The 70,784-nt window shown below is 44.3% G+C and overlaps 2 protein-coding genes and 7 non-coding genes across 11 annotated transcripts; 4 read left to right on the plus strand and 5 right to left on the minus strand.

Annotated features, from left to right (window-relative positions):
- Positions 1-13,958: 13,958 nt before the first annotated feature.
- LOC101179261 (ribonuclease 4) lies at positions 13,959-27,732 on the minus strand. Of its 3 annotated transcripts, none has more exons than XM_012497963.2 (2): positions 27,397-27,732; positions 13,959-15,112 (listed from the first exon to the last, which is right to left on the minus strand). In XM_012497963.2, exon 2 carries the CDS (start codon positions 15,093-15,095, stop codon positions 14,652-14,654), a length of 444 nt encoding a protein of 147 aa, XP_012353417.1. In that variant the 5' UTR covers positions 15,096-15,112; positions 27,397-27,732; the 3' UTR covers positions 13,959-14,651. The 3 variants fall into 3 exon arrangements, with proteins under 3 accessions (XP_012353417.1, XP_030664213.1, XP_030664212.1); XM_030808353.1 differs by lacking the exon at positions 27,397-27,732 and adding an exon at positions 24,124-24,156; XM_030808352.1 differs by lacking the exon at positions 27,397-27,732 and adding an exon at positions 16,527-16,599.
- On the minus strand, positions 27,116-29,433 carry LOC115830448. The gene is made up of 3 exons (XM_030808338.1): positions 29,110-29,433; positions 27,397-28,019; positions 27,116-27,200 (listed from the first exon to the last, which is right to left on the minus strand). Exons 1-3 carry the CDS (start codon positions 29,431-29,433, stop codon positions 27,116-27,118), a joined length of 1,032 nt encoding a protein of 343 aa, XP_030664198.1.
- TRNAP-UGG lies at positions 28,067-28,138 on the minus strand. Its single transcript has one exon. It is a non-coding gene; the product is annotated as a tRNA-Pro (tRNA).
- On the minus strand, positions 28,792-28,880 carry TRNAY-GUA. Its single transcript is given in 2 exon segments — positions 28,792-28,827; positions 28,844-28,880. It is a non-coding gene; the product is annotated as a tRNA-Tyr (tRNA).
- Positions 29,434-30,386: 953 nt separating the features above from the next.
- TRNAT-UGU lies at positions 30,387-30,459 on the minus strand. The gene has a single exon. It is a non-coding gene; the product is annotated as a tRNA-Thr (tRNA).
- A 17,652-nt stretch (positions 30,460-48,111) lies between these two features.
- TRNAY-GUA lies at positions 48,112-48,205 on the plus strand. The gene is made up of 2 exons: positions 48,112-48,148; positions 48,170-48,205. It is a non-coding gene; the product is annotated as a tRNA-Tyr (tRNA).
- Positions 48,206-51,362: 3,157 nt separating this feature from the next.
- TRNAY-GUA lies at positions 51,363-51,456 on the plus strand. The gene is made up of 2 exons: positions 51,363-51,399; positions 51,421-51,456. It is a non-coding gene; the product is annotated as a tRNA-Tyr (tRNA).
- A 2,398-nt stretch (positions 51,457-53,854) lies between these two features.
- Positions 53,855-53,948, plus strand: TRNAY-GUA. Its single transcript has 2 exons — positions 53,855-53,891; positions 53,913-53,948. It is a non-coding gene; the product is annotated as a tRNA-Tyr (tRNA).
- A 3,237-nt stretch (positions 53,949-57,185) lies between these two features.
- On the plus strand, positions 57,186-57,279 carry TRNAY-GUA. Its single transcript has 2 exons — positions 57,186-57,222; positions 57,244-57,279. It is a non-coding gene; the product is annotated as a tRNA-Tyr (tRNA).
- The last annotated feature ends 13,505 nt before the right edge of the window (positions 57,280-70,784 follow it).

Genomic DNA, 70,784 nt, shown 5'->3' on the forward strand with positions numbered 1-70,784 from the left:
ACATTTATAAAACTCTTAGTTGTCATGGCAACAGATAAATTCTGGTATCTGAAATTGTAGAAATCAGAAGTTGAACATTTGTGTGACATTACTTTTCTATGGTTTTTCAAGGGATAAAAGGGAAACTTTTCCAATTAAGTTTTTCCAGGGCCTTCTTGAATTTAACAGATGGCTGTTGCAAAGACATTAATTGAGGCTAATCAGTGGATATCTCCGTTCCCAAAAGAAGTGAGCAGGTCTAAAGGCAGAGACTGATTTCCAGGTTAGGCAGCCTGCAGAGCTAGTGATGATCCGTCCTCCTCTATCATGCCCCCCATGAGAGCCATAAACACATGGATGCTGAAGGCAATGCTGTTTCTTGATTCCTGTTTTCATGCATTGCTCACAAGCTGCAGATGCATGCCATGGGCACTGTTGCCTGCCCTGCCCCTCTCCTTGCTCTCCAGGGCTGTGCCTTTGCTAATGTACCAGCCAGGATGCTTTTTCTTCCTTTCTTCCTGTCTGGGTCTTCGTCAGCATCTTCTGTGTAATGAGGCTGCTGCTGGGCGGCTCCAGACACTCCACTTTGGTTCCATCTGGCTGGGGAGGTCTCACAATCATGGCAGATGGCAAAGAGGAGAAAGTTACATCTTATGTGCATGACAGCAGGCAAAAAGAGCAGGGCTGTCACATTTCAGAGGAGTGTAGAAGATGAGTTACTACTAGGCAGGTGGTTCTTAGGCAGGAAGGCTTTGATTCTCTGAAATCACAGCCCAGGCTACAATTACACTGACTCTGCAAAATGATGCTTCTCCAATATCTTGACTTCCTTATAACACTTCCCCCAAAGCCTAGGTGGAACATATGATTACTACTAACTACCCGTATTCCTTCTCAGGGGCCATTCCCCTAATTATCACTATTACAAATGATCTTCATTTGTCAGAGCTGCTTATTGAGGATGCCATCATAAAAGGACACCTGTTTAGAAATATAGCTGTAATCAATTAGGCAAAAAGACTAAAAGAGTCCCCACCGGAGCTACTGTGGTCACAGCCTAGGATGTATGGTTGTTTGAAAAAGTTACCTCTTTAAACCAGCTCTCTGTCCTCATTTGCCATGAGGAGTGTTCCTGGCCCTACTGAACCTCTAACCTGATTCACAGCTCTGAGCTTCGGTGTCCTCACCGATGTAGGGCCTAATAACAGCTCCCTACAGACCTGCGAGAGTCTAATGAGATGCACATATGTGAAAGCACTTCTAATGATGTCAAATGCCCACATCAGACACAGAACAAAAGGTCGGTACTTCCTATCTGTGGAACCCTGTCCTGGTGATAAAGACCTACACAGGATAGGAGAGTAGGATGCAAGCAGCGTTAATGCATCCTGAATTTTTCTAAGCTAAGAAAAATTTAGCTCTCTTATTACTCCTTCTTCTTTCCTCACTTTATTGCTGACCACCTCATTACTAATGTAACAAAGTCAATTTCACCTCAAACTATTACATTTGATGCTTGCCTTGCTACATCCTGTGGAGAATTTTTAAGTCAAAGACAGCTCTCCACTTCAGAAAAGTACCTCTGTCCTTCCTGGCTCTCCTCAGACTGGACGTTAGTGAATGGGGATCATTTAGTCTGGAAAGATTTCAATGAAGACCCCAGTATCAACTGGGAGTCTTGACCCCCAAGACAGAGCTTTTATGCCGCAGTTGGTCCAACGTTCTGTGGACCACTAAAGAGCAAGGACGGGCTGCCCCAACCATAGTTGTAATTTCCTAAAGCCATACATTCATTTTACTAAAGGAACAGCTTCACCTAGCTGTCAGCTGAACCAGTGCACTCCAATACAGGTTATTACCTCAAACCCTCAAACTCTTCCCCTTCTCTAAGCTGGTTCCCTTCTTTAAGCCGGTTTTATGGTGTGGGGGCTGAGGTTTCAGGAACAGACCCTATCAGATCGTTTGAAATACACTTCTTTGATCCTCCGAAACCTACACCTTCCCTTAAGCCTTCTTCCAAAAGCTCTCATGACAAAACTGTTGTTCCTCCTCCATCTAATGACAAGACCAAGGTAGTTATTACAGAAGTTAAAGACCTAAAACAAACTTTGGCAATTGAGACAGGATATCAAGATGCTAATGCCTGGTTGGAATGGATCAAACATTCCATCCACACTTTAAACAAAAGCAATTGTTATTCTTGTGCGCACTGCAGACCAGAGGCCCAGATTGTCCCCTTTCCACTAGGATAGTCCTTTAGTCTGCTAGGCATGGGCTGTATGGTTGCTCTTTTCCAGGATTACACAGCCTGGGGTAAAAAGTCACGTCAAGCTCTCTCTGCTATATCCTGAAGTTCAACACCCTGCAGGTCAGCCCCCAAGGGCCATCCAGCTTCTGTCTCCTGACACTAAGTTCACTTCGTATCTCTCACTACAGGGAGGAAACTTAGCGTTCCTTGGAGGCCTAAAAGGATGCAGTGAGCTTAAGACTTTCCAAGAGCTTACCAATCAGTCAGCCCTTGTTCATCCCCAAGCATATGTATGGTGGTATTGTGGTGGACCTTTACTGGACTCTCTGCCAGGTAACTGGAGCAGCACTTGTGCTCTAGTTTAATTGGCTATCCCTTTCACCCTGGCATTTCATCAACCAGAGAGAGGAAAAATACAACATCATAAAACAAGGGAAGCTCCTTATGGGTCTTTCAACTCCCACATTTATTTAGATGCAATTGGAGTCCCATGAGGAGTACCAGATAAATTTAAAGATCAAGATTACATAGCTGCAGGATTTGAGTCAAGTTTAAATAGCTGCAGGATTTTGTGGGTGACAATTAATAAAAACATAGATTGGATAAATTACATCTATTATAATTAGCAGTGGTTTATTAATTACAGCAGGGATGCTGTCAAAGGGATAGCAGAACAATTGGGGCCCACTAGCCAGATGGACTGGGAAAACAGAATGGCCCTAGATATGATATTAGCTGAAAAAGGCAGTGTTGGTGTTATGATTAAAACTCAGGGCTGTACCTTTATCCCAAACAATACTGCCCCCACTGGGAGCATAACAACGGTCTTACAAGGACCTACCGCTTTATCCAATGAATTAGCTAAAAATTCTGGAGTCAATAACCCTTTCTCAGGATGGCTAGAAAGGTGGTTCAGTAGATGGAAAAGATCATAGCCTCAATTCTTACTTCTCTTGCAGCCGTAATAGGTGTACTCATTCTTGTTGGGTATTGTGTCATACCATGCATCCGTGGGGTAGTGCAAAGTCTTATAGAAACAGCATCTACTGAAACCTCACTTAACTTTCCTCCACCTTATTCAGAAAACCTTTTTTCTTGTAGAGGATCAAGTCAAGTTAAAAAGGTTTGAAGAGGAAGGCCTATGAAAATTGAAAGGGGGGAGGTTGTAGGATACAGTAAATTCCTCTTCAGAGTTTAGCCTGTTAACTTCCTTTAAAATTCAAGAGGGTGGCTGGGCGTGGTGGCTTATGCCTGTAATCCCAGCACTTTGGAAGGCCAAGGCGGGCGGATCACGAGGTCAGGAGATCGAGACCACCCTGGCTAATACGGTGAAACCCCGTCTCTACTAGAAATACAAAAAAATTAGCAGGGCGTGATGGCGGGCGCCTGTAATCCCAGCTATTCAGGAGGCTGAGGCAGGAGAATGGCGTGAACCCAGGAGGCGGAGCTTGCAGTGAGCCGAGATCGCGCCACTGCACTCCAGCCTGGGTGACAGAGCAAGACTCCGTCTCAAAAAAAAAAAAAAAAAAAAAAATTCAAGAGGGAGAAAAAATCATTAAGTACAATGAGTTCTGAGTTCCTCTTCAAAGAACCAGTATGTCAGTATGTTCGGCTTCCCTGTTCTCTGTTCTCCATTTTGAAGTTTAACTTCCTTGTTCTTTACGCCCCCTTGCCTCTAGTTTCAGTAAACAACCCCCTCCTAGCCTCTATCACCTGTTCTGTCCTTAGGCATCCTTACTCACCTGTTCTATAACTGTCTTTCCTGCTGAAACTACTCACCCCACCACTCCAGCTCATACGCTCGTTCTCTTTAAAATTTCCAACTGGAATTAGCTTATACTGTGTGGTCCAACCCTAGCCAATAGGGGAAAGACACAGCAGTAGGGACTAGCTGCATTAGGAATAAGACGCCGTTCTCCTCCCTTGTCTGGTGTGCTCTCACCATTGCTCCATCTGAGAGATGCACCCTTCTATAGAAGTAAATTGCTTTGCTGAGAAAATTTTTACCTGAGTGCTATTTTCACTCTGCAGCACCAAGCACTTACTTCGAACAGTTTGGTTACATTTTTTACACCCAACGTGGGGCTATATGTCTCTACTGGTCTAGCCTGCCTGGTTTCCAATGGATGGAGCAATTGGCTGTGGCATCATGCCAGGGCTTACCCATTCATGCTACCAGGCAGAGCAACAACTGCTCATGAGTGTCAGCTGCTTGTGGCTACCTGACCCCCCAGTTGGGATTCTAGGGATGTCCCACCAGCTGCCAAGAATATCTTTTCCCTCCTTCTCCCCTCTGTGGCATCAGCTGCCTGCAATGCTTTATTAGTGTAAGGAAAATGATAGTTGAGGAAGTTGACAGGATTCAAGACTGGGTAAGTCACACCAGTTTGCATATTACAAATCCTCTTCATACTACAAATCCTCTGTCTCTGCCATTTGAACCTGACATAGGTCTTTTGCAGTATCAGTTAGTCTAAGATTTATTAACTTCCCAGTCTCCTTCTACAGGAATTGGTTCAGGAGTACTCTGTTTTGATCTGGGTGTTTGTGTTCTTTTGATCTCTCCCCTGAGAATAGGCAACTTGACTTCCATTCCGTCTAAGTGGTCATTGGGCTGTATGTTGGCTTATTGGAAAGCTTATAGCCATGAACTCATGACAAAAGAGATAATGATTTTTTTTCATTGTAACACTGTTTGGCCTATGTATGTGTTGGAATCTGAAAAATGGTGGCTACTGAACAGTGATTTACACTAGTACACCTTATTACAGTTGGAGTTATTTTGCCTGAGATCTGGGAAATGAAATGAGATACCATGTGTTTAAGCATTTATTACATAACAAAGACTCAGTACATGAAGGGTCTATGTGAATGATGTGGAGAAAAGGGAAAAAGAGATTTCTCTTTCCAGATAGTAAGACCCAAAAGGAAGAGGATATTGATGATATGGGCCTCATAAATATCTTAAATTTCCCCTCCCATGTGGTACTGGGGGCACCAGCCCTCCCAGGATCACCAGATGTAGTCTAGGACCCAGAGGAGCCAAGGTGTTAGCACCTCTCCCCAGGATGGGGAAGGAATAGAAATGGCTGTTCCACTTGCAGGTTTTACTTGGGACCCCAACAATGGAGGAATGGCTCCGTTGAGTCATTATAAAAAGTATGTGTCGGCAGGGTTAAAGAGAAGAATGCAAAAGAGCTTAAATAAAGCCAGGGCAGTTCTCCCAAAGGCAGATGAGAACCCCTGTGAATTTCTGGAGTGCATTTACCAGGCTTACCACAAGTACATGGACTATGATCCAGAAGCTCCTGAGAATATGAGAATGGTAAATGTGACTTTCATCCAATATTAAATGAAAACTGCAGAAACTGGAGGGGGTATTTGGAATAAACCTTTCCCAACTGGCGGACATTGCCTTCAGAGTATATAATGCCAGGAAGGCCAAAAAGCTAAAGCAAGCCATAATATACTTGGAATCAGTGGAAAGAATGTACATTCGAAAAGGAAAAACCAGGCACAGGGAGGTGGCCAGAACAAAACTCTAGATAATGATCAGTCTGCCCCCTGCAAGGAGGAAGGTCATTGGAAATCTGAGTACCCCAAATTAAAGAAAAGACAGGGAAACCAGAAGAAGGAAGACACAGTGACAGAGAAAAAACATACCGGCTGATGGTAAAGCAGGACAGTAGCTCAGATAGTGAAGGAGGCCCAGGGGTTCCCCTAAATCTTTTGGAGCAGGTTGTAATTTCCCCACAGGAACCTCAGGTACGATTGACAATGGGGAGCAAATTGATTGACTTTTTAATCAGTACCGGTGTGACTTATTCAGTCAGAAACACTAAAGAAACTGAAAGTACTAGGAAAACAGTGGTTGTGATGGTTGTCACTGGCAAGATGCAGCAAAAAGCCTTTCTCCAGACTCTGGAGAGTCAGGAGACTGCCAGACACAGAGATCTGGAGCTGAGACACAGTTTCCTCTATATGCTGGAATACCCAATTCCTTTGCTGGAGTGAGATTTGCTTTGTAAACTAAATTGCCATGTGATTTTTCTCCAGAAAAACAACAACTTCATCTGTAGGTCCTGCCAGAGCAAGCTTTGCAGCTGCAGATGCTGCTCACACACCCTGAGGAAGAAAAAGAATGCCTCCTGCCAGCAATCTGTGAGCAAGTAAGTAGTCATGAGGGCAGATGGGACCACAGGCAGAGCTAAAAATACACAGCCTGTGCGCACAGAAATAAATGAAGGGGCTAAGGTATTCCCCAAACACAGTGCCCTCTAAAAACAGAGGCTTTAGAGAGGAAACAACCTATATTACAGAAGTTTCTAAAAAATGGACAAATAGGTCCTTACAGATCTCCATACAATGCCCCTATCCTGCCTGTTAAAAACCCACACTTAAATGAGTATTGATTTGTACAAGATTTGGGAACCATTAATGACATTGTCCAAGACATTCACCTAACTATGCCCAACCTTTACACCTTACTAACTGATATACCAGGACACTATGGGTGGTTTTCGGTATTAGACTTAAAGGATATCTTTTTTTTTTAATTTTGCCTCCTGATTGAAGAGAGGGACCAGATGCTGTTCACCTTTGAGTGGCAAGAGCTGGAAACAAAAAAACACCTGCCAATATTGTTAGGCTGTATTATCTTAAGGTTTTAGAAACTCACCCACCATCTTTGGCAAAATATTGGCAAAGGGCTTCAGAGATTTTCAACTAGATGATGGGGTTCTGCTAAAATATTTGGAAGACTTGTTAATCACAAGCCAAGACTATGAGAGGTGCCTATCTAACACTATCTTAATCTTAAATTATTTGATATAATACGGACATAACATATCACCTCAGAAAGCTCAGATTTGTAAACAAAAAGTGACCTATCTTGGGTTCTGACTAAAAACAAGGAAAGCAGATCTTGATGTCCGACCAGAAACAGGTGACAGCAGCAATAAAGGCCACTGGGAACGGGAGACACTGTGGGAGGTTTTAGGTGTGGCAGGTTTCTGCTGAATCTGAATCCCTAATTTTGGACGCATAGTCAAACCTCTCTACAAGGCTCTAAAGGGATTAGATTCAGGAGCCCAACAGGCATTTGATACGATCAAAAAAAAAAAAAAAATTAGTGTCAGCTCCAGCATCGGACTGCCCAATTCTTGAAAGCTATTTAGACTCTATATCCATGAAAAACAGGGCACAAAACAGGAAATACTAATTCAACTATGTGAGAATTCCCCACAACCCGTAGCCTACTTTCCCAAATAACCGGAGCAGATTACCAGACGATGGCCACCTTGTCTTCAGGCCGTGGCAGCTACCTGTGATATCCTACAGGAAACAGAAAAATTTACCCCAGGACAGCCCATTACTGCATTTGTGCCTCATCAAGTGTTAACCTTATTGTAGCAAAAGGGAGGTTACTGGATGACAGCGGGGCATATGGGCAAATACCAAGCCAGCCTATTAGATAACCAAAAAGTTTCCTGCAAACTACCACAGTCTTGAATCCTGCCACCTTGCTCCCAGCCACTGAGTCCAACTATGAACTGGAGCATAATTGTTTAGAAATTCTTGATGCAGTCTATTCCAGCAGACCAGATCTGTCAGATCATCTGATGGCCACTCCAGACTGGGAGCTATACACTGACTGAAGCAGTTTCGCAGAAGGAGGACAACGCCAGGCCAGGTGTGCTCCAGTGACCCTAGACAAGGTAGTAGAAGCCTATGTCCCCGCTGCTGGTACTTCAGCACAAAAAGCTGAATGGATTGCTCTCATCAGGGCCTTAAATCAGTCTCAAGAGAAGTGGGTAAACATTTACACCTGCTCCAAATATGCCTTCTTGGTAGTGTATGCCTGTGGGGTCATTCAGAAAGAAAGGGGATTCTTAACCTCAAGAAATAAAGACATTAAACACCTGCTGGTGTTTTAGCTTTGTTAGAAGCAGTTGTTCTGCCAACTCAAGTTGCTATTATGCACTGCCAAGGCCACCAAAAGGATGACTCCCCAATAACCAAAGGGAATCAAGGGGCTGATAAAGCTGCAAAGCAGGCCACTCAAGAAACATATTTACTTGGGACCTTAATACTCCGTTTAGACTTGTCAGAATTTAAACTCCACTACACTCAATGAAATGAAGAATGCACACATGAGTGGACATTGACCAACACAGACCCTCGTTCCTCATGGAAAGCTAACACTCATGGGATATTTCTCCCTGAGACCCTGGTATACCCAGTCCTAAAACTCCTGCATGAGGGAGCACACTATGGAAGAGATGCACTGGCTCACCTGGTGTAGCCATATCTCAAAGGGCCACACCTTCAAAGGACCATTCAAAAGATTATATAAGCATGTTATCTCTATGCCTCAAATGATCCAAGAGCTGCATGCAACTCTTCCCAGAGGAGGGTACAATACAAAGGAATATGACCATTCGAGGACTGGCAGGTTGATTTCACCCAGGTGCACAGAACATTGGGAATTATAAATGCCTACTAGCGTTTGAAGACACATTTTCTGGAAAGGTTGAAGCTTACCCAAGCAAGAGATTGAAGCCTATCCGAACAAGTCTGAGAAAGCTGCAGAAGTAGCTAAGGCTCTGCTAAAAGAAATCATTCCTGGATTTGGACTTCCTTACTCCATACCAAGCAACAATAATCCTTCTTTTATTCCTGAGATCACACAAAGGATAAGCCAAGCATTACAGATCAAATGGAAATGACACTCTTGTTGGAGTCCACAATCAACTGGAAAGACCGAAAAGATGATCCACATGCTAAAAAACAAAACAAAAACAAAACAAAACAACAACAAAAAACAACAAAACAAAAACAAAACAAAACAACAACAACAAAAACAAAAAACAAAAAACAAAACAAACAAACAAAAAAAACCCCTGGCAAAACTCTATCGGGGAACAGATTTAAAATGGTAAAGGGTTTTATCTATTGCCCTGCTATGGATTGGGGTAGCACCCTGAAGTGGGCTTAAATTCAGGCTTTTTGAAATTGTGTGTGGGAGACCCTTCTGAACTTCTTGGCCAGGGACCCCACCCTTGGACTTAATAAATTAATCAAGAATTAAACAGTATGTACAACAACTAAGACGTAAATCACTAACCCTGCACCAATTTGTTCTTTTTGTTCTTTCCAGTTTTATGTGTCTTAGAAACAAGCCCCTTCACCCTTTTCATCCAGGGATAAAGTGCTGCTAAAATCTTGGTAAAAACAAGGACTGGACCAACAATAGCTAGCCAAAAAGTGGACAGGTCATTATGATGTTTTATTAACTACTCATTCATCTGTTAAGCTGGCTGGAGTCAAACCATGCATATATCACATTTGGGTAAAAATCGCCCCTCCCCAACCTGACACAGCAGACAATCAACCTGGTTGGACTTGTGGGCCAACTGGAGAACTGAAGCTATGGCTTAAGAAAAATCTTTTAGTACTATAGGATGAAATTTCTGTTAGTCTTTATCATAATGAGTAAACTTTTTTGACATCTGCTAAAACTAGTGTATTTCTACAGTGGGCACGACATTATGCAGATAGTCTACACTAAGATGCTTGCTGGGTATGTGGATTGCTACCCATCTCTAGCACTTCTGGGCTACTTTAGTGAGTATCACCCCTGCAGGGGACTGATTAGATACATTTACAAACCTATATGAAAAACTGTTCATGGGAAAATCAGGACCTTGGTACCTTAAGGTAATATTTTTAAAAAATGGCCTGGCATTAGTATAACGCTTCAGAACCCAGATCCTGGAAAACCCTTCATTATAACCGGACTATCCAAAGGACCTCTGAGTATGCAATCCCTCTCTTAAAGGAGTTTTCCTAGATGGCCCCCAAGATTTAAGCTACTAATAACCATTACATGGTAGGTGAGTTTTTATCAAATTTGGGACGATTACCTCTGGATGATCTCCACTATTAGTCACTTAACCCAAATTGCCCCTTTATGTTGGCAACAAAGGAATCACTCTTAGAATCATTGGCCGAATGTTACTAAAAATGTGGATAGGATGCCTGTACGTCAATGTGAACATTCTTTAGTGCTATATTAGACAAACTTGTTTACCACTGATTGGACACAGACCCAAAATTTGGTGGCTGGTCCCCAGTAGAACTCAATAGTCATGTGAAACTAATCTTCAGCCATGTCTACCTGATGGATGGATAGGGCAGTGCACGTTAGGACTCCCATAGGTCCAGGGCTGATTAACAAAAACCACCAGGCAGCCTGCACACTTTCCAAATGTGTTACACCAATGGACCAGGCCGGTTTTCCCTTGGTACGACCATCTCCTGTCCCTTGTTTTCCCCCAAGCAGGCTTAGAAAGCATCATCTGGCATATTGAGGCACCTACAAATTATAGCAAGTGCTGAAAGACACATTTAAGGGCATCTCATTAGTAACCTCTGAAATGACTATGATGAGAAAAGTAGTCTTGCAAAACCACATGGCCCTTGATGTACTCACAGCTGCTGGGAGGGACCTTGAGCCATAATTGAAACTAAATGTTTTGTGTATATCCTAGATAATTTGCAAAACATCTCCTTAGCCCTTCAAGACATGCACAGACAAATCATTGCTATGTCTGACCCCACAATGTCCCTAAACCAATGGTTATCTTCATGGTTTGGATCAGGACCTACTTGGTGGAAAAAACTGCTAGTAATTCCAGCTGTGATTATAGGAATAGGTATACTTCTCTGCTATGGGTTATACTCTTGTTGTACCATATGTATGAAATTGTGAGATCGCATTTTCCTTGATTGGAAAGGCTCCTAACTCCCAGGTCAGTGATGCTGTAAATAATCACTTCCATAAGTTGAGGAATGCATGAATACTTCCAACTCCAGGTAAATAAATTCCATTCTCCAGCTCCCTAGTAATGCCCCCTTTCAGCAGGAAGTGGCTAGAAAGAAATTGACACCTGATCTCCCATAGAAATGAAATAGGAATTGGCAGTGGGGAGTTTGTAACTTGTATAATCAGCCTGCTTCAAAAATGAATAGCCTCACCCTTTGCTTTATTCAGTATCTAGCCATATCCTTGCTTAAGAAACCCAGGGGCTAATCTTGAAATAAACCGGGCATGAATTTGAGATTGTGGAATCCTACATTCTCAGAAAAATCACTGAGGGGGGTTAATCCATAAGCTAGTTGCAGTCATGGTGATGCCAGCCAGACCTCCAGGTGATCCGTTGCTGAAGATAGCCATCAGAACAAGACATGCAAACCTGCACCCTGCATCACTCCTGCTCAGTTTCCATGCCTCCTACTTCTTAAAATCCCTTTAGCTAGCCAAAAATTTTGAAATCGTCTTTGAGGCGCTAGTCCACCATCTCCTCAGGTTGCTGGCTCTTGAATAAGCCTGCTTTTGCTTCCACCAACTCTTATCTCGCAAGTCTTGCTTTTGAGCAGTGAGCAGTGATCAGCTGACCCTTAGTTTGGTTACACTATCACTCAGGAAATTCCAAGGGTTTTAGAAGCTCTGTGGCAGGAACCAGGAACTAAGTTCAAATTTATTCTTTATTACACCACAGGTCCCAACTCCCATGACTACCTGGATGGTGACAAGGACAGAATTATCTTCTCATCCTTCTTTCTCACTCTAAATATACACAGACATGCTATTAGGAGGGAAAACTTTCCCTCTACCAACTTTGGTTCAGTGGGTGGGAGCCTGTGAATTAACTATAGATAGGTTAGCAGGGGGAAAGAAAACAAGTTGTACTCATAACTTGTGGAAGCATTCAGATGAAGAGGCTTGATGAAGAGCTAGAGATAAAAGTTTATTTATCAACTCATAGGGGAAAAGAAGGAGGGAGAAATGGCTTCTATAGGAAAACAAATGACTTTTGGGAAAGAGAAATAGAAGCTTTGGATAAAGTTTTACACAATTTTCTTGGAATATCTCCTGTCTGGGTGAAGTCATCCTCACACGGTTAACAAGAATCCTGGACAGAAATATAATTATAAGTGAGTGTTAATCAGGCTACACTTTGACCCACTTCTTTCTAACCAAAAGTCACAAACACTAGATACTGACAATTTGCATTCTCATTGTTCCTGTAGATAAGATCTTTGACATTAGAATCATAAGGCTTTTGTTTAAGAATTGTTTATGCAGATCCTGAATTCCAGCAGAACAGCTGACACCACCAACTGTAAAGATCCCCACAGATGAACTGATACTGTTTCTTCATCTCTCTGTCCCATGAGTTCACTCTGCATTCTTCAACCAATTAGTGATCTCTTACTTCCACCTACTTCAAATCCTTAAAAACTCCAGCCTCAAACTCTTTGAGGAAATGCATTTGAGGTTTCCTTCCATCTTTTGGTTCGGCAGCCCTGCAATTAAACCTTTTTCTCTGCTGCAACCCAGTGTCTTGGCATACTGACATGCTGTGCACATCAGGCAAAAGACCTATTACCATTACATGAGGACTCCTCTGGAGGGAGATAATGGTGGAGGCATTTCTGGGATGCTCTGCTTTAGTCAAGTGAGAGAAGTTCAGGTAAGATTTCTTTCTGTATCTGCTGTAATTCAGATGTTTTCAGTTTTGTCAGTTTTGTCCTTACACATGCACACACACAGTACACACACACACACACTCACACTTCCCTTCTGAAGCAGCTAGCATTTCATGTATCTTTGTTCCTGTCACGTGCGTCCGTGTGAAGAGACCACCAAACAGGCTTTGTGTGAGCAATAAAGCTTTTTAATCACCTGGGTGTAGGCAGACTGAGTCCAAAAAAGGAGGCAGCAAAGGGAGATAGGGGTGGGGCAGTTTTATAGGATTCGGGTTGGTAGTGGAAAATTACAGTCAAAGCTGGTTATTCTCTTGCGGGCAGGGGTGGGGGTCACAAGGTGCTCTGGTGGGGAGCTCCTGAGTCTCATTGTCCAGGAGAAGGAATGTCACAAGGTTAATTGATCAGTTAAGGTGGGGCAGGAACATATCACAATGGTGGAATGTCATCAGTTAAGGCAGGAACTGCCTATTTTCACTTCTTTTGTGGTTCTTCAGTTGCTTCAGGCCATCTGGATGTATATGTGCAGGCTTGGGCTCAGAGGCCTGACAGCTCCCAAATTTGCTTCTAAATATTCTAAGGGAGAAGGAAGAGCTGTGAGAATTGTCTTTGAGAGGAATCATTCTCTCTGGAGTAAATGAGACAAATCTTCTGTGTTGTGGTCATGGATCTGATGGGCATTAGTCTTTGACCAGAGTTTATAAGGTTATTAAGGTGCATGCATGTTTATAAACTAGAGAAGAATTTAAAAATCAGAGAAAAAGAAATAATACCATAGCACAGTCTTCTCAGGTACCTTCGGTTTAAGTCCTTTATTACAAAGAAAACATAAAAAATCTTTCAGTCAGTAAGAGTACATAAGTCTTAATGATCTAGTACATTTTTTAATACTTTGACTTACTAGGGTGATTCAAAGGTTCAGGAAAAAGAAAATTCCCAGTATCATTTTCTTAATCTTATTCTTTTTTTTTTTTTTTGAGATGGAGTCTCGCTCTGTCGCCCAGGCTGGAGTGCAGTGGTGTGATCTTGGCTCACCGCAAGCTCCGCCTCCCAGGTTCACGCCATTCTCCTGCCTCAGCCTCTCCGAGTAGCTGGGACTACAGGCACCCGCCACCACGCCTGGCTAATTTTTTTGTATTTTTAGTAGAGACGGGGTTTCACCGTGGTCTCGATCTCCTGACCTTGTGATCCGCCCGCCTTGGCCTCCCAAAGTGCTGGGATTACAAGTGTGAGCCACCGCGCCCGGCCTCTTAATCTTATTCAACCAAAACATAAGAATGCCAAAAAATACAGAGCTCACATTTTGCTGGCATACATTTCCAAATTTTTAATGCCTCCCCCGACAGGTGAATTTTAAGGATAAAAAAAGCAGACACTTTCAAAACATTCCTTGTGATGAAGTAGAAAAAGCCCTGGATAAGTGGCCAGCTACACTGGATTTTTGTCTCAATTCTTCCATTAACTTTATAGTCTTCAGCAAATCCCTTAACTTTGAGCTTCTATATGTAATGACATCATTATAAGTGCTGTGGTATTAAAATGTGATAAACATAGATGAAAGCATTTTGAAATGTTTGAAATACTACATAAATACACATAATAACTAAATTCCACAGGATAGGATCTGAGAGAGCTAAGCTGACCAGTATTATAAAAGGAAGCTTATTACAGAAAAGCCCAGCCTCATTCATTATAGGTTTATGTCTCCATTTCTCTTTGGTGCAATGTATTTATTAGAATGAGTTATATAGAGAAAAAGAATAAGAAATGAGCTGAGGAGACAGAGCCTGGGACAGCTCAAATGCATTACTCACTGCTATTTAAGGAGTAAATGTAGGATCAACCACTCGTGATAATCCCTACAGGGTGGCATCTAACCGTCAAAGTGCACAGGCACCTGTGGGTTACCCTCACAGGCAATGACAACAGGTCTAATGCTCGCCATGGCCCGATATCTGCAGTTGGGTGCCTTGGAACTTCCTGTGTCCCTGCAGTCTGTGACCTTCACTACACCCTCATGGCAGTTCATCTTGCCATTCTTGCATTGGATATTGGTGGTGCTGCAGATACTACGAATGTTCCAGATATCTTCATGGATGAAGGTGTTGAAGCGCTTGCAGTGATACAAAGTCATCTTCCGTCTTTGCATCATCAAGTTGCAGTAGCGATCATTGCCACCTGTCTCCTCAGGGTGCACATGTTGCCGCAGGAATCGCTGGTACATGCCATCCTGGCCATAGGAGGGCTGGACCAGCCCCAGCCCCAGCAGGGTCAGCAGCAAAAGCAGAAGGAATGAATGGGTCCTCGCCAGAGCCATCAGTACCTTAGAGGTGCCTAGAAAAGAAAGCAAGGGGCAGGAGAAATAAGGTAAGAACTGGGCACTGGAAAAAGGTGTTGAGAATAGCACGCTGGCATCCTGACTCCATAGTCTCCTCTTTCCTCCTTCTTATATGCACCATCTCCCCACTCATCTCTGCTACTTTTCCCACCCTTGCTTCCCCAAGAGTGAGTAGTTTGCAAACATGATCTTTTCTGAAAGCAAGACCTTTCTCATTTACAGAGAGAAGTTGCTGTAGCCAGTACAATGACACAGGGCAGGGACTGACTGCGTGGCTGCCAGGCTTGCGTGGTCAGAGTATAAAAAGAGAGAAAAGGTGAACCTAGATGAAACTGCGGTTGTGTGTCTCTTGGGGGAATTCCGTAGGTGTATGATCTTTGGGGAGTGTTTGGTTACCAGGAGGCTCCAATTCCCAACAGTTTGGATAGACTCAGAATATGTCAAAGAAAGTTTACAAACTACTTTTAATACTTTACATCTGGGAATCTAGGTGGAGGAAGAGGACAGAGGAATATTTAGGCTTTGCCTTTCCTCTCATATGACTATTCTTATTCTTTGTCATTAATTTTATTATTTTTCTTTTCTTTTTTGTCATGTGGCTATTATTCTAATGTGATTTAAAATCTATTCTAATTCTAGAATAATATATGTTATACATTAATCTAAAATGTATTATTCTAATTCTAATGTAAAATCAGGTCCTTTTGGAAATCCTTTTAATTCTATTTTAAAAAAACAAACAACACAAAACCAGAGTACCCAGATACAGCTTTTAGAAGACAGTTGATAATAGCTACTGATTGAATGAACTAATAAGTGAAATGAGTGAGCTAATGAACAAATGCAATTAAATGGATAGAGTAAAGGTGTTTCACAGGCTTATGAAACTGACTAATAAGAAAAGCTAAGAAATGTTTAAAAAATAAATTTAAACAGCACAATATCCTCAAAAGAAAACTTGGATTGTGTCTTCTTCTCCTTGCTGTTTCTATGCATAACCTAAAAAATCTAGGCCATGGAGATACATTGCTTTGTCTTGCATCTATTCTTGATGTTCCTCCTGTCTTGTCATAGTTGTTGGTAGCTCTCTGTCTTCTCTGGTTGCAGCATCATTGTGTTGTCACCTCTTGGCAGTGAAAAATAAGCATCTATTTTATAGCATTAAAAAAAAGCCAGAGCAGCAACAAAAAAAGCATTGCCATGTAGCTTCAGAACATTCATTGCTTTCGTTGACAGATTAAAGAAAGGAATCCAGGCCTATCTTAGTCTACACCCTGTGCTCTTTCCACTATCTTCTACTGCCTCTCTCATCCCACGCCCCAAATATTCAGGATATCAAAGACATTTATGCTCAGAATTGCTACTTCCCAGCAGCAGAGTTTAATCAAGATTGGAGGTGGACTCACTCACCAACTGACTAGCCAGATGCTGCCATCTGGCCGTCACTCCTGGAATTGATGTGAATTGTGAATCGGCTTGACTCTTGCAGTGTAGCAGGGCTGATTCACTACAGCAAAGAAAAATCATCCCTGATTCAATAGGAAGTGAGCAACCCAAATTAGCAAGGGCAATGTTTTGAGAGTCAGGCAGCCCAACTCCATATGTGCAGTCCAAGGACTGACCTCAGTTGAACTCCTAGTTTGATGTATATGGGTACTATTGTCTTTTGATTTCAAATTCTGCTTCATAATGGTGGATCACACTGTGTGAATGACTGAAATGGCTTCCAAATGACCTGTACCTTACTTTGTTCTGCTGAAAGGCTACCTTTTCATTATTGATAATGAAAGCACATCAAACATGGATATTGTTCTTTTAAATGCCACCTCCTATACCCATAGCCACCTTTTGCCTTTGCACATAAAGATATCAAGCTGTATGTCATATTTGTGTGCCTGCAGCTGTAGATGTGAGATACAGTGTTAGGAAGAGAGGGAAGTAAAGAGGTTGTGGGAGGAAGGGCAGATGTTTGATTTCCTTTTTGCCCCAAGAACAAGCATACAACTTCTGAAGGTATACTTAGTACTTGGATTATAGCTTCAGCAGATCAATATACTTTGGTTTGCTTTTCTGGTGGCACCTTGAGTTTCCATGGCTTTATCTACTTTCTCTCATCCTGATTCTTTGTGACCAAAAATATGGTTTAGCAAGATAACTGGCTACAGAGAAAACCTCACCTATGCATGCAAGAGCAGACCCAGGACGTCAGCTTTTCCACACTACTCAAGTAAACAAGACATACAGAAATATTTGAGGACAGCAGGCCAGTGTGGATACCAATGGGTGCATCTCAAAACTGTAGCTACAAGAGAAAATTGAATGATTTCCACATCATCCCAACACACACTTTTGGGTCAGGATTTTCCCCAAACGCTTTCTCCATTGCACTACCCTGACTCAGTAAGAACTTCTTTTGACACTGTGGTCTAAAAGACTGAGGCTGTGACCATGAGAAAATTACCTAATCTCTCTCAGCAGATTTCCTCATAAGCAAAGTGAGCATGTGATACCTACCTCTTAGGGATGTTATGAAAAGAAAATCAGTCTAAGTGCCTATAACAAGGCCTAGCACGTGGTAAATGCTCAGTAAATGTTGGCAATTACTGCATTTTTTTTTTTTTTACCACTTCCATTTTTCTTGGTTTCCTCTGCTTCTGTCAATCTGGATAAAATAACGAATGACTACAGAGTTGCATGTATTATTGACTCCTCTTTATTTCGTAGAGCTAACTGTATTCTCAAGATATTGGAAGTCTGTTTTTAAACTATAAAATATCTCAGCTACTAGATTCCTAGAAAAATTTTTCTTCTCCAAATTGCATAGAATTTTCTTCCTTGCATGTCACTATTCTTCAAAGGACTTAGCATTTTAGAGTGTTCCTTCTTTTTCCTTGCAAAGCCAACAATCACAGCTGACCAGGACTTCAATTCTTCAAATAATTCACTCAGGGTAAAATGACCTGCCTGTGACTTGACATTTTATTTTAAACAGCTTGTGGTTGTGATAGAACAAGAGGCCCAGACCAAAAAGGACTAGGAATGCTTGCTCAGCTGCCAGTACCATCAGCAGGTCAGGAAACACCCCCATCCCACTGCCATGTGATTTCCTATGAAACAGCCATTTCCCTTAACACCAGAGCAAACTATGAGATGATAATGCTCCAAGCAGATGTTTGGAGAAGATGTGAGTTTTCACAGCTTATGATGTGATCAATATAATAATGGTCCATGCCTTTGACTTGCCCTATCAAGGCCTTGAGTGGCAGCAATGATCTTGAGTAACTTTGCCTCACCTCAAGGAAATAGCACTGGTTGGAGAACTTGAGAAAAGGGCCCAAATAGTTTACCAGAAACTGGGACTTTCTCATTTCATGAGAGGTTTTTGAGATTTGGTAATATGGCATATTTTCTAGTAAGAGAGGTTTGGAATACTTTTTCCTATTTTCTTAAGGAATGACAGTGTTTTCAGTTTTGAAATAGACTAACCCAAGGAAGAGAGATTCTTGTGCTAAGCACATACCAGCAACCTACTTCTCAAACCCATTCCTAAATTTGAATACTTTCAGTGAGGCTGGGCTCTCCTAGATGGTACCTGGACAATGTTCTATAACCTAAGTATTGGGGAGCCAGGGCTTTTGGCCCATTTCAGGGCAATACCAGGAGCAGGAGGAGCCACCATAGGGAATACTGAGACCACAATAATTATGTATTCACAAGGCAGTGAAACTGGTGATTTATAACTAATTTATTGGCAACGACTTTCTAAATGAAATATCCAAGTACCTGTTAACAGAAATTAGGTAACAGGAAGCTAACCACTGAGTCTGTAGATTGAACAGTGTATTTTACAAAGAGTGTGTTAACCTAAGTTATGTTCACTTAAAAACAAATCTTGAGAATTGAGGAAGAATAAGGGATAAACTGGGATAAACTGGGAATCTTTCTTTTTTTTCTTTCTTTCTTTTTTTTTTTTTTTGAGATGGAGTCTCGCTCTGTCACCCAGGCTGGAGTGCAGTGGCGTGATCTCGGCTCACTGCAACCTCCGCGTCCCGGGTTCAAGCGATTCTCCTGCCTCAGCCTCCCGAGTAGCTGGGACTATAGGTGTGTGCCACCACGCCCAGCTAATTTTCACATTTTTAGTAGAGACAAGGTTTCACCATGTTGTCCAGGATGGTCTTGATCTCTTGACCTCGTGATCTGCCCGCCTCGGCTTCCCAAAGTGCTGGGATTACAGGCGTGAGCCACAGCGCTTGGCCGGAATCTTTCTATAACTTCCCCCAAAACATCACACTTGCCAGACATTAGTTGATAAAGTAAAAGATTATAGAGGAAATAATGTAATTGGTTTTTGAATTTTATATAAAATAACCATGACAAGAGAATATCCTGGGAGCATGCCATTCAAACATCAAAATTATCTCTCGCTTAAGACAAAAGGTGGCTACCCTGAATGAATTTTGGTATTCATGCTGGATTATATCCACATTATATCTAATATATGTGAATGCCCCTATATTATAACTTTTCACTGTAAAATTTTACCTGATTTTTAGAATTTTGCTTTTTAAATTCTTCGTTTATGAGTAACTCATTGAATTTATGACTGGCTATGATTTCTTGGTAATCATCACACATACTGAGAAATTCTCACAAAGGGAGAAAAATCTGATCTTCAAATTGTATTACATTCTTAAGTGTAATAGAATTCTTATGACCCCAAATGTAAAAATAAATGGTACATTTTCATAGACATTAAATTAATTATTAATTCTTTATTTTGTGCTTCTCTTGTGTGTAAGTCAATGAACATCTTCGTATCAAATAGTTTTGTAGCCCTTGCAGGAAGCACCAATCTTGTACAAGTTGTGGGGATATTGCTGTTCACAGAAGGGAGTCTGAGCTTACAAAAAGGCCATGGGTCCTAGCACTAGGCCTGTGCTGTGGCTAGCCTGTTCTGAGAGCAAGACTGTGGATCTAGAAAGACACAGGACCCCAATGTTCTATGGTTACATGGGAAGACATGTGACTGGGTGAGCAAAGTGGGCTCTCTTTCTAATTTGCATTTGGTGTTGATTCCATTACAAATTATAATCTATGAACTTAATGCAAACATTTCCAGCTGCTATTTACTCCATTATTGTGGAATGAAAAAATTCCTTAGCATATTATTTGGTATTCTTCAGCAGTGCATCAAATTTGTCTGCACCGACATTTGTCTATACTTGAGAGAGTTGCTATCTCTAAAAGTCTGAAATTCCATGCTGAAAGTGTGTTCTTGGGAGTTTATCAAGAAAGAGGTACATGATTGCAGAATGGAGAGCCAGCCCTAAAGGAGTAACAAATACTCACTCATGCAGCTGCTCCAGTATAGCTGTTGGGCTGCCAAGCCACCCACTTGCCACGTTCTTCACATTTACATCATGCTTTTCAGTCTCCTGGGTGTGTTTCCTGTTTCTAGTTTTTTGGAAGATCTTATTAAAGTTTTATTGATTTGTAATCAATTATTAGTCTCTTGCTCTGTAATGAACAAATACTGACTTCTAATGTCAAAGGTCTCCCTCACATAGTCAACATCCATCTGCCTGGTGCCAGAATCCCAGAATTCAAAAATCAGGAAACGGAACCAGAGCTGCTAGTACCTAAAAGAGTCGTTAGGTGGCAGTGGTGGATAGGAATGTTACTAATGTCTTCTCTAGGAAAGACCGTACTTGCAGGAGGTGCCAATGCTGTATAACTTGTGGGAATATTGCTGTTCACAGAAAGGAGTATGAGCTGGTAAGCCTGTTTAGAATCTCTGTCCAAACTCTCTCTGCATTAGATATTAAGACCAAGGACACCTCACTAGATATAAGTGCCGAAGTAAAAGCCACAAAGTTCAGGATCTACCCATAAGGATAGCACAAAATAAAGACCGACCTGTTGTCAGGTTTCACGGATGCCATTTCCAAACATGCCATTACCCACGTGATCCTGGATGAACAATGAACTATTTACTTGTTAGTGTTTCTTACTGGTGTATATTCTACAGAACTCATATTATTCACCTTGAATCAACATGCTTGCCTTATTATAACCCTTAATATTTTTTAAATAATTGACTTCATTTTTCTCTCCAGGCCTAGGTTTGTTCATCAAGAAAATAAGAAAGTTGCTAGCTCTAAAAATCTGAAGTTTCATGGTTCTCATTAAGCGTAATAGAGGCTTTGCTGGTTTCAATAGCAAAGGTCCAGTGACCCTCAGCTACAGAGACAAATTTTGTGTAAGTTTAGTTGGGGGCACAAGGCACCAACTGGAACAAGTAGATGATAGGGTGACCCGTGGCCCAATCTCACTAAGATGCATCACCCCATAAGGCTCAGTGTGTAAGCCAAGCTCACATAACACCTCTAGGTAAAGCACTGGACTACACGGGGGCTTTGCCTCCTAAAAAGCCACTTGTTGTTTTAGTATGAAGGCCCTCACATCCCAGTCGGGAGAGGTAAAACGGTATCTTTGTTTCTGACTTGCAGAGTATGCACATTCATTTTGTAACAAGTCAGCTAAGGTTTGCCCGGGCTTACTGTAATCCTGATTCCCTAAGACATCCAGGAACCAAATCTCAGCAAGCGTACACCAAAACCACCAATATCTAACATCTGCTCCCTCACTCAAAACTTTCTCAATATATTCAACTCTAAATTTCTCAAAAAGCAAGGTAAAATGGAATTGGGAGAAAACCAGTAAGAGACAGATTATTTGTGGTGTAAAAGTGAATCTGCCTAAGCCAAGGGTGCAAAGCCTCACATCTGGTGGCAAAAGTCCTATAGATATATCCTTCTGTACCCAAACACGTAACTGTCTGTCAGCTTTTTGTCAGTGGAATTAGTCCCAGCTGTCCTCTGTTCTTTTTTCTTTTCTTTTTCTTTTCTTTTTTTTTTTTTTTGGACAGAGTCTTGTTCTATCGCCCAGACTAGATCACAGTGGTGCTATCTCGGCTCACTGCAACCTCCACCTCCCAGGTTCAGGCAATTCTCCTGCCTCAGCCTCCCAAGTAGCTGGGATTACAGGCGGCCACCACCACACTTGGCTAATTTTGTATATTTGGTAGAGATGGGGTTTCACCATGTCGGCCAGGCTGGTCTCGAACTCCTGACCTCAGGTGATCCGCCTACCTCGGCTTCCCAAAGTGCGGGGATTACAGGTGTGAGCCACCACACCTGGCCCCAACTGTTCTTTAGAGTAACTTTATCTTCTGTATCAAATGAATCTGTTAGTTTTCACAAGAATTGATATTCTCTCCCTCTCCCCACAGGCAATGTTCAGTATTCAATAGATTCATCAAACTTCACACACCAGGGAGTTAACTTGACAGTTTATGATGAGTAACTATAGTTACCATTTTCATCAATGTGGCTTCACACTTTTATATATCCTAGGGCAAAATCCCCCAAAGTGAGAGCCTAACACCTAAGGCATATTCATCCCTTTATCGCTTTTCCTTCCTTCTTCCCTTCAACCTGCCAGTGAGCCTTCTTTTAATCTTGGGATGTGTTCCACTTTGTTTTCAAAGAGCATCCAAAACTTTTCTAAGAAAAGAAATTAGCAGGGAAGTTTAGAAGGAAACAATGCTAAAAACATACTTTCTGTTTCTTTCCTTGTTAAGCCACATGTAATGCCTGTAACGGGGTGGACGACGGGGGAGGACTCCCAATGCCCTTTGGCAAATGGCTCCCCCAGGCCTTTGGGGATTTTATCCCAATTTAGAAATCCCTCCTAAACTTCCACTTGCTCCCAGTCTCACTAATTTCTCTTTATCCACATATAGGCCATCCCAAAGGAAACCTGTTTTCATTTTAAACTTTAGAATCTGATCCATTTTCTTTTTAATTCATGAGCTTGAGCCTGAAGGCTTTAAAGGGAGGAAAATGGTTTCATTAAAATGGATGGATCGCTAGAAATAATATATAAAACAAATAGAACAATAGATTATCCAGGAGGAAGAATCTTACAAAAATCTGGCAGTTTCCCTTCAACAGGAGATGGGTTCCAGCTGCTTGTTCCTGGAGATGGGTTCAAGTTGTGTGAACCTGGAGGCCTCTCCAGGTTCTGATTATATAGTGTTCCTAATAAGGGGGTGGAGAGAATAGAGCTAAGGACCCCCAATCCTGGCAGGGACATGAAAACCAAGGACACTGCTCTTGAACAAACGAGGAGGGTCATTCACCTTTTCACTGGGCATGATTGGGTTAGATATTAACCCACCTGAATGGATTAGAGATTTGTTCTGGAAGACAAAGTTTGAGAAACATGGCCTTCTGTCCAAAAGTTGCCTTTTTCTGCTGTCTGTGGTGCTTACCCTTGTCCATGGCAGGACTGAGGTTTCACTATTCACACATAATAGTCTGGATCCATAAGGTAACATCTCTGATCTCCCTGGGCCAACTCCAAGAACTGCCTTGGAAGATGTCACAGAGTCAGATATGGTCTTCCAGTAGGATGCTTTTCCACTGTACTATTTATCATTTATCATATCATATTTATCGTATCACATCATTTGGTTTCATGAACGGATGCTAAGCACGTTAGTCCATCAATTTCATACAGCCAGGAAAGCACTTCTAGAGAAGGTCGTGTGACAGCTATTCGTACACTGCCCCTCCCCCTACACTCAACCTCTCAGCTTCTAACCCCCAAAAGTAGGCTTGCCATGTTTCCTGGGTTTCTCCTTCTTCCATCTTTACCTGTCCACAAGAGACTAACCCTGAACATTCAATCTTCTGATCCTTGTAATGTAGTTGCAAAATTGCTTATCTCCATCATCAAAGCAGGGCTGTAGATCCATTGCTTGTGTAAAAACAGTGGGCCAAAGGTCACCAGGATCACTTTATAGACCTCATAGTTTCCAATATCAGACAGCAGCAGGGTACCAACTGTTTCACAGACCCCCAGCGTTTGCCCACAGTGGTGTTGGATTTAGGACAGTGTTATCTTTTTAAAAATCCTCAATCCTCTGTTGTCACCCACGTACCTGCAAGTATTCAGTCTGGCTGCACTTGAGAAGGTGTCAAGAAGACAGGCTGCCTGCTAGTAAAACAAATGCACTTGAAATCACAATAATTATAATATTCAGTGCAATCTTTCAGTTTGTGAAGCTCTCACATACTTGACTACATTCAACCAACACCAGGACTATGTGAGGTAGGCATTATGTAAATATGCTCTGCTCACGAGGAAACTCCAAGAACAAACAGCAGATGAATGGTGGAGTCAGACTTTGAACCCTTCATAAGCAAGGAGAAAACTGACCTGTCTTTCCAGACTTAGCTCAAGCAACACCACCTCTGAGTCCCGAAAAGCAGTACCCTGCCACAACATACAACCCATATGTGCCTGCACACACAGCCCCATGGCCTGAAGCATCAATTCAAGCACCGACTCACACAAACAGCAGCCTCTGATGTTAGAGTTCTGCAGTAGTGCTGGGGTGGGGCAACCAGCAGCCTCTGAATATAGTTAGGTCCCTTCTCTGCCTCTGGGCCTTCACTGGACAACCTTTGGAGGATTCACAATCTGCCCACAATGCAAAAAGACAGTTTTTGTTTTTCTTTTAAACTTCGCACAAGGAAGTTTTGCTGAAATGAAAAGTAGGGTTTGGGAGAAAAATCACTATTTCATTAGAACGCATCTAGGCACTTAGTCATTTGTGTTTAAAATACAACAAGGAATTATATTCTATGATTAAGGAACATCACATCTTTGTCAGTAATTTTAATACAAATGAAGGAACTGCCAATTGCAAAAAACCTCATATATTTTTTAAATGTTCAGACAGCTTTAACTTGAAAGTCATTCCTCTTTCCTGGAGATTTTTTTCTCTCTCTCCCTCAAGCCAATAATGTCCCTGCACACAGACGCGGGATGCACGGGTCCTGTTTCCAAGGACTCTAGGGTTGGAGCACTTTCCTCCTTCATACAGAGTATATATGTTTCATTCTGTCTTAGGACTAATTATAAAATTAGATGATGGGAAAAATGGGCTAAATAATTTCTAAATTTCTTTATTATTCTAACATTTTAGGTCTATAAGCATGAAACTTATTCAATAACGGAAGTAACAGGTAAAGAAGGAAAAGCCCACGTGGCAAGAAGAACCACGTCTCCAGGAAGAGGCAACACTACTGACTGAAGGACAGTGGGGACAAAGTCCTGCTGACATGCCTGTATTTCCAAACAAAGACAAAAACTAAACATTTGCTTTTCAACCAACTCTGGGCTTTGTGCCCACTCACTCTTTGTTCCCATTCCCTCTTTCCCAAGTATTTCATGGCATTCTTCCGGGAATAACTGTTTACAGAGAATTACAGAGAATCTACTTAAACGCAGATTCAGTAAAAACTCCTAAAGAAAGGTTTCGGTGGGGGGAGGGGGGAGGGACAGCATTAGGAGATATACCTAATGTTAAATGACGAGTTAACAGGTGCAGCACATCAACATGGCACATGTATACATATGTAACAAACCTGCACATTGTGCACGTGTACCCTAAAACTTAAAGTATAATAAGAATAAAATAAAATAAAATAGAGCACAAAAAAAGAAATGTTTCACTGGCCTTCATTGGTCCGCTTTTTTATCCATTTACTTTAATTTGAGTCACAGTGACAAATGCTTCCAACAATAACTTGACAAACCTCTTACTCTTGCCTGCTTATAACCGGATTATCTGTTTTCAACAATAGCTAAAGCCATTCCTCTTTTCCTGGCATGATTTTTTCCATCCTCTCTGCCAAACTATAGTTAATCTCCACATGACTAGAGTGCCTTATGTCCTGTTACTAACACCGCACCACTCCATGCAGTCATAGAACAAGAGTGGGAGGGGCCTCTGAGACTCTGTCCACCCCTCATATTAAAGAAGAGGCAACTGAGGAACAGAGAAAGAGACATGTATTGCCCAAGGAACTCATGGCATTCGCGGGACTAGAAGCTTTCCAATGCACCACACAATTTTTTTTTTTTTTTGAGACGGAGTCTTGCTCTGCCACCCAGGCTAGAGTGCAGTGATGCAATCTCTGCTCACTGTAAACTCCGCCTCCCAGATTCAAGCGATTCTCCTGTCTCAGCCTCCCGAGTAGCTGGGATTACAGGCGCTCACCACCGTGCCCGGCTAATTTTTGTATTTTTAGTAAAGACGAGGTTTCGCCATCTTGGCCAGGGTGGTATCGAACTCCTGATCTCGTGATCCACCCACCTCGGCCTCCCAAAGTGCTGGGATTACAGGCGTGAGCCACCGTGCCGGGCCCACACAACTTTTATATTCCATACTAGTACTTTCTAGACAATCAAAGCTAACTTTAAAGGGGCCACTGAAAGTGGCTGTTCGAAGGAAACCTACATTGACTATTACCATAAATTCAAAAATTCTTTTACTTTGCTTGTCATCAGTAAAAGAATTGCTTGAATTGAAGCGTATGTAATAAACCTATCCTCTTGCAGAACTTGTTAGTGGCTCTGTGGTTAAGTAAGTCTTGGATACCTGAGGCTGCTTCTGGGAAGGTGGTCCTGTGCTGCAGATAATTATGTCACTTGGGTTTCTATTGATTACATTATGACTTGATTATAAGATTCTTACTGTCACGAGGGAGGGTCTTGGCTCACTTGAGATTTCCCTAGCCCCCTGAGTGGTGCTGAAATTGTTTTAATAAAGATGTTGCGCTTTACTCACGTGCTGCTATTAGCATTTGACGTGCTGTCTCAGAGCGAGAAAACGGAGGATCCCAACCTTCCAGTAGGAAGGCTTAGAGAAGAGGCTGTTGGCAAGTGTCTCTAAGAATTGCACAACACTGGCTGAGGGTGGGTTCAGGGTGGGGAGGCAGAGGAGACTAAACAGAAAACACCGATCCCCAAGTGTTAGTTACGCTTGCAAACACTAAGGCCTGCTTCAAAAATCTGGTGATTAACCTGAATAACTAGCAAAGCTTTCTTAATTGTGGGCAAGTGCAGGCCTCCTAGGGCTTCCCTTAGGTTCGGCGATTCTGTGATCCCCCTCCAAGCCTGCTAATCAACAGAAGCTGGCATCTCTGCCCAGCTGCGCAAAATGAAAACCTGAGTGGGAATGAAAAGTCGTTAACTCATACAAATACTGGACTTTCACCTCCCTCCCCATTCCTCCCTCTCCAGCCCAGTCCCGCAAACGCCTCCCCAAGGAGTCCCAAGCTGCCTCTGCTAGGAAAGGACTCCCCGGCCTAAACGCCCCTGGTGAAGCTACCAGAGAGGAGGAGGTGCAGGAGTGTGAACCTACCTCGGCCTCAGAACAAGTCGGCAGAAACGGGAAGGACAATGGAAAGAAGTTTTGTTTCTCACCCGCTTCTTCCTCCCTAGTACGACGATGGGGAGCCGGTAGAAAACGCAAAGATGTTCTTTTGAATCCTGCTTTGCATCTAGGTGGGGTTGGCGTGCTTGCGTGAGTGTGTGTACACGGACGGAGATGGGGGCGTAGTGAGGTGTGGAGGGTCGGCGTGCGAGCCTCTGCGTAGTTGGGACCGCGCCCCGCTTCTCCCAGGAGGCCCCTCCCGCCTGGATCCGCCCTTGGAGCTGGCGCCGCAGCAGCCCCCGCCCCAGGGGCCACAGGGGCAGCCCAGGCAAAGAACGAGCCTGGGATCCGCGCTCCTTCCTCAGCTGGAACCCAACCGGCAGCAGCCGCGAGGGCACTGCCTCCACGGAGAGGAGATGGCGGGAAACTGGCTTCTGCTCCCAATTGCCAGGCGGCCCTTCGGAGACTACCCCTGGCTGAGCGTCCAGGAACCCATGAAGCTTGGTCTTGACACTGTTCGACAGCCCCATCTGCCACGTACTTATTCGGTGCAGCTTTCTTCGGCAGGACAGCCCAACGAGAGACAGTTTGTGTTTCATATTTAACGGAAACTTTTTTCAGTAGTTGCCAAAAGAGGGTGGAAAAATGGCAATTATAAGGGCTCGTCCGGGATTTGAACCCGGGACCTCTCGCACCCAAAGCGAGAATCATACCCCTAGACCAACGAGCCACTCTGTCGGAACACTACTTCCTTTCCCTCTGAATTTCTCTTTTCCGCCTGCTGTTCTGAAGATTTTTTTGTTTTGTTTTTTCCTCTGTTCTGACATTTCCCTTTGGCCTTATTTAGTTATTCCTTCCATCTTTACCAAGTTTCAAGTGTGGCTTATTCTCTGGCTTATTCTCCTCGATGCAGACGCAGGATGGGGTGAAGGAAGGCAGCTTTTTAGACTTTGGGTCACATGCTTGTGTCTCACTGAGCCCGGGGAGCGATTTAAGCCCGCTAGGGCCTGGAGGGAACGTGGAGGGGGCTGAAATAGAGATCGAGGGCCAGAGCTGAGCTCGGTTGCAAGGCTGTAGGTTACTGAGCCCCAGGACAGACGCGCGATACGTATATAACTGCCGGCCTTTGGACTTAACGTAGGAGCCAAAATATAACACACTTCGGTAAGACAACAGTGCCTTCCCCCAACGGTTGGACGATTCGGGTCTACTATCTTTCAGAAAGGTAACCAACTTTTCAAGATGTGATTAACGCAGCTCAGCTCCTGGCTAAGCTGTTTCCTTCGTACAAGGGTAAGAGATAGAAACAGATTTCATCGCGTCAAGATACAGAGATTTTTTGCACAAACCAAGAGCAACTGTAAACCCCAAAACAGCAGCTTCTCCTCCGAGCCGGAATCGAACCAGCGACCTAAGGATGACAACACACTAAGTACTACAGTCCTCCGCTCTACCAGCTGAGCTATCGAAGGGAGCGCGAAAATTTAGTTCGTACAAATCCCTATTCAAGACATCCTTAACTAGAGACGGGAAAGAAAGAAATCTCTTTACATCTGGAAAGTGATTACTGCAGAGTCGCAAAGCCAGTTTGTAAGATAGTCCTGCGTCCGAGGTTCTGAGGACAACCTTTCTAAAGCTGGATTCCCCTGCCTCACTGAGAGGCTCCCAAGCAGAGCAGGCGCCCCTGTAACCCGGGCATACCGAGGCTGCACATCCTCTGGGCGCCCGAGGGCTGTTGGCCTCACTGGGCGCGGACCCGAGGGCCTCGCGAGCATGGATGCGTGTGTTTGTGTGTAGGATGGGGACCTGCACCTGGGCGTCGGAGAACTGGGAGCTGAGGCGGTGGGACGCACACGATTCTGACTGCGCAACTGTGAACGCGGGAGAGGGCGGGCCTCCAGGCTTAGGCCCGGTCTCCCTGGTGTCCTCACTTCCTGCGCTCCTCTTCCAATCTCGGCTCTTCCGCGTACACGTCCACAGACACGGGAGGGAGAGGGTGTAGAATGGAGCAGTGGTCCCCAACATTTTTGGCACCAGGGACCGGTTTCGTGGAAGACAGTCTCTCCACGGACCGTGGGGGCGGGGGAGAGGAGTTGGGGGATGGTTTCGGGATGAAACTGTTCCACCTCAGATCATCAGGCATCACGTAGATTCTGATAAGGAGTGCAGTTTAGATCCCCGGCATGCGCAGTTCCCAATAGGGTTCGCGCTCCTATGAGATTCTAATGCCACCTCTGATCTCACAGGAGGCGGAGCTCAGGCGGTACTGGTAGCTAGCCCGGAGTTCACCTCCTGCTGTGCAGCCGGGTTCCTAAAAGGCCGTGGACCGGTGCGCGGCCCAAGGGTTGGGAATCCCTGAACTAGAGGACATCTGGGCAAACCCAGTGTTTCTGTGTGAATTAGCTTTTGGAGAAAATATTTTTAGCTCATTCAAATGGAAGGCCACATTTCTCTGCGTCAAAATCAAATTTAGTAACCCAAGTCTCGCCCCTAAAGTCGGGCCCTTAATTTCCCAAAACCCCACTGGCACATGAAACCTTGCCGCACAGTGTGCATCTATCTTCTGGACGCCTGGCTGGAGCGGCCATCGCTGGCTCTTCCCGTTTCAGAAGGGGAACCTTGATCTCTACTCCAAATATGCCCAGACCTGGGGCTTGAGAATAGCTTAAAGGGCTGTTGTCTCGCCTAGCTGTCCCCATTTCCCGCCCAGCCAGCAGGGCTCTCGCCGCCAGTCCGCAAGCCAGGGCGTCGGCAGAGGCTGACGGCGATTTCCACCGCTTGTGTAATGGATTCCGCCGCATTCCAGTAGCTAAAACAGCATTACCACTGGAACCTAAAGGAAACGTTCTGCTAAGCTGGTGTTTGGAAGATCCGAACCGCTGCAAGAAGCTGTCATTCGCCACATTTTCTCAGACTTAGTTCAGAAAGACTAGGAGGGGAGTTTTTTAAAAAACCTGAGTCAAGATATTAACCTCGCAAGGCCCCAGCGAGATTTGAACTCGCGACCCCTGGTTTACAAGACCAGTGCTCTAACCCCTGAGCTATAGGGCCTCACGGGAGAGTTATCTCTTCCTTTCTTAGAAAAGGAAAATATTTGCAGGGCTTCTGCTAACATCTGAGCATAGAAACTAAGTAAAACCCGGATGTCGTTTCAATCTTTTTCCCAACCACTAGAATTCAGTTCACAGACTCAGTGTTCTTGCTGGGGATGGTGCAAAGTGAAGGCCAGTGACAGGGACCACTACTATCCTAAGATTGGAGAAATCTGCCCAACGCGACACAGTCTAACACAGAAAGATTCTCCACTCCCTCACTTCAGACTTAAAATTAACAACGGAAAACCGGCAGAGGAAGGAGCTCACCACAGGTCTCAGTTGAAACTGCTGACATCCGTATTTTGTTTCCTGCTTGACTCAGGAGTTCGTATCAGCAACTGTCTGCCTCCAGACACCTTTCTCACAGCTGCGAGTGTCAGTGCCAGAGCAGGCATTCGTTAATTTGCAGTTTAATTCATTCCTTCATTCAACAAACACTGCATTCAAGTTCTGTGCTAGGCTCTGCACTAAGAATTCGGGATCCAGATATGATCTTTATCCCGAAGTCACTGTCACAGTCTTGTGGAACAAAAGAACTTTAGTTTTCATGAAGGAAAACAATGAAAAGTAGCTGTGCCAGGTAAGAAGGGGCGTTGGCCATGCCAAGGTCCACACATTTACAAAGTGAACCATCCGGGGGTGTCTTCAAGAAGGCATTGGCCTGAGCTGCATTATGAAGGGAGGTTAAGACTTAGACAAAAATGGGAGCAGGGTGGTCCCTGGTAGAATAAAATTAAGAGCAAATTCCAAGAGAAAGACTGAGACATTCAAGGGAACACTGTCTGGGGCAGCAAGTAGGAAGATTAGTAGAAGAAAATAGAAATTCACCAAACATTGATGAGTTGGCGGAATTGAAAGGACGAGCAACCAGAGTCAGAAACACCAGTGACTGGCCATGGTGCAGATGCTCAAACATAAACCTGCAAAAGGGTAATCGTTATGGGATTGGAAAGGAAGGGATGAGTGAGAGCGTTACAGGGAAGGGCGATTCTGCTGAACCTAGATATGAAGTGAAATCAAGAGGAAAGCGAGGAGACTCTCAAAGGTGTCTTGAAGAGGCAAGATAACACTTGCAGAAAAAAGGAAGCCTACCTCTTTAGGTTATCTGGAGAGGGCGGAGGGGTGATGCTAGGATTTAGGTAAGCTGAATATGAAGTGAAGGTGGAGCAGTTCATGGGAATTGTATGATAGCCAGAATACTCTTGGTCTAGAATTTCATGAATTGACAGATGAATTAATTAAATTACATAAGTCATCCATTGAGTTAGAGACTACGAGTTATGCACTTTTAAAGGAAAAGAATACAGAGAAAACAGCCGAAAACTTAGGTTAGGTTCTAACCTAAGTTTTGAATAGCCCTGTTATAGGCATATGTTATGTTAGTGTGTGTCCAACATCTTTAAAAATTCTCCTTACATGTGGATATTTCACATATTAAAAGTAAGTCTGTTCTAGAACACTTGCTTTCCCAGCTTGCAGCTGAGAATGGGCATGTGACCTGGGCTCCACCAATCAGATGCATCGCCCAGGAAGCTTTCCATTTCGAAACATAGAACAGGAGTACAGGATACCATAGGGAAACCCCATGTTTTTCCAAATAAGGTATCAGTGTCAAGTTTTTGGATATGGGTTTTCTTAAATCCATATACTGCTGATTTTCTTTAGTTCTGGAAAACTCTCAGTCATGGTATTAGTTTGCTAGGGCTTCCATAATAAAATACCACAGACTGGGTGACTCAAACAACTGAAATTCATTTTCTCACAGTCCTGGAGGTCAAAAATCCAAGACCAAGGTGTTGGCAGGTTTTGTTCCTTCTGAGGCCTGTCTCTTTCACTTAGAGATGGCTGGCCTCTTGCTGCCGCCTCACATGGCTGTCCTTCTGCCGGTCCACACCCTTAGTGCCTCTCTTTGTGTCTAAATTTATTCCCCTTATAGGGACACCAGGTTGGATTAGGGCCCACCCTAATGGCCTCATTTTAACTTAATCACCTCTTTAAACGCCCTATCTCCAAATACAGTTCTGGGATACTAGGGATTAGGGCTTCAACATATAAATTTAGGGGAGATACATTTTAACTAATAGTGGCCATTATCTTCTCCTATTTATATATACATATATATATATACACATACATATATATACACATATATATACATACATATATATACACATATATATATATATATATATATACACATATTTTTTTTTTTTTAGGCTAGTCAAGTGAAGCAGTGGGAGTGGAGTAGGAACAAAGAGACCTGTAACTGCTTTTGATGAATTAGTTGTAAACGCCACTGCACTCAGACCAGCCAGCCTCCTATGTTGTTTTTGCTCTATTTTTTTCTCTCCTTTTGGAACAGAAATTAAACATCTATTAGAGCTTCCTACCTTGTCTTCCATTTATTTTAACCTCTCTTCCATATACATATATATATATATATGTATATATTTGGTCTTTTTCTCTATGTTGCATTCTGGATAACATTTTCTTACCTTTAATACTAATCAGTAATTCTCTCTATAGCTCTGTTTAATTAGCTGTTAGATATGCCCATTAAGTCATTTATTTTGGTTAAAATGTAATTTCCCATTCTAGAAGTTCTAGCTGATTGTTTTTCAAAACTACTAGGCCAAATTTTTTTATTTCCTGTTTTTTGCAGATATTTTCCAGCTTGTCTCTTATTTCCTTAAGCATAGTAATTATAGTTGTTTTAATATATATAACTGATAATCCTAATATCTAAATTTTATGCTGTTGTTTTGTCAATTCATGTTGTTTTGTTTTCTTGTAAAACTTGGTCATCTTTGAATGTGTACTGCTCAATGTCTTTGCAAAATTACGTGCAGTGAGTTTTTGAGGACAAGATGAAGGTTATCTTCCTTTAAAATATATATATATTACCTTTTTTTCTCCCAGGCACTTGGCACTCTATCAGCCCAAGAGGATCCTAAACAAAGTTAATGGCCAGGCATTGTCTGGATCTCCAAGATATGTAAACCCAAGGTGCAAATCAGAATGCTGACCTGTGGTTCCATCTTCTCAGAAAAACTCCTCACACTTTCTATTTTCCTTTGCTAAGCTGATTTTTTTTCTCCTGAGCTCCATAACAATTACTAGAAGTAGGAGAACAGACATAGGTGTACTTCTCTTTTGCCCTTACCTTAGGGGAATAGCTCTTTGGAGTCCCAACTTAATATTGGGAGGGTGTCTTACTAGTCTTCCTACCTCTGGTGGGTGCTGTGTCTTGATGTCTGATCCTCTTGTTTCTCCCACCCAAACAGGCCACCAAAATTTATATAGCCCAGCATTTCAGGAATTAACAAATGACTTTTTTTTTTTTTTTTTTTGAGATACAGTCTCGCTCTGTTGCCCAGGCTGAAATGCAGTGGTGCAATCTCGGTTTACTGCAACCTCCACCTCCCAGATTCAAGCAATTCTCCTGCCTCAGCCTCCCGAGTAGCTGAGATTACAAGCGCGTGCCACTACATCCGGCTGATTTTTGTATTTTTAGTAGAGACGGGGTATCTGAAGACACCCTGGGTGACAGAGCGAGACTCCGTCCCCCCCCCGAAAAAAAAAGTATTTATTTATTTTATTTATTTCTGTTTAGAGATGGGATTTCACCATGTCGCCCAGGCTAGTCTTGAACTGGACTCAAGCAGTCCTCCTGCCTCGGCTTCCCAACATGCTGGGATTACAGGCGTGAGCTACTGCAACAAGCTGAGATTTGGTAAAAATCTTATGCAATATTTTTAATAATTTTTATTTCAAGAAGGATGGGTCTAAATTAATTAGCCTACCAATACTAGAAAGGAAATGGCAGCTGTGGGAGCTATAACATCAATCATAGTCCACCACACAGACTGAGAAGCAGAGAAAACAGTACTCCAGAGAAAGCTTAAGGGGGAGAATGCCAAAGCACAAAATGAAAGAGTGGTGACAGCTGGAATAGGAGCCTGCTCTTTCTAGTTATATCACCCTTTCCAGAAGACATTGCTGGAAAAGGACAAGATGGTTTGGTGGTGTGGCCAGTTAGTCTTAGCAGTTTGGTACTGTGGTTGAATGGTCTAAGGCACTGAATTTAGGCTCCAGTCTCTTTGGGGACGTGGGTTTAAATCCCACTGCTGCAAGGGTCTTTTGTTCCTACATCAGTAATAATTATTCCGTGTGTCTTCACCAGGGGGTTGACCTAATGTCAAACCCAACATGTGATTTTTCTCACTGCCTAGCACCGGGCTGGGGGAATGGAACCACTGAATGAATGACTCACAGCCTACCCGCAGGGAGCTCTTAACAATCGAACACCCAGACCACTAAGAGATGTACTCCCAACTTCTGTTTGAAAGGGAGCTGGTAAGACCTTGCCAAATAAATGACATTTGAGCTGGAACCTTGAAATAACTTTGAAAGTGCAGTATGTGTTCTGTGAAAGGGAAGGATAAGGTAGGGTAGGGAGTAGAGGGGAGCAGGGAGTGAAGTGAGCTTTTGTTTCATTTGCTCCTAAGTGTTAACCTGAAGAAATCTGAGCAGTTGCACACAGAATGTAAAATATCCCTACGTCCCTGCTGCTGACTGCCTCTGGGAACACCCTGAGTTTCCTACAGGATGTTGTCTCTGGTTTGTTCACCTACCCGTGATCTCCTGCTACAACCCCTTCCCTCACCCACCATTTCTCCTTCAGTATCTGTCCCTCTAGGTCTGTCACTAGGACAGTAAAAAAGATGGGTTAAGCAGGACACAAATCACCAAGGGAGGCAACTGGTCACCAGCTCAGGGAGGTGATATTTCAGAAGATTCAATGCTCAGGCTTGAGCCAACCACAGAAGACCACCCTGGCCGCCACCTAGACCACAAAGAATCCAAATATGAGTTTGAAGTCAGAATTTGAGCTCTTTAAGGAGCAACCTTACTTTCTGGCCTTTGAGTGCAGTGCCCTTCCTGCCCCATGTGATACCTTTGGTACCCAGGAGGTGCACTGGGCAGGATTTGGCGTCTTATCATATCCAAGTTTGAATCCAGACATTGTCCCTACCTCAAGGCTTTGGGAAGGAGGCGACAGCTCCTGTTAGCAGGTGATGATGGAACTTGACTGGCCGGTGCCTTAAGTAGGCAAGTGATAAGTTTATCCATGTGGCTCTTTACTGTAGTCATTCCTGCTGTAGAGGGCTGTCCTGCGTATTGTAGGATGCTTAGTGGCACCCCTGTCCTTTACTCACTAGACGTCAGTAGGCGTATTGTAGGATGCTTAGTGGCACCCCTGTCCTTTACTCACTAGACGTCAGTAGTGATATGCCCTCCCTACCCAGCTGTGACATCAAAAATGTCTCTAGACACTGCCAAATGTCCCCTAGGAGGCAAAGCCATCTCTGGAGATGATTATCTCCCAGTGTGTAGCTTGTCTCTTACAGTGTCTTTACCAAGGCAGAGGTTTCTTAATTTTGATGAAGTTCATTTAATTGTTTTTCTTTTGTGAGTCATACTTTCAGTGTTGTATCTAAGAAATCTTTCCCCAACACAAGTTGACAAAGATTTTATTATAAAAATTTTAAAGTTATGGATTTTATTGGTAGGTCTATGATCTACTTGAGATTCATTTTTATATGTAGAGCAATGTAGGGATCAAGAATCTTTTTTTAATTAGCTGGGCATGGTGGCACGCACCTGTAGTCCCAGCTACTTGGGAGGCTGAGGCAGGAGAATCGATTGAACCCAGGAGAGGGAAGTTGCAGTAAACCAAGATCACACCACTGCACTCCAGCCCGGGCAACAGAGTGAGACTCTGTCTCAAAAAAAAAAAAAATTTGTTGTTGCGATTTTTCTGGTTTGTTGAGAAAACTATCTTTCTCCACTGAATTGCCCTTGAAGCTTTGGCAACAGTCAATTAACAATATGTATGTGGTTCTATCTCTGTACTCGTGCTCTATAGATCTATTGTTTTAAATTTCTTAATGCCAGTATGACACTCTTAATTATAGCAGTTTTATAATAAATACAATAAAATATAAATAAGTCGGGCAGAGTGAGTCTTCCAACTTTGTTTTTTCCAAAGATGTTTTGGGCATGCTGCCTTTGAATTTGCATATGAATTTTGGAATTAGCATGTCAATTTCTTTAAAAAAAACAAAACAAAACCCTGTTGGGATTTTTATTGTAATTAGATTAAATCTATAAATAAATTTAGGGATAACTAATATCTTAACAATATTGTGTCTCTTTATGCACAAATGTGAAATGTCTCTTGATGTATTTAGGTTTCCTTTCATTTCTCTTAGCATTTTTTTTCAGTGTACAAGTCTTGGACCTATTTTATTCCTAAGTATTTTATATTTAATTACTCTGTTGTAAATTGTATTGCTTTTTAAAATGTCAATTTCTGATAGTTCATTACTAGTACCTACAATTATACATATGTATATACAATTTATAAAATAATATATGCCAAGCCTGACCAACATAGCAAAGCTCCATTTCTGCAAAAAATGTTTTTAAAAAATTATCCAGGCGAGGCTGGGCGTGGTGGCGCACACCTTTAATCGCAGGAGTCCGTTCAGTCGGTTGTGGGTGCTTAGAATTAGTTTGGCTTAAAAATCATTCATTTTCAACCCTCAGAGGCTAACTTGAGGTACATATTCTAAAAGTATTAGCTTCTTTGTGACAGCGCTTATAGAAAAGATGGGACAGAGATGCTGCTCCCAGCACCAGCATAATTGCCTAATGGGTTCATCTTGCCCCTGCCCAGAAAAGCTGATTTACTGAGACAGTGTTACTGCAATGAAGAGTTTAGTAAATGCAGAGCCAACTAAATGGAAGACTGGAACTTTGTCATTACTCAAATCAGCCTCCCCGAAAATTCAGAGGCTAGAGTTTTTCAAGGCTAGTTGTGAGACAGCCAGGTGGAAGGGGGTCCCCGCAGACTCCCCAAACAGCCTGCGCACGGGGACCAGCGCGCACTGGGGTGGAACCTCTGGAAGTTAGTGTCATTCGCAGCAAGGAGGAGCCTGGCCCCATCTCCTCCCGGGAGGAGCCTGGGATTTGAAGGCCTGGGCGGCAAGTGCTCTAGCAGGGACTCTGGCCTAGCAGAGTCCCCCTTTTCTTCCTTTTTCACCCAATAAAACCCTGTCTTACTCACCATTCCGATTGTCTGCGAGCCTGAATTTTCGTGGCCGTGGGACAAAGGACCCTGTCTTGGGCTGAACTAAAGAAAAGTCCCGCAGCATTTGGGCAAGCAGGGGAATGCTGATTAGTTAGGTCAGAGATAAAATCATAGGGAGTGGGAGCTTGCCTTCTTTCACTGAATCAGTTCCTGAGAGGGCGCCAGTTTACCGATCTCGGTGACGCTAGCTGATCCATTCAGAATGCAGTCTGAAAAATACCTTCAACAGCAATCTTAGATTTTTATAATAATAATGTTATCTATAGGAGCAATTGAGGAGGTTAGGCTCTTGTGGCCTCTGGCTGTATGACCCTTGAGCCATAATTTCTAATACTATGGCTAAGTTGTTACTTTTACAAAAGAGGTCTGACCCCCAAGCAAGGAGGGGATTTGCTTCATAAAGGGGCTGTTGTCATATTTGTCTTAAAGTTAAACTACAAACTAAATTCATCCCATGGTTTGCTTGGCATACGCCCAGAAATGAGCAAAGGAAGCTTGGAGGTTAGAAGCAAGATCGAGTTGGTAGCCGGAAGCTGTGGCTCACGCCTGTAATCCCAGCACTTTGGGAGGCCAAGGCGGGCAGATCACTTGAGGTCAATAGTTAGAAACCAGCCTGGCCAACATGGTGAACACCCATCTTTACTAAAAAATACAAAAATTAGCCGGGCGTAGTGGTGCACGCCTGTAATCCTAGATACTCGGGAGGCTGAGGCAGGAGAATCGCTTGAACCCGGGAGGCAGAGGTTGCAGCGAGCCGAGATCGCGCCACTGCGCTCCAGCCTGGGCAACAGAGCAAGACTCCCTCTGGGAAAAAAAAAAAAAAAAGATGGAGTTGGTTACATCAGACTTCTTTCACTGTTACAATTTTTGTAAAGGTGGTTTCGCCAGCTGCACTCTTCCCATAGCTTCTACTGAGAAACTGGGGAGATTGCTGGAGGTGGGGAATCTGGGTCTAGCGAAGGTCTCAGGTGGTCTGCACTGACACTGATTTTCCAGGTCAGGAGAGACAAAGCAGTCATAGTGGGCCCATGTTTCCCTAGTGTGTCTACCCTAAAGGTTAAAATAATAGGCACTATGGACTTAAAGAAATCAAAATCAATTTTGTCCCAAACCAAGTTGAGAATAGTAGCCTGGAACACAAACAGTGCAAACTGAGAATGTGTCCCGGAGTGGGTTACATGAGGTGCGGTATTTACATGTTTTTTCTAAATAAAAAATCAAAGAAGGGGGCAGTGAAGCAAAGGTGACATTTTTACAATTTTGACTGATGTTTAGTGATGTTATACACAGACAAACCAAATGTGCGGTTAACATATATGGGGATAGGGTAACAAGTAAACAAGTATGTATGCATCTTAGGATTTGGAGGGGAATGACTGACGTTATCCTGCTGTTAGAAAAAGGAAAATTCAAAGAAAATGTTAATATGGGCCCACAATGGCTGCAGTTGGGCATATGGGTAATAAAACCCAGGCCTATAAACTAAAGCTGACCTCTTGCCTGTGTAACTGGAGTTTGTTAAATATTTTACTGACAGGGACTGGTCATGAACCTGTTTATCAGATGTAGAACAAAGACAGAATGGAATTAGTCACCCTTCCTCCACCAGACTCTAAGATGCTTAATCTTTCTCCCTACTCACTCAACTGTATATTTACCTTATGTTTGGTGTCACTGAGCACTCATCAGAGTCACAAGAATGTAACCATTGTTTCACTAACCACTTCTCCCTCCTTCTGTGCCACACATATCCCCGTTAGAAAATTTAAATATACTGTGCCTCATGTAAACTACTTTGGGACCTATTCTAGGTCTATTCTAAGTCTGTGTTCTCAGGCATAACTCCTCAAACTTGGCTGAGAATAAATCTAACCATGACTTCTTTAAGTTCAAGTGCCTGTTATGTCATTTTTCAGTTGACACTGCCTTTGTGCTTCATCTGCTAGGCAAGGTTACAATCAGTACATGTCAGTGAAAACATTTGACATGGCTGGGCGTGGTGGCTCACGTCTGTAATCCCAGAACTTTGGGAGGCAGACGTAGGTGGTTCACCAGAGGTCAGGAATTTGAGACCAGCTTGCCCAACATGGTGAAACCTTGACTCTGCTAAAAAATAAAAATAAAAAAATTTAAAAAGTAGCCAGACATGGTGGTGCGTGCCTATAGTCCCAGCTACTTGGGAGGCTGAGGCAGGAGGATCACTTGAACCCAGGAGGCATCAGGTTGCAGTGAGCTGAAATCATGCCACTGCACTCCAGCCTTGGCAACAAAGCAAGACTCTGTCTCAAAAAAAAAAAAAAAAAAGACAAACTTTAACCTTTCAGGCTAGAGTTCGGCTTTAGTTCATAGATCTAGTTTCTATTACCTATATGCCCAATCTGCAGCCATCTTGGGCCACTTTTAAACATTGTTCTTTCAGATTTTCCTTTTTCTGACAAGTGCCATGCAGGAAAAATCAGGAGGGGGATGGGGGTAAGGGCTTTGTCCAGGCGACATTTACGCAGATTGTATTCCCAGTCTGGTCTGGGGCCTTGTCTTCTTGTATGATGACCTTGGGAGGAGGGTTGCAATTGCTTGAGCCTAGAGACAAATATCTGTTCCTTTTTCCTTCTGTTAGTTTTCTTGGTTGTGGATCAACAAAATGAAGATGCCTCCTAGAAGAATAAAATAGTAAGGTCAGCAACTCAAGGGTTAATGCACCAGGCTGTAACAAAGGTGTGAGTTCCGGCCTCCCTGGGGCTCCAGTTGTTTCAGTTTTTATGCTCTGGGATGTATTTACCAAGCTCAGATAACTTCACTGGTGAATTTTAATAAATGTTTCAGGAATAATGACAATTCTACACAGCTTCTTGTAGAAAAACTGGAGAGGAGATAATAATTCTCACCTCTTTACATGAGGACAGTGTATTCTGATATTAAAAGCAAAGACACTTCAAAAGAAAGAAAACTACAGGTCAGTGTCTCTTAAGAACATAGAAGCCAAAAAGTTTAACATAACTTTAGCGAGTTGAATCCAACAGTATATAAAATAATGATATATCAGAATCAGGGGGGATTTATCCCAGAAAAGCAAATTTGGTCTGATATTCAAAATTAATCAATGTAATTTATTATATTAACAAACTATATTATATTAAGAAGAAAAACATGATTCTATCAAAAGATGTAGACAAAACATTTGTCAAAATTTCACATTCGTTTATTTATTACGTACTTACAGTTTTAGAGATGGGGGTTTCCCTCTGTCCCCCAAGCTGGAGGGCAGTGGCACAACCATAGCTCACTACAGCCTCAACTTCTTAGGCTCAAGTGATCTTCCTGCCTCAGCCTCCTGAGTAGCTGGGACTACCAGTGTGTGCCATCATGCCCTGATAACATTTTTTTCCTTCTTCCTTTTTTTTTTTTTTTTGAGATGGAGTTTCACTGTTTGTTGCCCAGGCCGGAGTGCAGTGGCGCGAACTCACTGCAACCTCTGCCTCCTAAATTCAAGCGATTCTCCTGCCTCAGCCTCTCGAGTAGCTGGGATTACAGGCGCCCGCCACCACACCCAGCTAATTTTTTTGTATTTTTAGTAGAGATGGGGTTTCACCATGTTGGCCAGGCTGGTTTGGAACTCCTGACCTCAGGTGATCCGCCCGCCTCGGCCTCCCAAAGTGCTGGGATTACAGGTGTGAGCCACCGTGCCTGGTGCCCTGATAATGTTTTAAAATTTTTCGTAAAGACGGGTTCTCACTTTGTTGCCCAGGTTGGTCTTGCGCTCCTGGGCTCAAGTGATCCTCTCATCTTAGCTTTCCAAAGCACTGAGATTATAGACATGAGCCACCAATGCCCGCTACGTTTGCTTCTCATACAAACTCTCAGCAAATTAGAAATAGAAGGGCCTTTTCTCAATCCGATAAAGGGCAGCTATGAAAAACTTTCAGCTAACAATACACTTAATGATGAAAGACTGACTGATTTTCCTGTGAGATTAGGACAAGCAAGGACATCTGCTTTCATCACTATCATCAGCAGTGTATGGAGATTCTTGAACAGTAATGCAAAAAAATTAAAATGGAAGCCATCCATGTTTAAATGAAGAAGTAAAACTTTTATTCCAGGCCAGGCACAGTAGCTCACACCTGTAATCCCAGCACTTTGGGAGGCCGAGGCAGGCGGATCACCTGAGGTCAGGAGTTTGAGACCAGCCTGACCAACATGGAGAAACCCCAAGTCTCTACTAAAAATACAAAATTAGCCGGGAGTGGCAGCACATGCCTGTAATCCCAGCTACTCAGGAGGCTGAGGCAGGTGAATTGCTTGAACCTGGGAGGTTGCAGTGAGCCAAGATCGTGCCATTGCACTCCAGGCTGGGCAACAAGAGCGCAGGGTTCTCTTCCAAGGCAGGTTCCAACCAACCCAACACATATTGGACCTCTGGCATTCCAGGGACTTGTTGTCCTCCATTTGCAGAAAGTCTAGTGACCCAGCTCTAACTTTGTGTACTCTTTGAGAGATCAGTTGATAGAGTGGAGGACTATACACATCTGTGGACATCCTTAGGTTGCTGGTTCAATTCCTGCTTGAGGGAAGTGTCTGAGTCTTTTGTGCACACACCAATGCTCCCTGGCTGCACCTCTGCCTGGTCAAAGGCCCTGCTGTTGCCACACTCTCCCAGGCAAAACCCAGCAAAGCCTTATCCAGATTACCTAGCTTGCCATGCCTGTGCTGTTGCCAGTACACTTCAGTGCAAAGTGCCCCTTACTTCTGCTTTGTGACCCAGCCAATCCCCCATCCAAACCCTTACCATCTCAGGGCTGTTTCATTTTCATTCACAGGCTGCTTTTGGACCTAAGCACTGCTGGGGAATCTGGCAACACAGCTGGATTCATCTGTGACCAAGCTCTTCCCACCAGGTTGGCAAACCCTGGAAGGCCAAGCTCCCAGGAGACCATCAAGCATTCAGGACAATGGTGTAGGGTCGAGGACAACCATGATACCATCCGTGAACTCACCCTCTCCCTATCATTTCCTTCTTGGGCTATTACTGCCTCACCTCTGTCTCTAACTCATTCTCTGTCTCTCTTTCACAATTTCTTTCTCTGTCTCTGTATATTTCTCTCTGTCTCTGCCCCTTCTCCCTATCACTCGGTGTCTCTCTCATTCTCCTTTGTCGGAAATGTATAGACTCATACATACGGAAAATGCTCATCCTTGCTATGTTGTGTCTACTTGGGGAGACAGCAGCCACCCTGAGAATTTTCTAAGGCAAAGAACCTCCATTGGCAAGGTCAGGTTGCCCCACGGGATGAGGATGTGGTGTGCCTACCCATTCACCCCTGTCCCAAATCCCTCAAGCCTCACCTTTCCTGAGTCTTCACATCTTTTTATTTTGCTACAGCTGGGCTTGGCTCCTGCTGGAAGAGTACGGATACCTAACGGTCACCGCTTAGTTCAAAGATGTCAAAAACACCTGCCACTTAGGAGGCTGCGGGAGCAGGAAGGAAGTACAAAATGGTAGGCTTGAAAAGAGCTTCGGTGACCTGGGAGAGTTGGGGATTGTTGGTCTATGACAGGAAACAGAAGTGAAACTTGAGTGACATCTGTCATCATACAGCAGCACACAAATTTAACTCCTTAGAAAGGCCACTCCCTGGTAGGTCTGAGCAGTTTGGACCTTTTGCACTAGGATCTAGCAGCACAGTTGGGCTCCCCTACCTCTCAGAAAAATATGCTGAAGCCCAGTCAGAGAGAATGGAGCAGAAAATGGACTGGGCTTTCACCAACCAATGGAGCTTCACATCTGTGGAGATGTGGTGGGTTTTGTGGGTATGGGGCAGAGAAGAAAGCCGATGAGTGTCCCTTGGTCTCATCACAAGATCTCAGAAAAATGTGCATCAGACACTTGGTGTACAGATGCAACCTATCACAGAGAGCACTCTAAGCCCAGTGGTCCACGGGAGCATGGCCCTCTGAAGCCCTTTGAGGACTGGGTCTCTGCCCTCCCCTACCCTCTATGGCCACAAGAACTGCTTCATCGTGGGTCTCAAACTGGAGACTGTATGTGTCTTCTTCTCCTGGAAAGCAGCAGATGATTTCCCCCAACACTGCCTATTCCCCTCACGTTCCCCCAGCTGTGTCAATCTTTCCCACTTCTCACTGCCAATGGAAAGGAGCCAAGCTGTGGATTCACCAGTGCTCTGAGACGATTCTATGGCTGTGGAGCCGCAGAGAGACCCCAGTCTCCAATGACACCAAAAACAGAGACCAGTGAACAGGGCCCAAAGGTAGCACCTTAGGTCTTCATTAGATATGTTTCTGATGGGACATGGAGGCACGGGTTCTCTGAAACCTCAGTTTGGTGTTTTGAGGGCAAAAGCAGAAGGGGGCCAGGTATTGGGCTTTGGTGACCAGCACAAGCGAGGGTGAACCCCAGATGCCCACTTTTCCAGTCTGGGACATGACAGAGAGTAGCAAGGGGTGTTCGTGCATCTGACTCTCACCTTTGGCCATCCAGACCCACTTAGCATAAGACACAGAGTGGACTTAAACTCAATGGATGCTAGGTCCCTTGGGGGTGGCTTGCTGTACCCCCACTAGGTGTTCAGCTTTGGGGGGGTGTCTCAGTGGTCTTGGGGTGGTGGGCATACACCAGATGGGATCTGAAACCTTTGCAAAGACGTGGGGTCAGGAGAAACTCACACCTCTGTCCTCTACCACCATTTTTTTGTTTGTTGATTTTATTTTTATTTTTATTTTTTTCCAAGAAATCCACAGAACCTTGCTGATATGGTTTGGCTGTGTCCCCACCCAAATCTCAACTTGAATTGTATCTCCCAAAATTCCAACATGTTGTGGGAGGGACCCGGGGGAGGTAATTGAATCATGGGGGCCAGTCTTTCCTGTGCTATTCTCGTGAATAAGTCTCACAATATCTGATGGGTTTATCAGGGGTTTCTGCTCTTGCTTCTCTCTCATTTTCTCCTGCCACTGTCATGTAAGAAGTGCCTTTCTCCTCCCACCATGATTCTGAGGCCTCCCCAGCCATGTGGAATTGTAAGTCCAATTAAACCTCTTTTTCATCCCAGTCTGGGGTATGTCTTTATCAGCAGCATGAAAATGGACTAATACAGTAAATTGGTACCAGTAGAGTGGGGCATTGCTGAAAAGACACCCAAAAATGCAGAAGCGACTTTGGAACTGGGTAACAGGCATAGGTTGGAACAGTTTGGAGGGTTCAGAAGAAGACACGAAAATGTGGGAAAGTTTAGAACTTCTTAGAGACTTGTTGAATGACTTTACCCAAAATGCTGATAGTGATAGGACAATAAAATCCAGGCTGAGGTGGTCTCAGATGGAGATAAGGAACTTGTTGGGAACTGGAGCAAAGATTATTCTTGTTATGTTTTAGCAAAGAAACTAACAGCATTTTGCCTCTGCCCTAAAGATTTGTGGAACTTTGAACTTGAGTAAGATGAATTAGGGTATCTGGCAGAAGAAATTTCTAAGCAGCAAAGCATTCAAAAGGTGACTTGGGTACTGTTAAAGGCATTCAGTTTTTTTTTTTTTTTTTTTTTTTTTTTGAGACGGAGTCTTGCTCTGTCACCCAGCTGGAGTGCAGTGGCGCGATATCAGCTCATGGCAAGCTCTGCCTCCCGGGCTCACACCATTCTTCTGCCTGAGCCTTCCGAGTAGCTGGAACTACAGGCAACTGCCACCACGCCTGGCTAATTTTTTTTGGTATTTTTAGTAGAGATGGGGTTTCACCGTGTTAGCCAGGATGGTCTCGATCTCCTGACCTTGTGATCCGCCCACCTCGGCCTCCCAAAGTGCTGGGATCACAGGCGTGAGCCAACACGCCTGGCGGCGTTCAGTTTTCTACAGGAAGCAGGACATAAAAGTTTGAAAAATTTGCAGCCTATGTGATAGAAAAGAAAAACCCAAACCCATTTTCTGGGGAGAAATTCAAACTGGCTGCAGAAATTTGCATAAGTAGCAAGGAGCCTAATGTTAATCCCCAAGACCATGGGAAAAATGTCTCAGGCCATGTCAGAGACCATCAGGGCAGCCCCTCCCATCACAGGCCCAGAAGCCCAGGAGGAAAACGTGGTTTCGTGGGCCGGGCCCAGGGTCCTAGTACTGTGTGCAGCCTAGGAACTCTGTGCTCCATGTCCCAGCTGCTCCACCTGTGGCTGAAAGAGGCTAACATACAGCTTGGGCTGTGGCTTCAGAGGGTGGAAGCCCCAAGCCTTGGCAGCTTCCACGTGGTGTTGAGCCTGCGGGTGCACAGAAGTCAGGAATTGAGGTTTGGGAACCTCCTCCTAGATTTCAGAAGATGTATGGAAACACCTGGATGTCCAGGCAAAAGCTTGCTGCAGGGATGGGGCCCTCATGGAGAACCTCTGCTAGGACAATGTGAAAGGGAAATGTGTGGTCAGAGCCCCCACACAGAGTCCCTACTGGGCACCACCTAGTGGAGCTGTGAGAAGAGGGCCACTGTCCTCCAGACCCCAGAATGGTAGATGCACTGACAGCTTGCACCATGCACCTGGAAAAGCTGCAGACACTCAATGCCGGCCCAGGAAAGCAGCTCAGAGAGAGGCTGTACCCTGCAAAGACACAGGAGTGGAGCTGCCTAAGACCATGGGAACCCACCTCTTGCATCAGTGTGACCTGGATGTGAGACCTAAAGTCAAAGGAGATCATTTTGAAGCTTTAAAATTTGACAGCCCCACTGGATTTTGGACTTGCATAGGCTCTGTAACCCCTTCGTTTTGGCAAATTTCTCCCATTTGGAATGCCTGTATTTATCCAATACCTGTACCCCCATTGTATCTAGGAAGTAACGAGCTTTGCTTTTGATTTTACAGTCTCATAGGCAGAAGGGACTTGCCTTGTCTCAGATGAGACTTTGGACTGTGGACTTTTGGGTTAATGCTAGAATGAGTTAAGACTTTGGGGAACTGTTGGGAAGGCATGATTGGTTTTGAAATGTAAGGACGTGAGATTTGGAGAGGCCAGGGGAGGAATGATATGGTTTGGCTGTGTCTCCACCCAAATCTCAACTTGAATTGTATCTCCCAAAATTCCCACGTGTTGTGAGAGGGACCAGGGGGAGATAATTGAACCACGGGAGCCGGTTTTCCCAGTGCTATTCTCGAGATAGTGAATAAGTCTCACAAGATCTGATGGATTTACCGGGGGTTTCTGCTTTTGCTTCTCTCTCATTTTCTCCTGCCTCTGCCATGTAAGAAGTGCCTTGGCCAGGAGCGGCGGCTCACGCCTGTAATCTCAGCACTTTGGGAGGCCGAGGAGGGCGGATCACCCGAGGTCGGGAGTTCAAGACCAGCCTGGGCAACATGGAGAAACCCCAAGTCTTTACTAAAAATACAAAATTAGCCGGATGTGGCGGCACGTACCTGTAATCCCAGCTACTCCGGAGGCTGAGGCAGCAGAATCGCTTGAACCTGGGAGGCGGAGGTTGCGGTGAGCTGAGATCGCGCCGTTGCACTCCAGCCTGGGCAACAAGAGTGAAACTCCACATCAAAAAAAAAAAAAAAAAAGGAGAACAAGAAGAAGTGCCTTTCACCTCCAGCCATGATTCTGAGGCCCCCCCAGCTGTGTGGAACTGTGAGTCCAATTAAACCTCTTTTTCATCCCAGTCTCGGGTATGTCTTTATCCACAGCATGAAAACGGACTAATATACTTGCCCTACTTCAGAAAGACGCAGCCTCTCGGGAAAAAAAAAAAAAAAGTTCTTGGTCAGTTTGCAGAGGAGGGAAGCCAAGCCCCAGGTGGGCGCTGGGGAGGAAGGAGGGTATCACAGTGCATCTGCAAGCCCTGGCGAGTTCTTCTCACCTAGTCCCATTTGTTCTCTCTCTCACTTCTAGCACACTTGAATGTGCCAAAAAGCGAGCAAAGGACACTGTAGGGAAAAGGGCGGGGGCACATCGGGAGGAGGGGCATGTGTGTGTTGGCCGGGAAGGGAGTAGGAAGGCCAGAGTTTTAGGAAAGGGCTCCTTAAGGACTTCCAGCAGACCCTGAAGCTGGTCTGCGGATAGAGGCCGCCCACCCAGAAGCTTTCCGAGTTCTTCTTTCCTCCTCCTGCAACCCCTGTCCCACGGGATCCACCCATCCACCTCACCCATCCCTCTGACCGAGCCCTCTCACCCTCTTATTTTCTTTCACTGAGGGCTGTCATCCTCACTTGTAAAAAGGGAGATGCACAGATGAAGGAAGGCCACAGGTGAGAGCCTCCCGTCCTGGATTGTGGCTATCAGCGCTCTGGGACGCGAGGAAACCACACTCAGAGGATTTGCTCCATCCTGAGAGGGGCGCGGTGGCAACCAGCGCAAGGTTCTCTTCTACCGCGGGTTCCAGTCAACTCAAAGTGTGTTGAACTTCCAGCGTTCCAAGGACTTGGCTTCCTCCATTTACAGAAAGTCCAGTGACCCAGCTCTTGCAGCGTGCACCCTTCGATAGCTCAGCTGGTAGAGCGGAGGACTGTAGACTGCGGAGACGTTTGTGGACATCCTTAGGTCGCTGGTTCGATTCCGGCTCGAAGGAAGTGCCTGATACTTTTGCACGCAATGCCACCTGGTGCCTAGTCAAACACCCTGCAGCCTCCAACTAGTATCCACCCACACCCTCCCAGTCAAAACCCAGAGAAACCTTTCCTGATCACCTGGTTTCCACACCTGTGCTGTGGCCAGGAAACACGCCCGCAAGCCCACTCATTCTTCCCACAGTCCAGGGACAGGTACTCTTCAACGAAAACCACCCCTTGCTTCTGCTTTGTGACCCAGTCAGCCCCTCCCCCCAACCCCCTTCACACCCACACGATCCAAGAGCTCTTTCACTTTTATCCACAGACTGCTCTGGGTGCTGAGGGCCACTGACTCTAGCAACATTGTGTGCTCACCATTGATAGACCTCTCGGTCTATTAAACCAGTGGGCCCACCATCAACTAACTCCCAGGTCAAGCCTGCAGGAAGAGAAAAGGGTCAGAGGCAACTGTGACATCCTCAGGAAAACGAAACAAAAAAATGCTCCCTATGCTCTCTCTCTCTCATCTCCTTCTCCAGGTCTCTAGCAATGCTTTTCTATCTGAGCATTCTCTCTCTCTCTCTCTCTCTCTCTCTCTCTCTTTCTCTGACTCTATTTCTCTCGTTATCTTTTGCTTGTAATGTATAGATGTATACAGACAGAAAATGTTCATTTCTGTTTTGTTTTGTCTATTTGTGGGAGAGAGCTGTCGCCCTGAGATTTTCTTAATGAATAGAGCTTCCACTGGCTCCATAACATTTTCCTTCAGGTTGAGAACAAAAATGTGCCCCCTTCCCACATACACCAAGCCTCACGTTTCCTGAGCCTTTACACCTTTTAATGTTGCTACAGTAACCTTTGGGCTCCTGCTGGAAGAAGAAAGATACTTTCCACTCAGTTCAAAGTCTGCAAAAAACACCTACACCAAGTGTCTTGCTAGTTGTGAAGGTGTGAGAGAGGGAAACGGAGTATAAAATGGCAGACTTGGAAAGAAATTCAGTGACCGGGGAGGGTTGGGGGCTGTTGGGTCCATGGCAGGGAGCAGAATTGAAGCTTGGGTGGCAGCTGCCACCTTGCAGAGGCACACAAGTTCACCCCCTCAGGCCACTGGCTTGTTGCATCTGAGCAGCATGCTAACTTTTATGTGGGAGCTCTGGAGGCACAGCTGGAAGGCTGCACCTTCTACAAGAAGAAGATGGCTGGCACAATCTGAGAGCATGAAGCAGGAAATGGGTTGACTTTCACCAATTGGGGCTTCACCTCTGGGAATATGAAGTGGGTTAATCAAAGTATGGGCCAGAAAGGAACCACAATGAGTGCCCCCTGGTCCCATCCGATGCTCTGGGGAAAAAAAAAAAAAAAAAAATCTTCAGACACCTGATGTACAGATGAGTTATCACAGAGAGCACTGCAAGCAAAACAGTGATGGAAATTTGGTTCTCAGAGGCCTTCTGGGAACCGGGTGACCACTCTCCCCTACCCGATGGGCATAACTGCTTTTTCACTCTGCATCTCAAACTAGAGACTACACATGTCTTCCCCTCCTGGAAAGCAGCTCCTGTTCTCCCCCTATGGCCTATTCCCTACCTCTTCTCTGCTATATCAGCCTTTCCTGCTTCCCACTGCTGATGGAAAGGGGCGGAGCTGTGGACTTACCAGTGCCCCAGCAACATTCTGTAGCTCTGCAGCCCCAGAGAGATCCCAGCCTCGAATGACATTGCTGCAGAGATCAGCAAGCAAAAACCAAAGTAGAACCTTTGGTCTATACTGGATATGTCCTTGATAAGGTGTGGCGGTACCAGGTTTTTTGGAACCTAGGCTTGGTGCTTTGAGGGAAAAAACAGAGGTGGGCCATTGAGTGGTGTTTGGTCATCAGCAAAAGTGTGGGTGATCCCTGACCCTGACTTTTCCCCTATAAGCTCAATAAAAGGTGGGTCTTTTGGGTTCGGCTTGCTGTGCCACCAGTACCTGTCTCACTGTTTGTGTGGATGATGAGTGGTCTTGGGATAGTGGACACACACCATATGGGATATGAAGACTTTGTAAGAATTTGGGGCCTAGGTAAGGGGTCCAAAGCTCACCTGGTGTCCTCTATCAGCCCCTTTTTCTTTCCGGGGGCCCCCACTTTAGAAAGCAGCAGCCTCTGGGAAAGGATTCTTGGTCAGTAGCAGAGGATTGGATCGAAGCTTTTATGCTGGCCCTTGGGGTTAGAGGTAGCGGGTATCACATGGTGATCTGTGAGCCCCTGGCCCTACTCTCTCCCCACATATCTTTTTTTTTTCTAATGGTCTCCGTCGCCCAGGCTGGAGTGCAGTGGCAAGATCACAGCTTACTGTAGCCTCGAACCCCTGGGCTCAAATGATCCTCCCACCTCAGCCTGCTGAGTGGCTAGGACCACAGGTGCAGGCCACCACACCCAGATAATTTTTTAAAGTTTTTCTGTAGAGACGGCTTCTCCCTATGTTGCCCAGGCTGATCTCGAACTCCTGGGCTCAGGCGGCCCTCTCGCCTCGGCCCGCTAAATTGTTGGGATTGCGGCGCGAGCCACCATACCCAGCCTCCACCTATCCTCCTGCATTTCCTCCCTCTCTTCCCATTATGCCTCAATACTCCAAAAAGTGAGCATAGGACACTGTGGGTAGAAGGGCCGAGCACATCGAGAGGAGTGTGTTTGAGGTGGTGGGAAGTAGAGGACAGGCTGTTAGGGCAGTGCCCCCTTAGGGTCTTCCATCAGACCCTGACGCTAGGCTAGGGTTGGAAGCGGCTTACACCACGCCCATGCTGGTTCTCCCCCTTTCCTCCTCCAGTGTCCCCTCCTCCACTAGACCCACCCATCAGTCTCACCAACCTCTCTGCCCTCGCCGTCTTACCTCATTTTCCCTCTAGCCTCTAAGGGCTGTCATCTTCACAAGCAGAAAGAGCGATGCAGAGGGAGAAGAAGGCCACAAGTGAGAGCTCCTCCTCGTGGATCGTGGCTGTCAGCACCGGAGAGACGCCAGGCACCCCCCCGCCCAGAGGATTTGCTCCGTCCGGAAAGGGGCGTGGTGGAGACCAGCGCAGAGTTCTCTTCCAAGTCGGGTTCCAATTAACTCAACGAGTATTGGATCTCCGTCAGTCCAGGGACTTGGCTTCCTTCATTTGCAGAAAATCCAATGACCCCGCCTCAGCAGCGTGCATCCTTCGATAGCTCAGCTGGTACAGCGGAGGACTGTAGACTGCAGAGACGTTTGTGGACATCCTTAGGTCGCTGGTTCGATTCCAGCTCGAAGGAAGTGCCTGACTCTTTTGCACACAATGCTGCCTGGCTGCACCTGTTCCTGGTCAAAGACCTTGCAGCCTTCCAGTCGTAACTACACTTTCCCCAGGAAAACCCAGCAAAATCCTGCCTTTCCTGATCACACACCTGGGAGCCTATTCATTCTTCCCGAATCCTCCTAGTCTTCAGCGCAAAACAGTGCCCCTTGCCTTGTGACCCAGCCAGACCCCAATTTGTGCACCCACCATCCTACTCCTTTCCACTTGTATTTATAAACTGCCCACCCATCCCCCTGTCCCAGATCCCTCAAGCTTCACCTTTCCTGAGCCTTCACAACTTTTTATGTTGCTACAGCCAAGTTTGGCTACTGCTGGAAAAGTAAGGATATCTAATATTCAGTTCAAAGTCTGCAAAAACACCTGCACCAAGTGCCCTCCCTACTTGGGAGGGTAAGGGAAAGGGAAAGGGAGTACCAAAGAAGTGCAGGCTTCAAAACAGCTTCAGTGATCCTGGAGAGTTAGGGGCTATTGGGTCCATGGCAGGGAGCAGACGTAAAGCTTGAGTGACAGCTGTCATTATACAGAGGCACATGAATTTGCCTCCTTAGACAGGCCACTGCCTGGTGGGTCTGAGCAGTTTGGAGCGTTTGCTCTGGGACCTAGAGGCACAGTTGGGTTCTCCTACTCCCAAGAAAAATGTGCTGAGGCCCAGTCGGAGAGAATGGAGTCAGAAATGGACTGGGCTTTATCAATCAAGTGAAGCTTCAACTCTGGGGAGGTGGAGTGGGTTTGGTAGGTATGTGGCAGAGAAGAAAGCCAGTGAGCATCCTTTGGTCTCATCACATAATCTCGGAAAAAGCTTCCAGATGTTTGATGTAAAGATGCAACCTATCAGAGAGTACTCCAAACTGAATGGCCCAGGAAAGCATGGCCTTCTGAAGCCTGCTTAGGACTGGCTTGTCCCATCTACTACCTGCCGGGTCCACAGGAACTGTTTAATGTGCCTCTCAAACTGGATACCGCACATATTACTGCACATATCTTTTTCACGTGGAAAGCAGCTCCTGGTATCCCGCCACCGCCTATTCTCCCCCACGTCACCCCGACTGTGTCAACCTTTCTTCTTTGGTGTCACCAGTGCTCCGGGATGATTCTATGGCTCTGAAGGCACAGAGAGACCCCAGCTCCAATGACACCAAAGGCAAACACCAGCTAACAAAGAGGTACCAAAGGTAGCACCTCAGGCCTTCATTGAATATATTCCTGATGGGGCGTGGAGTCACCAGAGCCCTTGGAACCTTTGCTCAGTGCTTTGGGGGAACACCAGAGGTGAGCCAACAAATGGGTTTGGTGGCTGGCACAAGTGAAGGTGAGCCCAGGTGCCCACTCTTCCCAGCTGTGCCATGGCAGAGAGTAGCAGGAGGTCTGTGAGGATCTGACCCTCACTCTTGGAGACCCACACCCACTTGCTGTAAGACAGGAAGTGGACATAAACTCAATGGAGGCTAGGTCCCGTGAGTGTGGCTTCCTGTCCTCCTCTAGGTGTTCTGCTGTAGGGTGGGTGTCTCAGTGGTCTTGGAGTGGTGGGCACACACCAGATGGGATCTGAAACTTTTGTCAAAGATGTGGGTTCAGGATAAGGAGTCCAAAGCTCACACTTCTGTCCTCTACCTGGCTTCTTGTTTTTCAAGGAAATCCACAGAACTTTGCCCTACTTCAGAAATTGGCAGCTTCTGATTGGTATTCTTGGCCTGTTTGCAGAAGAGGGTATCTCACATGTGCATCTGCAAGCCTGGGAGAGATTTCCTCACCTCACTTCCCAGTACACCTCAATGCACCAGAATGTGAGCATAGACTACTATGAGGAGAAGGGCAGGGCACCTGGGGAGGAGGGCCTGTGTGTGTGGTAGGGGAGGGAGTAGAGAGGCCAGACTATTATGGAGGCGCCCACTAGAGACCTGCACCAGACCCTGAGGTTGGGCTGGAGTTGTCAGCTGCCTATCCAGCGCCCATTAGGGTTCTCCTCTTTTCCTCCCCCAGCATTCTCTCCCCGACTAGACCCACCCAACCACCTCGCCAATCCCTGTGCCCTTGCTGACTCACCTTCTCATTTTCTCTCAGGCCACTGGGGGCTGTCATCCTCATGTGTAGAAAGGGGGATGCTCAGGGAGAGGAAGGCTGTCACAGATGAGAGCTCCTCCTCGTGGACGGTGGCTATCAGAGCCCGAGAGACACCAGGCATCCTCGCCCAGAGGATTTGCTCCGCCCCGAAAGGGGCGTGGTGGTGACCAGTGCAGGGTTCTCTTCCAAGGTGGGTCCCAACCAACCCAACGCATATTGGACCTCAAGCATTCCAGGGATGTGGCTCCCTCTGTTTGCAGAAAGTCCAATGACCCAGCTTTGATAGCATGCACCCTTCGATAGCTCAGCTGGTAGAGCGGAGGACTGTAGATTGTACAGACATTTGCGGACATCCTTAGGTCGCTGGTTCAATTCCGGCTCGAAGGAAGTGCCTGATGCTTTTGGTTAAAAGCCCTGCAGCCTCCAAGTAAAACCCCTGCAGCTTCCAAGTAGTAACCACACTCTCCCGGGCAAAACACCCACGAAGTCTTTCCTGATCACCTAGCTTTCCATGCCTTGCTTCTGCTTTGTGACCCCACTAATTCCTCTATTCCTGCTGCCCCCCACTTGCCCACCCTGCACTCCTTCGCTTTTCTTCACAGACTGCTCTCGGGCTTGAGCATTGCCGCTGGCTGTGACAAAACCACTGTGCTCACCTTTGACAGAGCTCTCCTGACCAGGTGGGCAAAGCCTGGAAGGTCAAGTTCCCTGGAGAACATCCAGCTTACTTGACAAGGGTGTAAAGTGGGGATAACTGTGGTATCTTCCATAAAAACTCACCCTCTCACTCTCATCCATCTCAGGCTCTTCATCACTGCATTGAGATCCGACAGTCTCGTGTTTGGCTCTGTCTCATTCTCTTTCTCTCTTTCACAGTTTCTCTGTCTCTGTATATTTCTCTGTCCCTGTGTCTCTGCCTCCCTCTCTCTCCCCCGAGCCCTCAGCCTGCCCCTCTCATTCTCCTTTGCTGGAAATGTATAGACCTATACAGGCATAAAGAAAATGTTCATATCCACTTTGCTGTGTCTACTCTGGGGAGACAGCTATCACCCTGAGAATTTTCTAATCCTAAGAACTTCCATTAGCAAGGTCAGGTTGCCCATGAGGTCGAGGACAAGGTGAGTCTATCCCCTATCCCCACAGCTTTTCCCAAATCCCTCAAGCATCACTTTTTCTGAGCCTTCACAACTTTTCATGCTGCTACAGCCAAGTTTGGCCCCTGCTGGAAAAAAAAGGACCATTCAGTTCAAAGCCAGCAAAAACACCTGTGTTGAGTGCCCTGCTACTTGAGAGGGTAAGGGAGATGGAAGGGGAGTACAAAAGTGCAGGCTCGAAAAGAGCTTCAGTGATCCTGGAGAGTTAGGGGCTGTTGGGTCCATGGCAGGGAGCAGAAGTAAAGCTTGAGTGACAGCTGTCATTATACAGAGGCACACGAATTCGCTGCCTTAGGCCACTGCCTGGTGGGTCTGAGCAGTTTGGAGCTTTGGGACTAGAGGCACAGTTGGACTTTACCCTCACCCCAAAGGAAAACGTGCTGAGGCCCAATCAGAGAGAATGAAGCAGGAAATGGACTTAGGTTTTCTCCAACGAAGAGGGGTTTCACCTCCAGGGAGATGGAGTGGGTTCTGTTGGTATGGGGCAGAGAAGAAAGCCAACAAGCATTCCTTGGTCTCATCTCACCATCTCAGAAAAAATCTCCAGAGATTTGCTGCACTCATGCAACCTATCACAGAGAGCACTCCAAGCCAAATGGCCCATGGGAACGTGGCCCTCTGAAGCCGTCTGGGGACTGGGACACCTGCCTCCACTACCTGCTGTGGCCACAAGAGCTGTTTCATTGCAGGTCTCAAACTGAAGACTACACATGTCTTCCTCTCTTGGGAAGCAGCTCCTGATCTCCCTCCACCTCCCTATTTCCCCCAACGTTCCCCTGGCTTTGTCAGCCTTTCCTGCTTCTCATTGCTAACAGAAGGAGGCCAAGCTGTGGCATCGCCAGTGCCCAGGATGATTCTATGGCTTTGGAGCCACAGAGAGATCCCTGCCTCCAATGACACCAAAGGCAGAGACCAGCGAACACAGACCAAGTGCAGTACCTTTGTCCCTTATTGGTTAAGTTTATGATGGGATACAGAGACCCTCAGGTTCTTTGGAACCTCTGTTTAGTGTTTTGGTGGGAAAATCAGAGGTGAGCCAGTGAATGGGCTTTGGTGGCCAGCACAAGCAAGGTTGAAACCTGGGTACCAACTCTCCCTGTTTGAGCCATGACAGAGAGTAGCTGGGTTCTGTGAGCATCTGACCCTTGCCCCCAGAGATCCAGACCCACTTGCCATAAGACAAGGAGTGGACTTAAACTCAGTGGTGGCCAGGTCCCTTGGATGTGGCTTGCTGCACCTCCACTAGGTGTTCAGCTGGGGGGTGGGTGTCCCAGTGGTCTTGGGGTAGTGGCACACACCAGATGAGATCTGAAACATTGTCAAAGACATGGGGTCAGGGTAAGCAGTCCAACACTGACACTTCTGTCTTCTACTTCACCCACCCCCTATTTTTTTTTTCTTTTTTTTTTTTAGATAGGGTCTCTTCTGTCACCCAGGCTGGAGTTCAGGGGCATAATCATAGCTCACCGTAGCCTTGAACTCCTGGCCTTAAGCAATCCTCCCACCTCAGCCTCCCAAGTAGCTGGGACTACAGGCTCGTGCTACCACACCCAGCTAATTTTTGTAATTTTTGTAAAGATAAGGTTTTGCCATGTTGCTCAGGCTGGTCCTTGCCCCTTTGCTTTTTCAGAGCCCACAGAGCCTTGTCCTACTCCTAAAAGTTGCAACTGGCAAAATATTTCCGGTCGGTTTGCAGAGGAGGGAAGCCAACCACCAGATTGGCCCTGAGGGAGGAGGGGTATCACATGTGCTTCTGCAATCCCTGGGAGGGGTCTCCTCACCTAATTCTATTTATTCTTTCCCTCACTTCCCAGTACACCTCAACGGGCCAAAAAGTGAACTTAGGATACTGTGGGTAGAAGGCAGAAAGCGCATCGGGAGGAAGAACGGGGGTGGGGGATGAGGGGGTGGGAGAGCAGTGGAAGGTGTAGGGAGGTCAGAGTGTTAGGGAAGGGCCTCATTACCGGCCACCACCAGACCATGCGGCTCGCCTGGGGTTGGAAGCCTTCTACCAGTGTCCATTCCAGTTCTCCTCCTTTCTCCTCCAGCAACCCTTCCCTCACCTGACCCCCGCACCCTGCATCCACCTCGCCAACCCCTCTGCCTCTCACCCTCTCATTTTTTTTTTTTTTTTTTTTTTTTTTGCCACTGAGGTCTGTCATCCTCACCTGTAGAAAGGGGGATGCACAGGAGGAAGAAGAAACAAGTGAGAGCACACTCCCACCACTACCCCCACGCCCCCTACCCGGCTCGCCCCTCATGGGTCGTTGTTATCGATGCAGGGGGCAGCCAGTCAGCCACACCCAGAGGATTTTGTTCCGCCGCAAAAGGGGCGCGGTGGCGATCAGCGCAGAGTTATCTCTCCAAGGCGAGTTCCAACCAACTTAAAGCTTATTGGACGATAGAGTTGCAAGGACTTGGCTTCTTGCATTTGCTGAAAGATCAATGACCCAACCCCAGAAATGTGTGCCCTTCTATAGCTCAGCTGGTAGAGCGGAGGGCTGTAGCCTGTAGAAACATCTGTGGACATCCTTAGGTCGCTGGTTCGATTCCGGCTCGAAGGAGGTGCCTTATGCTTTTGCACACGCACGCACCAAAACTACGTGGCTGCATCTCTGCCTGGTCAGAGGCTTTGCCAGCCAGCATCCACACTCTGCCAGGCGAAACCTAGCAAGGCCTTTCCGGATCACCCAGCTTCCCACAGCCCATTCTGTGGCCTTGGGAGTCTGCTCATTCTTCCTGCAGTCCAGATACATGTACTTGTCAGCACTGTAGTGCCTGTTGCTTCTGTCTTGTGACCCAGCCAGTCCTCTTAATCAGCACCCCCACCACACCTCACTCTTTCACTTTTTTTCATGGACTGTTTTAGGGCTTGAGCATTGCTGAGGGGCGGTGGCAACACCGCTGTGTTCACCTTTGACGGAGCCCTCTAGACATGGAGGTGGGCCCAAGACAAGTCTGGAAGGTCAGGATTCCTGGAGGCAGACTACTCTACAAGAAGACAGTGCAGGGTCACGGACAACCGTGGCATCCTTGATGAAAAGTCACCCTCTCCCCTCATGTTCTTCTAGCGGTTCTATAACTGCCTTGGCACCTGACATTGTCTCATTGTTTTCTGTTCTCTCTTGCTCTCTCTGTGTCGGTCTTTTCCTTTTTTACTCTCTTTTTCTCTCTCAATTCTCTCAATGTATGGACATGTATAGAGTTTACCCTGGTCTTCTGGGCTCTGCTTTGTCTGCATTTTGGACATAACTTGAACTTATTACCCTGTTTAATGCAAATCTCTGACAATTTTTTTTTCTAACTGTGTTAGTTGCCAGAATAAAATGTTGCAGTACTGTCCGTGTGATATTAGTATCAGGGTGAGAACTTTCAGTAGCTTCTTCAGTTTACAGGTTGGTCTGGGCACAGTTGGGGGGGCCCCTGGGAAAGCTCCTGGCTCTTGTTTTCTGCAGTTGTTACAGATGCCACAAGGAGGTTTTAGCTCATGTTGGGATAACAGAGGTCTCTCACACCACGGTTTGCCACTGGGCATACATCATTGGCCTTCATGAGGATTCTACAGCTCTGTAGCCTCAGTTTTCAATGTCACCATCTGTATAAATCTTCAAAATGTGACCCAAGATGGAACCTCTGGACTTTCTTGCACATCTTAGAATTTTATTGCTTGATTAAATTGGGGCAATGCTGTAACCACATTTATTTTTATTTACTTATTTTTTTAGAAACAAGGTCTCACTCTGTTGCCCATAGTGGAGTGCAATGGTGGAATCATGGCTCACTGCAGCCTCCACCTCCTGGGCTCAGCAATCCTCCACCCTCAGCTTCCCAAAGTATTGGGATTATAGGCATGAGCCACCGTGCCTGGCCTTTAATCATATTTAGATGTTTTTTTTTAACTCTATTGAGATTGTGTGCCTGTAATCCCAGCACTTTGGGAGGCTGATGCAGGAGAATTGCTTGAGCCCAGGAGTTCAAAACCAGCCTGAGCAGCACAGTGAGACTCTATTAAAAAAAAAAAAAATAGCCAGGTGTAGTGGCACGTGCCTGTAGTCCCAGTTACTCAGGAGGCTGAGGCATGAGAATTGCTTGAGCCTGGGAGGCAGAGGTTGCAGTGAGCCAAGAATGTGCTTACTGAATATGACTACAAGGAGGTCTTCATCAATAATGGGTGTAGTAAGTCCTACATCCTCTTCTTAGCTCAAGAACCCAGGGTTTGTTGACTTATAAGAGCTGCTGCTCCTTGAGATTGGCATTCAGGGAAGTTTTGTTCACGAACCTTTTACTAAGCGCCTGTCTTGTCCCAGATTCTGGGATACAGGGATTGAAATATACATCTTGCCCAAACATATGTTAATGTCCATAGGGGACTTAGAAATGGAAGCAGACTGTTAGAATATAGTGTGCTCAAAACTATAGTAAAGGAGGCCGAGTGCAGTGGCTCAGGCCTGTAATCCCAGCACTTTGGGAGGCTGAGATTGGAGGATTGCTTGAGGCTAGGAGTTCAAGACAAACCTGGTCAGCATAGCGAGACCACGTCTCTAAAAAAATGAAAAAAGAAAAAAACCCCGCAATAAAGGAATATTCCATGCACACCTAGAGTGAAAAGCCTTAGTTCCTTCTAAGCTGTGATGGAAGGCAGCTTAGTAAATAGGGGAGGTTTTCTGGTAAAGCCTGTGCTCATCAAAGTTGAGTCAATTGAGTTTTAGATCAGGAGTAGCAGTAGATCTATGATCAGAGAAGTAAGGTGGACACAGAAAAGTCTGAGCAAATAAACAGAAGCCTGAAGAGTGTTGATCATGCTTGTAACTAACTATATATAGTATCGTTAGAACATACAAACAAATCCAACAGTATCAGGAAACGAGGATTTTAAAAGTTGTGCATGGAACTTTTTTCTATGTCATTACATCCTTGGAGTTTCAATTGCTACTCACCCCAGAAACAGAGAAGACTGCCCTACATCTCTTTGAGTCCTCATAGACAGGGCACTGTAGCTATGAAATTTTATATATGTGTGTGTGTGTGTGTGTGTGTATGTATGTATATATATTATCATATATATATTATTCCCCAGAGCGACAAGCAGTAGAAAAAGTACATAATGTTCTGTTCTTCCGCATTCACCTCCACTCCCTTCACCTCCACTCCCATTTTCATTGCCTCTGCACATGCTATGTGCAGCTGCCTGGCTTGGGTCAGCTGACAAATGAAGGCATGACTGATGCCAAGGGAGAAAAATCTTATGTTGAATGACTGCTTTTCCTGCTTTTCAGATTTGGCAGGAATGGGGAATTGGGAAATCTTCATTCAAGATCTGTAAAAATTGTCTTCTCTCTTTTTCAAACTTTATCATATGATCTCTTTACGAATTGGGTGGCCTTTTCCAGCAAGTACTACTCTTAACTGGGGTCCTGATGCTTAGATCAATATCAGTTCCTATGTGGAACATCCTTAGTGATAACTAAATGGTATGAATAGACTATACGTATTATTTTCTACCTTTAAATAGTGGGATTAATTAGAAACCAAGGCTTTTGTCACTCTCCTCTACCTCTCCACTCAGACTACTATTGGCAATCAAGAAGGATGTGGTCCAACACTGGTAAAATGACTGTTTATATGTAAAATACATAAGCAAGAAACACAAGACCTGACCTCAAATTGCAACATATTCTGAACTGTATTGGGTAAAAGGACAGTGGATAAGTGTTAGAGTATTTTTCAGATGGAAGCTGAGAGGTGTAATCCTTTCAGGTCTACCCTTTGCTTTCCAGTCCCACAGTGTATACAAACTGAAATACCTTGAGACATTCTGAGGCAGTCTCCTTGTTTAAATATCAGTGCCTCCTCAAGGCAAAATTATTAAGCACTTTAAAGATAAACGTTCTCTAAAAGAGGACACAGTGGGGTCATAGAGGCTGGTAGCCAAAATAAATAACATGGTGTCTCAGCCTCCTCAGGATCCAAAGGCACTCCTTTCTTTTTTATAAGGCAGAAGAACAGCATCTGAGAAGCCATGCCTAGGAGGAAAGCCTAAAAAGCAAGCAGTTTCTTACTAGGCATAGCTCCTTGTTTTCCCATGTTGCAGCCTCATGGCCTTTCAGATAATAAGGCATGAATCTGAGTCACAATAGAAAAGGGCAAGTGAGTTCCTTCCTCTTACAGCATGACCCACCATCAGTGGGAGGTCAACACTGTCCCAGAAGATGTATTCCTTTTACAGGTGAGATTTCTCTTCTTCTAGCTTTAATATTTTACTGAAAATGTTGGAGAGCCAGAAATGGCACCTCTGAAGTAACCAGCTTAATCAATTTCATTTTCCCCACTCCCACCCAGACTCTGACTCAGCCAAAATGTACCATGTTTCCCGGGCTTACGAACACAAGACGGTCACAGGGTGCTTACCCTGCTTTGATCCCTCTGCCTCCTCTTTTGTCAGTCTTCTCATTCTCTGTCACTCAAGGCAGGATCATCTTTTACCAGAACCTTTTCGTAACTCCCAAGTCTTAATCTGGTTCTCCTCCTCTTTGTCTCTGATACTCCCTGATTACTACATCTTCCCACCTATCACTCTATCTCTATCAGGAGTGAGCTCCTTGAAATCGGGGACAATGTCATGTTCATTTTGGTATCATCGGTACCTTGCACAGTACCCTGCACAGAGTGACATCCTGGAGTAATGACTAGAGACTACTTTAAACAGCATAGTTAATGGTGAAATGGTCCTAGATTTCTGTTTGAGATTCAAACAAGCTTAGGATGCCTGACTGACACCTCATTCCTATTTATTTGCTGTTTGGTTTTTTTAGAGAGGGGAGGTTTTTTTTTTTTTTTTTTTTTTTGAGATGGGGTCTCACTCTGTCCCCCCCGGCTGGAGTGCAGTGGTGCGATATCTGCTCACTGCAACCTCCACCTCCCGGGTTCAAGAGATTTTCCTGTCTCAGTTCCCAAGTAGCTGGAATTACAGGCACCTGCCACCATACCCGGCTAATTTTTGTGTTTCTAGTAGTAACAGGGTTTCACCATGTTGGCCAAGCTGGTCTCGAACTTCTGACCTCCACTAATCCACCCACTTCAGCCTCCCAGAGTGCTGGGATTACAGGAGTGAGCCACCGCGCCTTGCCTTCATTCCTATTAAATATTATACTGAAGGCTTTTGTTAGAAATAAAAATGAAGTAATTTTATAAAAAGAGAACTTAAAGAAATATACAGTTATCTTATTGGAAATAAATGATTTTGATACATTTGTGGTACCAAATGTCAACATGCAAAGATCAGTTATATTTTTACATGTCATAATCAACCAGTTAGAATGTTCACTTTTTAAAAGGTTACCTCTATAATAGCATTAAACAATGAAATACCTAGAAACACATCTCTTAAAATGTACAAAATATCAAGGCAAAAACAGCAAAATATTATTGGAGAAGTCATGAAAAACTATACAAATGGAAAGACAATCCATGGTTTTTTTGGCATATGTATGTTCAGCTGTTTCGGCACCATTTGTTAGAAAGACTATCTTTTCTCCATTGAATCATGAGTAAAGATGCCTACTCGGTCAAAGATCACTTCACTGTATTTGTGTGGTCTGTTTCTGAGTTCTCTATTCTGTTCTACTGATCTGTTTATATATTCTTTTGCCAATACCATACTGTCTTGATCACTGCAGCTCTATAGTAAGTCTTGAAGTCAGGTAGTGTCAGTCCTCTGACTTTGTTCCTCAGCATTGGGTGAAATATTCTGGGCTCTTGCCTTTCCATGTGAACTTTAGAATCTGTTTGTTGATATTTGATAGAACAAAACAATTTGCTAAACTTTTCACTGGGATTATGTTGAATCTGTGGATCAAGCTGGGAAGAACTGACATCGTAACAACAGTCTTTCTATTCATGAACAAAATATCTCTTCATTTATTTATGTCTTTTATACTTCTTCCATCAGCATTTTATAGTTTTTCTCATATAAATCTTGTACATATTTTGTTAGAATTATACCCAAGTATTTTATTTTTTGGTGCTAATGTAAATTGCATTATGTTTTAAATTTCAAGTTCCAATTGTTCACTGCTGGTATATAGGAAAGCAGTTAACTTTTGTTTATTAACCTTTTATCCTGAAACCCTGCTATAATCACTTACTAGTTACAAGAGGGGTTTTTTTGGTGAATTCTTTCAGATTTTCTATAGACAGTCATGCCATTGGTGAACAAAGACAGTTTTATTTCTTCCTTCTCAATCATCATGCCTTTTATTTTATTTTCTTGTCTGATTATACTAACTAGGATTCCAGTAAGCTGTTGAATAGAAATGGTAAATGGAGGACATCTTTGTCTTGTCCCTATCTTAGCAGGAAAGCTTCTAATTTCTCACCAATAAGTATGATGTTAGCTGAAGGGTTTTTGTAGGTGTTCTTTATCAAGTTGAGGAAATTCCTCTATATTATGATTTTCTAAAAGTTTTCATTATGAATATGTGTTAGCTTTTGTCAAATGCTTTTTCGCTATCAATTGATATGATTACATAGTTTTTCTTTAGCCTGTTCAAGTGATGAATTATATTGATTTTTGAATATTGAGCCAGACTTTCATAGCTGCAATAAATCATTCTTGGTTGTGATGTGTATTTTTGTTTTATACATTGTTAAATTTGATTTGTCAGTATGTTGTTGAGGATTTTTGTATCTATGTTTGTGAGATATATAGATCTGTAATTTTCCTTTCTTGTTATGTCTTTAGTTTTGATATTAGAGTAAAGCTTGCCTCATAGAGTAAGGTAGAAAGTGTTCCTCCTGCTTCTAATTTCTGTAAGAGACGGTAAAGAATTTGCATCATTTCTTAGATGTTTGATGGAGCTTATCAGTGGACCCATATGGGTCTGTTGCTTTCTGTTTTAGAAGATTATACATTGCTGACTCACTTTCATTCATACATACAGGCCTATTCACATGATCTATTTCTCTTTATGTGAGTTTTTGTAGTGTGTCTTTCAAGGAGGTGGCTCATTTCACCTAAGTTATCAAATTTATGGGCATAAAGTTGTTTATAATATTTATTTATTCTTTTAAAGTCCGTGGGGCAAGCAGTGATTTCCCACTTTTATTTCTGATATTAGTAATTTGTGCCTTTTCTCTCTTTTATTTTCGGTTAGCCTGGCTAGAGATTTATAAATTTTATTGACCATTTCAAAGAACCATCCTTTGATTTCATTAATTTTTTCTATTATTTTCCTGTTTTTCCATTTGATTGACTTCGTCTCTAATTTTTATTACTTTTCTTCTTATTTGAATTTAAGTTTTGTTCTTCTTTCTCTAGTTTTCTTTCTTCTTTTCTTTTTCTTTTTTTTTTTAAGACATGGTCTCACCCTGTTGCCCTGGTTGGAGTGCAGTGCTGTAATCACAGCTCGTTGCAGCCACAACCTCCTGTACTCAAGTGATCTTCCTGCCTCAGCCTCCCAAGTAGGTGGAACTACAGGTGTGCACCACCATGCCTGAGTAATTTATTATTTATTTGTTGTAGAGATGGGGCTCACTACGTTACCCAAGCTGGTCTCAAACTCTTGGGCTCAGGAAATCCTCCCTCCTTGACCTCTCAAAGTGCTGGGATTATATGTGTGAGCCACCGTGCTTGGCCTTTTCTCTAGTTTTCTAAGGTGGAAGCTTAAAGCATTGATTCTAGATCTTTCTTCTTTTCTGATATGTACACTCAATGCTATAAATTTCTCTCTAAGCACTGCTTTTACTGCACCCCACAAATTTTGGTAAGTTGTATTTTTATTTATATTTAGTCCAAATGTTGAGGCTTCTTTTTTGACTGATGTGTTACTTGGAAGTGTGTTGTTTAATCTAAAAATATTTGGATTTTCTGTTACTGATTTCTTCTCTTACTGATTTCTACTTTAATTTCATTGCAGTCTGAGAACACATCTTATTATGATTTCTATTCACTTAAGATATTTAATGTGTGTTTGATGACCCAGAATGTGGTCTACTTTGGTGAATGTCCCATGTGAGCTTGAGAGTAATGTATAGTCTGCTGTGGTTGTATAAAGTTATCTATAAATGTCCATATAAATCCAGTTGATTGACGGTGCTATTGAGTTCAACTATGCCCTTACTAATTTTATGCCTGCTAGATTTATTAGATTTGTTAATTACTGATAGAGGGATGCTGAAATCTCCAACTATAATGGTGGATTTGTTGATTTCTCCTAGGAGTTCTATCAATTTTCACCTCGTGTATTTTGAGGCTCTATTCAGCATAAACACATTAAGGATTGTTATGTCTTCTTGCATAACTGACCCTATTATCATTATGTAATTTCCTCTTAATCCTGATAATTTTCTTACTCTGAAGACTTCTTTGTCTGAAATTAACATAGCTACTCTATCTTTCTTTAGATTAGTATTAGCATGGAGTATCTTTCTGTCTTTATATTTAAAGTAGGTTTCTTGTAGATAACATATAGTCGGGTCTTCTTTTTAATGCACCCTGAAAGTCTTTGTATTGGTGTATTTTGACAATTCACAATAAAATTAATGATTTATATAGTTGGATTAATATCTACCATATTTTGTATTTTAACTGCTTTGTATTTGTTGCCCTTGTTCATTTTTTTTTTCTGTCTTCTACTATTTTTCTGCCTTTGGTGGCTTTAATTGAGCATTTAATATTACTCCATTGCAGTGTTGTGATCATAGCTCACTGCACCCTTGAATTCCTGGACTCAAGTGATCCTCCTACCTCAGCCACCCAATTAGCTGGGACCATAGGCACACACCACCATGTTTGATTAATTTTTTAATTTTTAGTAGAGATAGGTCTGTCTATGTTGCCCAGACTGGTTACAAACTCCTGGGCTCAAGCAATCCTCCCTCCTCAGACTCCCAAGCTGGAATTACAGGCATGAGCCACCACACCCGGCCATGTCTTCTTGATTAACTGATCACTTTACAATGTTGAAATGCCATTCTGTGTGTCCAGTAAAAGTATTTAGCCTGAAACTACATTCTGTAATATTAACACACACACACACACACACACACACGCACACACACACACGTATTAAATTAGGGTTCCCAAGAAAATGAAAAAAATGGAAAGGGGGACAAAAACTTAAAAACTACTTACTGAAAAATTTCAAAATATGATGAAAATTATAAACTCACAGATCCAAGTAGCTTAATGAATCTCAAGTATGTTCATATGCATACACACACCCCTAGAAGAAAATTAATCAAAGGTACATCATAATCAATTTGCTTAAGACCAGTAATAAGAGAAAAATCTTACCTAACAGTCAGAGGAAAAATCACATTATGGGCAGGTACAGAGCAGCTTTTATTCCAGCACCGGTATATTCCCACCATTTTCTTTGGTGTTTACCCAAAGCTGTGGATATTGCAAGGTCTTTATACTCTGGTTGTGGGAGCATAAACCATTCTTACCCCTATGTGGGACCTGGGAATTGTTGAGTCTCCTGTTTTCCAGTGATTCTTTCCCTGGCCTTGGTAGTTGCCTTTCACACATAGGTCATTACTCAGTGAAAGACTCAAAGTGTCTCTCATCTGCAGATGTCAGAAGTTTTTTATTTGTGAAGCTCCCTTTTCTCCAGTATTCTGCTTCTTGACCTCCTCAAGCTCTAATCTTTGTCTTCTCAACTTAGCAAGAATGATGTGTCTGTTTGGGTTGCCTGTATATAGTTCAGGTTGGAAACTGCCTTTCAATTGAAAGCTGGGGAAATACTTCATAGGATTCACTCTTATTTTTTATCTCCTAGGGATCACAGTGCTTCGCTGCCTGTTGTCTAATTTCCAGAAGTCATTGTTTCACATATTTTGTTCATTTTACAGTTAACTAGGGTTAAGATAAATCCAGTTCCTGTTACTCCATCATGGCCAAAAGTGGAAGTTCTCCTTACATTTTTAACATACATATAAATTAACAGTTTCTATCAATGGCTATGGTTAATTTAACTCAGAATGAGATGAGAAAGAATCTCAGCTTTCAAGTCATTACTTTCTCTACTATCTTCAAATTTTTTATATAATCTGGGATTTTTATCTCCAAGTCATTGATTTTTATGGCCATCAGGTGACACTATAACTGATATTCTTATGAAACTAGATGAAATATTTGAATAAAATGTTAGAAAATTGAATTCATCTATATTAAAACAATGTCTTAACAATTATTTACATTTACATATAAGTTCTATTTCTTTCCTTGCTCATAACTTTTTTGCATCTCACTTTTATGATTTTATTTTCTATTTTCAGGAGTTCAACCTTGAGTAATTCCTTTAGAATGCATCCATGGATCTCAATGAAGATATAAGTTCTAGAATACCCCCACACCGAGTGCCCTCAATGTAGACTCTCTTTTGACTGCTATTTATGCTGAAAATAGAATTGTAGGTATTATGGGCTGAACTGTGTCTTTATAAAATTTAATATGCTAAAGCCCCAATCACCATACACCAGAATATGACTATAGGATAGCACCTTTAACATGGTGATTCAGTTAGAGGCTGTTAGGGTGTGCCATAATCCAATCTGACTAATACCCTTATAAGAAGAAAAAATCTGGACACAGAGAGACACCAGAGATGTATGCAAATAAAGGATGAACGTGTAAGGACAGAGAGAAGGTAGCCATCTGCAAGCCAAAGAGAGGTCTCAAAAGAAACCAGTAGCTTGATCTTGGACTTATAACCTCTGGAATTGTAAGAAAATGAATTCCTGTTGTTAAAGCTACCTTCTGAGTTTCAGTCTGGTTCCTTTTCTGTTTCCCTTTGGTACCCTATACTTCCCTGCAACATTCCCCCTCTCACACATCTTAATTTTTCTGTCATTCTTAGTGGGCAGTGAGCTACATGAGGGTAGTGACAATGTCTTCTATCTCTGAATCTCCAAGTACAGCAGCATCTGGTACATAATAAATATGACGCAAAAGTTGAATGACTTTACTGACAACAGTCAATTTCTATAGAAGCTGGAGGGAGGGGAGACTGAATGAATCCTCAGGGAGAAAGACCACAGAACTGCTTTATCCTAGAAAAAAGCTCCAGATATTTTCCTGTCTGGACCTGCGGGTCCCACAGGAGAGAAATTGTAAGTAAAGAGTCTAATGCTTGCTGAGAATAAAGACTGTTGGGGTGTGCTAGAGAACAATAGGGTTGGCCAGGGATGGTGGCTAACACCAGTAATCCTAGCACTTTGGGAGGCCGAGGAGAGGGAGATCACTTGAGGCCAGGAGTTCAAGACCAGCCAGGCCACCATGGCAAAACCCTGTCTCTACTAAAAATACAAAAATTACCCCGGTGTGGTGGCTTGTGCCCATAGTCCCAGCTGCTTAGGAGGCTGAGGCAGGAAAATCGCTTGAACTCAGGAGGTGGGGGTTGCAGTGAGCCAAGATCGTGCCACTGCATTCCAGCCTGGGCAACAGAGTGAGACCCCATCTCAACAACAACAATAAACGAGACCAATAGGGCTGACAGAGAACCAAGGGTCTTAAGATCAGTTCTTATGTTTTGCATGGCTAAAGGTGTAGGAATTAAAGAAAGAGGAAAGAAACATGAAAGGTGGCTTGCCAGTCAAGACAAGTTTATTTTAGAGAGAAAACAAACCCGAGAGGAGCTTCTGGCCAAGTTAGGTCAGAGGCACATTCTCTTACAGACTAGGAGTTTTTAAGGATTCAGGGTGGGAGAGTTTATCAGAGGCTTGGACTGCTTGTGTGTCTCTTTGTTGTGCTTATCTGGGAGGGAGAGTTTTGTGTCTGTTCCCATAATCTTTCTGTAGTGGCAGGCATACTCCCGAGTCTGCTTTTAGCTTCCCTGTCTTAGTACACCTGAAGGGAAAGAAAGGTGCTTATTAAGGCCCACTGTTTTACTGGGGCCCATTGCACGAGGGTGAAGTTTGGCAGTTACCCAAAAGAATTTCCTCTCACCTCCCTCTGTGCCTGAGCTGTCTTATCTGTGTTTTACTGTCTGCTCTTTCTGGCTGCCTGTAGTTAGAAGAGAAGTGATTTCTTTGAAATGCATGAGGCTAGAAAGGGAGCTGGAACTTAAAGTGGCAGTGTTTGTCCAAGACGATGGTGCTCCTGCTCTGTCAAAAGGGAGTAAGGATTCTCCTGATACCTGAGGCATTTTTAAACAAGCTTTCTGGATATAATTGACTTGATTTTTCTAACTGGTGGCGGTCCTCAGAACTGGGAGGACTTGAATCAGAGAACAAGAACATAATTTTTTATTAATAGTTGTGGTCAGAAATTCATAATTTTGGCTCTGACAAACCTCTGACAGGGTTCCACCATGTTGGCCAGGCTTGTTTCAAACTCTTGGCCTCAAGTGATCCGCCCGCCTCGTTCTCCCAAAGAGCTGGGATTACAGGCATAAGCCACTGTGTCCTGCCAGAAAGAGTAATTTTATATAATTTCATTAGGTATACTAATGGCCTAGATTCCTGTGCCTCATTGTACAGTTGGACAGTTAAATACAAATTGATAATCTTCCAAGAGTAATGGCAAGCCAAGCCTAGATTCTGGTGTCCTAACTTATAGCCAGGGGCTTTCTCTGCCATATAATTTTTAAGTTCAGTACTAGAAACTCTGAAATTCTTCGCACTGTTATATCATTTGCTCCTTACAGCATTTCACAACTGAGGAGCACAGAGAGGGTAAGTAACCTTGCCAAGCTACTCAGCCAGTAAGTGGAGATGCGGGAATTTAAAACTAGGTAGTCTGACTCAAGTTCTGATCCCAGTTGAATGGTAATCATATTCTTCACAAAATCCTTTTTCAGATATTTTTGCCCAACTCAGATGCTCAGTGATATGGTTATTACAATAATGAGGTGTCATTATTTAAGATCTGAGAACAGGAGATGTGAAGATGGAGGAGATGGAGGCTCCTGGCATTTTCATACCTAAGTTTTGTTACCCTTTAGAGAAAATTCTCCAGTGCTAAAATCAATCAGATGATGACCTTAAGTGCTTCAGATCTTAACGGGACCTGTAATTGGATAAACTGGGGATGTGAGTCCCATACCATGATGAAGTAAGTTTCAGGACTGTAAGCAGAGGAGCTGCTCTTACCAGGATCATGTTTTTGTTGTTGGACAGGTGGAGAAGACAACGAGTGCTGATGGGAACCACAGAAGGGATCCAACAGAGTTCGTCCTGGCAGCGTTCCCAAATCTCAAGGGCGCAAGAGTGGAATTATTTTCTGTGTTTCTTCTTGTCTGTCTCCTGATTCTGACAGGCAATGTGTTGACTGTGGTGGTGGTAAGGGCTGATACTCGACTACAGACCCCCATGTACTTCTTTCTGGGTAACCTGTCCTGCCTAGAGATTCTGCTCACTTCTGTCATCATTTCAAAGATGCTGGGCAATTTCCTCTCAAGGCAGCACACTATTTCCTTTGCTGCATGTATCACCCAATTCTATTTCTACTTCTTTCTCGGGGCCTCCGAGTTCTTACCATTGGCTGACATGTCTGTGGATCACTACCTGGCCATCTGTCATCCTCTGCCCTACCCCTTGCTCATGAGTGGGGCTGTGTGCTTTCGTGTGGCTTTGGCCTGCTGGGTGGGGGACTCGTCCCTGTGCTTGGTCCCACAGTGGCTGTGGCCTTGCTTCCTTTCTGTAAGCAGGGCACTGTGGTGCAGCACTTCTTCTGTGACAGTGGCCCACTGCTCCGCCTGGCACTCACCAACACCAAGAAGCTGGAGGAGACTGACTTTGTCCTGGCCTCCCTTGTCATTGCATCTTCCTTGCTGATCACTGCGGTGTCCTACGGCCTCATTGTGCTGGCTGTCCTGAGCATCCTCTCTGCTTCAGGCCGTCAGAAGGACTTCTCTACCTGTACCTCCCACTTGATAGTGGTGACCCTCTTCTATGGAAGTGCCATTTTTCTCCATGTGCGGCCATCGCAGAGTGGTTCTGTGGATGCTAACTGGGCAGTGACAGTAATAACGACATTTGTGACACCACTGCTGAATCCATTCATCTATGCCTTACGTAATGAGCAAGTCAAGGAAGCTTTGAAGGACATGTTTAGGAAGGTAGTGGC

The sequence above is a fragment of the Nomascus leucogenys genome, unplaced genomic scaffold (assembly GCF_006542625.1).
Source record: "Nomascus leucogenys isolate Asia unplaced genomic scaffold, Asia_NLE_v1 Super-Scaffold_361, whole genome shotgun sequence".
NCBI classification, from domain to species: domain Eukaryota; kingdom Metazoa; phylum Chordata; class Mammalia; order Primates; family Hylobatidae; genus Nomascus; species Nomascus leucogenys.

Excerpts from the sequence above, each read along its gene's own strand:
- LOC101179261 (XM_012497963.2), bottom strand. The coding sequence starts at position 15,095 with ATGGCTCTGGCGAGGACCCATTCATTCCTTCTGCTTTTGCTGCTGACC.
- LOC115830448 (XM_030808338.1), bottom strand. The coding sequence starts at position 29,433 with ATGTTGGGGACCACTGCTCCATTCTACACCCTCTCCCTCCCGTGTCTG. Across the intron at positions 28,020-29,109 it reads CCAGAGGATGTGCAGCCTCG|TTTCCGTTAAATATGAAACA; the intron begins GTATGCCCGGGT and ends TACTGAAAAAAG. Across the intron at positions 27,201-27,396 it reads CGACTTGTTCTGAGGCCGAG|GTTTTCATTTTGCGCAGCTG; the intron begins GTAGGTTCACAC and ends ATTCCCACTCAG.